Source organism: Acomys russatus, chromosome 32 (assembly GCF_903995435.1).
Source record: "Acomys russatus chromosome 32, mAcoRus1.1, whole genome shotgun sequence".
NCBI lineage: Eukaryota > Metazoa > Chordata > Mammalia > Rodentia > Muridae > Acomys > Acomys russatus.
Genome location: NC_067168.1, coordinates 25,540,012 through 25,611,251, shown reverse-complemented (window position 1 = coordinate 25,611,251; position 71,240 = coordinate 25,540,012). Strand labels below are relative to the sequence as shown.

At 44.8% G+C, this 71,240-nt stretch overlaps 3 protein-coding genes across 4 annotated transcripts; all 3 read right to left on the bottom strand.

Annotated features, from left to right (window-relative positions):
- Window positions 1-22,774: 22,774 nt before the first annotated feature.
- LOC127184416 (proline-rich protein 23A3-like) lies at window positions 22,775-23,626 on the bottom strand. Of its 2 annotated transcripts, none has more exons than XM_051140805.1 (2): window positions 23,462-23,626; window positions 22,775-23,395 (listed from the first exon to the last, which is right to left on the bottom strand). In XM_051140805.1, the coding sequence occupies exons 1-2, from the start codon at window positions 23,624-23,626 to the stop codon at window positions 22,775-22,777; spliced, it is 786 nt and encodes a 261-aa protein (XP_050996762.1). The 2 variants fall into 2 exon arrangements, with proteins under 2 accessions (XP_050996762.1, XP_050996763.1); XM_051140806.1 differs by having other exon boundaries at window positions 23,477-23,626.
- A 9,163-nt stretch (window positions 23,627-32,789) lies between these two features.
- LOC127183890 (proline-rich protein 23A3-like) lies at window positions 32,790-36,150 on the bottom strand. The gene is made up of 2 exons (XM_051139990.1): window positions 36,144-36,150; window positions 32,790-33,193 (listed from the first exon to the last, which is right to left on the bottom strand). Exons 1-2 carry the CDS (start codon window positions 36,148-36,150, stop codon window positions 32,790-32,792), a joined length of 411 nt encoding a protein of 136 aa, XP_050995947.1.
- Window positions 36,151-45,768: 9,618 nt separating this feature from the next.
- Window positions 45,769-46,581, bottom strand: LOC127183875 (proline-rich protein 23A3-like). The gene has a single exon (XM_051139976.1). The coding sequence runs from the start codon at window positions 46,579-46,581 to the stop codon at window positions 45,769-45,771; it is 813 nt and encodes a 270-aa protein (XP_050995933.1).
- Window positions 46,582-71,240: the final 24,659 nt, after the last annotated feature.

The window sequence follows — 71,240 nt, the reverse complement described above, 5'->3', positions numbered from 1 at the left end:
ACTCTCTGACTAAGATTACTTACTCTCATTCTCCCTCGGAATTAAAGGAGACAGTCTAGTAACTACACCCACAGGCAGCCAGGATGGGTAGAGGACAAAGGTGGTCAGATGTGCAGCCACACGTCTGAAATTCCAGAATTGGGGAGGACGAGGCAAGAGGACCATGCGGTTGAAACAAGCCTGAGCTACATAGTGAGACTCTGTCTTGAGAAAAAGTGACACTTGTCATCATTTTCCTTTCTTTCTTTCTTTCTTTCTTTCTTTCTTTCTTTCTGTCTTTCTTTCTTTTTTTATTTTTTTCATTTTTGGTTTTTCAAGATAGGGTTTCTCTGCGTAGCCTTGGCTGTCCTGGACTCGAGGCTGGCCTCGAACTCACAGCAATCTGCCTGCCTCTGCCTCCTGAGTGCTGGGATTAAAAGCATGCGCCACCACACCAGGCTTTTGTCATTGTTTTTCAATAGCTCAGTGCTTACAGTGTGGTAAGTTGTATTCTTTTCTCCATCTCTGTCTTCTCCTAGTCTGTCACCCTTACATGCCTGGGGGCGGCGAGCATGGCTCTCCTATATCCCTACCCTTCCTCCTCACCGCGCACTCCCCTAAACCCTTGCCGTTTACCCAGGTTCTCTTCATGGCATTGATACATCACCTATTATTTCAACCGTAAAATCAAGGAAAAGCCAGGTGGTGGTGGCACACGCCTTTAACCCCAGCACTCGGGAGGCAGAGGCAGGAGGATTGCTGTGAGTTCGAGGCCAGCCTGATCTACAAAGCGAGCCCAGGACAGTCAAGGCTACACAGAAAAACCTAGGTAACTTCCTCCCATTCACACAGCCTGGAAGGAATGGAACTGAATGTGCGAGCGGGACACAGTAGGTAGATTGTGTCTTTCTGGCACTTTCTTGACCCCAGCCAGGCTCAGACTTTGGGCCTTAGTGCACAGAACCAAGGTAACCTGCTTCTTACCTGTGTCTCCCCCTTGTCACCTTTCTCCACATGCAATTATTTATATCAAGGAAGACACTGAAGGATGTCACCATTTCTAAAGGGTCTGGAGCTGCGCCTGGCTGTCTCTGCCTTTCCCTGACTGTACTCACAGCCAGCTGAACTGTTTTACTTAACACTGCCTTCTGCCTTGGGGATCCCAGAGCCAGATGGGAATGAGTCAGCAAGGAGAGTTGCCACCCTCTCACCAGAGTTCAGTTGGTCACTATTTTCATTCTCTAGACTGTGAGCACTGGAGTGCTTACCACCTCTGCCCCGCCCCCCTGCCCCCCCCAATAGGATATTAACAGCAGCGGACATTGAGGGGCACCTACCTCAAGTGGAGAGTCGGAAAAGACAGCCAGTTCTTTCTCTGTGAGTCTCTGTCTCTGTCTCTCTCTCTGTCTCTGTCTCTCTCTCACCCCCCCTCCTCACCTTGCTGGCTTCAGACACAGTTCTCCTGCCCCAGGTTACTGTGTGCTAAGGTTACAGGCATGCTCAGCTGACTCTCCTCTTCTCTTTTATAACGAGGGTCCTTGGCTGGAAACTGCTGTGCCTATGTACTACATAGAATACAGTGAATGCCCAGAGTTGTTTAGAGTCCAGACAAGGGAAGACTGGGAGAAATAGGAGTCAAATACATTGCTGGGTGGATTGAGAAAACCAAATCCCAGTCCTGAGTCTGGAAGCTGCTTCTTCTTCTTCTTCTTCTTCTTCTTCTTCTTCTTCTTCTTCTTCTTCTTCTTCTTCTTCTTCTTCTTCTTTTTCGAAGTTTCTTAAATAGATAATGGGATCTATTTTTCCTGTTGAACTGTCGAACCATCTGACTCTCTGGGTTTTTTTTTTTTTTTTTTTTTTCTTTCCTTTCCTTTTCTTTTCTGTTCTGACCCTGTGCTTTTTTTTTTTTTTTTTTTTTTTTTCCTGCTCTGGAGGAGTTTATCAGAGACATCGGGTCCAGGAGTGTAGCAGGACTAAAGTTACTGGGACAAAGCTGTAGGCAGGTCAGTGCTCCACAGGGGAGTCCCAAGGGCCTGCAGGCAGCCACTGCCACCACGAACTTCTAAGGCCAAGAAGGGAAGCCTCGAAGCCAAACATCTCTGCACAGTCCCAGCAAATGTGTTCCTCATCAAGGCAGATACAAACAACGTTTATTAAAAAAGCCCTCTAAAGGGACATTCCAAATCACCAGCAGGCCTCCTCGAGGTGACTGTCCATTCTCTTGTGTACTCTCTCTCCAGCCACATTGGAGCTTTTCAAACACCAAGTCACCAATGTGTCCAGGAAGGAAAATAAACACGCAGCTCGGGGTGACCTGGCTCTCAGTGCGAGCATGCACTCTGTGACACTGCAGCTAGTGGGGTCGATAAGAATGACCCAGGAAAGGGGTACACACAGGGCATGGAGACCTCTTCGTCTCTGGGGTTTGAACCTCCTCTTTGTGCCCCGAGAGTGGCCCACCAGGCAGAGGAAGCCCCCCTGTGGCTGGAGAAATGGTGGCTTGCTGTAGAGGAGTGAGCTCTGAATTGGAAAGGCCGTGAGTCTTCCTGCATTCTGAGAGGAGGGGAGAGAGTTTTGCTTCCATCTAACTGGAATGTTTTTCATCTGTGAAACTTGTGCTTTTTTTCCCCCCCGGTAGATGGGCCTGAGAGTCCTCTGGCTGGACTTGGTGCTGTGATTCTTGGAGGTTGCCTCGCATGGCAAGTTTTGGTGACTTGTGTTAGCCACTTTTCTCTACTCAGGGGAGGAACGATTTCTTTTAGTTCATGGTTTCAGAGAACTTAGTCCTGGCTACATGCACTTGAGAAGGACACCAGGGCGGCAGGAGTTTCTCTCTGAGCAGAGCTCTTCACTACAGAGCCAACCTGGAAGCAAGGCAGGAAGTAGCCAGGGACTTCAAGAGCCTTCCCTCAGTGATTTGCTTTTGTCAACAGGATCCCACCTCCCAAAGTTTCCAGAACCTTCCAGAATGGTATCACCATTTGGGAACTGGGGATACTTTATATGCAGACTAAAACAGGAACCCACTGGGGATCCTAGGGATCTTTGGAGGCACAAAACAATTAGTGATTGATTCACTAATCAAGAATCTAATTTTCACATAATCTGGGTGCACAAATAGACTGGTAAGTTAACAAAGAGGAGAAAAGATTCTACCTCAAATATCTCTGGTCTCTACTGCCTCTTGTGTTATTTTTGAGCATCTTCGCTTCCCCACACTCCTTCACTTCATGAGCAGGATGGCGTAATTCCTGTCTCCTGCCTTTGCTGTGAACATCTGTACCAGGCTCTAAACTGTTAGCAAAGACTGACACGTGAGTAGCATCATTGTTACCTTTTGTTTTCCGCTAAAATATTTATTATTTTGTTTGTGTATATGTGTGAAAGTGTCTATGTCACAGCGTGTGTGTGTGTGTGTGTGTGTGTGTGTGTGTGTGTGTGTGTATAGGCCGGAGGACAATTTGAAGGAGCTGATTCTCGTTCTCCCCAGTGTGAGAACAAACACCAGGCAGCTCAGTTTGTCAGGCTTGGTGGCAAGTGCCTTTTCCTGCCGAGCCATGTTGCTGGCCCTGTTGCTGCTTTAACTGTTGAACATGCTTACCTGTTTTTTTATTCAACGTTTGGGGAGAGAAAGAGTGTCCGGGGAAGAAAGAAAACATGGAAGAAGAAAGAGGGAGCCCATAGCAGGCAAGGGGAAACCTCGACACTGGTATAAATCCAATTTGTGGCCCCAGAGAGATATGGCTGAGCAGCTAAGAGCACTTGTTGCTCTTGCAGAGGATCAGGGTTCAGTTCCCAGCACCCACACCACGGCAAACAACTGTCTGTAATTCCCTTTCCAGGTAGTCTGATGCCCTCTTCTGGCCACTGTGGGCACTGCATGCATGTGGTACACAGATATATATGCATACATCTAAAATAAAAATAAATCTTTAAAAAAAAGCACCCAACCCTCACTTGGTACAATGGTACAAGCCTGAAATGCTAACACTCAGGGAGGCAGAGGCAGGAGGATTGCTGTGAGTTCAAGGCAAGGGCCCAAGCAGCCAAGGCTACACAGAAAAAGTCTGTCTCAAAAAACAAAACAAACACAAGCCCCGTCTAGTGTAAGAATTTACTGACAGTTTCCTAGGAGCAGGTACTGTGTGTGGAGACTGAAACAAGCACCTCTATGGCAGTTCCACACTATGCATCACTGAGAAGGAACAGGATGCGCAGGGACTTTCGGTGATGCTCCAAACCTAAGGCCTGGAAAGGAGGAACTGAGACTGAGCTAGTCTGATGCCACGGCCTGGCTCCCAGCCCCTCACAGGTCTGCAGCTCTGAGGCAAGGGATGTCTTCTCCTGAGGTTTTGGAACGAGCATCTCTTTCTGGGAAGATTGTGCCCTGACTGGAGCTGCTAATGGCCATGCAGGAGAGGTCCTTCTGGACACAGGGCTGTGTCTAAACTCAGGGAAACGTGTGGCCAGTTTGAGTGACTCTAGTTCTCCTGGCTGCAAACCCACGACTGTGAGCCCTGTTGCCCAAACACATTACAGGAGAGCTTTGAGAAATCCTTAACACAGGCCACCCAGATAAATTTCATCAGTGTCTTCAGGTGAGGCCCAGGGCCTCCAGCATCTCGTTAAACCCTTTGCTTGGTCCAAAGAGCACCTAGGCTTGAGAATTCTCAGAAGTCACCAGCTGGCACTGAACGTCTGTTCCTGCTCATAGAACAGGTGAGCATGCTGTGGGTCGGAAAGTGGAGGTATATGTTGAGGCAAGGATTACACATGGGTAGGAAGGTGGTAGGAATGGAGACTCATACTGTAAAAGAAAATATGGGGCCCCCAGAGCCCAGACAGCCTCAGTGTCTGGTTCAGATACATTCAAGGCAATGGCAGAGCTGGGAACCACAGGGAGATACCAATAGTAACTCCACCACCAATAGCAGTAGTGAAACTTTCTAAGGCTCAGTTCTGTACCTGATTCTTTGCTTACTCCAGTGGTCCTCAACCTTCCCGATGCTGTGGTCCTCTAATACAGTTCCTCATGCTGCGGTGACACCAAAGCATAAAATTATCTTTACTGCTAGTTCATAACTGTAATTTTGCTACCACTATGAATCATAATATAAATATCTAATATGCAGGATACCTGATATTCAACCCCCATGAGAGGGTCATTTGACACTTCTCCAAAGGAGTCCCCATCTTTGGTAATTTATTTGTATTTCTGGTAGTTAGTTCATGCTTACATGTTGACTTACGTCTGTCACCCCATTAGTTTATGTCCTGTGTAAGGGCCGGGGCTGGCAATTTTATGTCCTCAGCATCTTACCTCACCCTCAATCGATATGTAATCCATGCCTTAATGGGTAACTTCATTTTGTACTTCTGGATGATTTGAGGGTTATGGGTATATGATAGTTTCTCCACTACAGACTGCTGCTTTTCAAGTTGAAACTGGAGGCAACACTCACATGACTGTGCGTTCCCTGTGGTCTAGGGGTGTAGGTATTTGTCTATAAGGGCTGAAGACGGGTATTTGAGGAAACCAGATGCTCTGAGATGGGACCCAGCCACACAGTAAGGCAGGCACATGTGCACACACACTTGTGTGTATCCCTGGCAAGCTCTTGTTTACTTATTTGGTAGGCATCTTTATTTGGGGAATAAGTTATAAAACTAGTTCCCGACTATTTCTGCAATAGGGGGGCTAACAAAAAGGAAGGCTAATTTGATGATGTCTGGCTTTCTGGCAAAGGAGAAATAAAGTAATGGGATTTTTATAGGATGCGCTTTGAGAGTGCTTTTCTTGGTCAGAGCAGTTGACAGGGGGAAACAGGATGGTTCCAAACCTGCCCCATATCAGCTCCTGGCAGAGATGAGAGATTGTGTTTCCTCTGGATGAGGACATTGTGGGTAGCCAGCAAGGTCAAGTCAAGGTCACACCATGCTCCTGTCATGGGACCAGCCTAGTTCCTAGCATATCCCCTCTTCCAGGGAAAAGCCATCAAAAGGAGTCACCACAGAGATTCTGGCAGAGTAGGTGAAGGGAAAGGGAAGGGCCCTTGATGCCAGGCCCTCTTTTAGAACTTTCTATCCTAAGGTGCATCTCTAAGGAAACCCCTCAGCTTCATAGTGCCAGCCAACCACTTGTCTTGCCGTTAAGTAGAAGGCAGGTTTCCGTAAGGCAGAAGCCACAGGTGGTCCACCCACCTTATGGGCCTGGCCTGCAGGAGTGCTTGGGACTTGCTTGGTGAGGGCAGAGATATGGCCAAGAAAATGTTAGGAACTGAGTCTGGGATTAGAGAAACTAGGCTTATGTCCTGGATTTGGAACAGTTTCCTTAGTAACAAGTGCCCCGTTCTCTGGCCTGTGAGGAAGGATGATAATACTGATTGTGTTAGTCTACAAGGCTTGGTGAGCTGGGTCCGATGGTTCAATACCTAGCAACAGGAGATGGACCGGAAAAGCCTGTTCATGGGATGCATGAAGTAGGGTCCATCTCCTTGGGCTCAGGGTCAGAGGAGATGCTTGGGCATGCTGGAATCCACTGGAAGTAAGTTCTTGGGCCTTTCAAATTCACTATTCATTTGGATTAAAAAAATGGAAAGTGGCGCCTATTGCCCTTCCCTGCCACCTCACGAAACAAGTTCTCGGTTTAGAAACCATGTGTTTTGCAGGTTAAATGTCACCGGGAGACGTGAACTAGAGCACAATGCCCACCCCCTAGCCAGCAGCCCCTCATTTGCATATGTGTTATAGGTGGTGGCACTTAACTTTATTTGTTGTCTTCTTTGTAGACAATTTATTTAAGCACGTATATACATATATCTATGTAACACACACATGTGTATACACACACACACACACACACACACACACACACACACACACACACACACACACTAGGGATCAAACCTAGAACTTCACACATGCTAGGTGAGCTCTCTACTACTGGCCTGCACGCCAGCTCTCTGTTTTTTTTTTTTTTTTTTTTTTTTTTTTTTTGTTGTTGTTGTTTTGTTGTTTTTTTTTTTTCCCCTCCTGAGGCAGGGAATTGTTAAATTGCTGAAGATAGCTTGGAACTCACGACCTTCCTGTCTCAGTCTTCCCACTCTCTGGAATTGCGCATACCACCATGTCTGCTTTCTTTGGGACTCTTACTCCATCAAAGAGGCATGTAACAGAGGCTTCCAATTGTTCTCGGCCATCAAAGAACAAGCAGAGCAGGAAGCCTCACTTATTCTTGGGCTAAAACTCCAACCGTCCTGTACAGATGACCCCTAATGAGGTCAATAGAGTAGAGACGGCATCCTGTTCTGAAGGGTTTACTGTGCACAGCCAGGCCGGTGCCTGGTGTGAACACGGCTAAGTAGATACAGGCCAACTGAGAAAGCACTGCCAGGCCTCAATTAAGGGAACCCAGCCCACTAGTGTTGACTCCTTAGGCTGCCATCTTGTGGCAGCTGTTCTTAGCCTGGTTCTGCCTGCCAGTCTGAATGTCTCCAAAGACGCCCTTCCTTAGTGTCTTACACAGCACGTGTTTTGACTTGCGGGGCTCTGGGTCTTAACTTACTCTGCATGAAAAGCAGAATGGGGCTCCTCAACGTAGGTCTTTCAGGTCAGTAGTAGTTGCAAGGTGACCGGGTGATATGTCTGAGGCAGTACGGTGCCGGGCACCATGTACGTATGTGGCTGAGCACCCCCCCCATATATGAGTATTTACTTCACAATAACCTACAGTGTATCATACCCTGGTCTTTACACCCCCCCCCCCACCGCTTTTAAACAGGTTTTCACTATGTAGCCCTAGCTAGCTTGGAACTGGATATGTAGACCAGGCTGGCCTTGAACTCTCAGAGATCCAATTCTTTCTGCCTCCCAAGTGCTTGGATTAAAGGTGTGTGCCACCACACCTGGCCTGTTGTCCCTCCCGCCCCCATTTATAGATGACGAAATCAAGGCAGGAAGACACTAAAGCTCAAAACCTTGAAGCCAATTTGTGGTAGAGTTGGAATTCAAAAATAAAGTCTTTAAAGTTAGGCTTTAAAGCCCGTGTTCTACCACCACCTCCTGGTCCTGTACAGCCCTGGAGGACAGGCTCCGGAGTCCCAGCCCTGGGGCCATGGCTTAGCCACACTCTGTCACTTCACCTCTCCAGCCCTGTTTCCTTCTCTGCAAAGTGGGGCTTCCTCACAGGGTAGTGGAAAGGCTCAAATGAGCATGTCCAGTCGATTTAGGACAGTGCCTGAGCCAGGCGAGGGCTCAGAAAGTAGGTCTCCCCTTTGGTTTGGAAGGGAGGAAATGGGTGGGGCCATCTTTCTGGTTTGCCTCTCTCCCTTTTAAGCCTCTTCCTCCTCCTCCTTTGAGCTCCCAGGAGTTTTTGTATTAACACTGGGAGTTCCTTGAGCCTGGTGATTGTTTAATCGGCTGGGACGCACGGAGAAGGTAGTGCCCGTTAGTGTGAAGAGTGTAGAACTGGAATTTAGGAGGCCTTGCTCCTAGTCCAGTCTCTCGCAGCCTCAGTTTCCTCATCAGTGAGACAGAAGAGCTGTCCATACCCAGGGCGAACGTGCATATGTGCTGCACATGCAGCCACTTCCTGGTTTTACATCCACCGTAGACCATGATTAATCAATTGCAGCATCTTCATCCGTGATCCTGAATGTGGCAGAGAGTCCTCCCTCACACATGGAGGCAATCACTGTCAACCGCTTAGAGTTGAAATGACAGTTAGAGCCTCTCAGATATTTCTGGAGCTATTTGCCATCTAAGGACCCTTTTAGCTCAGCCATTGTGGCGCTATTACCAGACCTGGTGGTGCTGTGAGGGTGGGGCAAGGAGCGCAGGGCTGATTCTAGGTACAGGTGTACCTGGCGGCTTTGTCACCTTGGGCAAGTGCCTTACGTTTTCTGAGTTCTGCTTTCCAATTTGTGAAGTGGTAGTTTTCTTACAAGTTCTCTTCCTTGGCATCGCTGTGAGGCTGCAATTGCGGTAGCTTTCTTGTAAGTGGGGCCTGGGTTCCCATCACAGCTACAACCCCTGCGTTTAGAACAGGGCCTGGTCCAGAGCATCACAGTAGAATGTTAAGTCTGTAGAAACAGAAGGAACTACAAACCCGTGCAGAATGTCTGGAGAACGGATACCCAGCCTTTATGGAATATAAGACTAGCGACTGCAGCCCGTTGAGCACGCACATTCCAAGGCTCCAAGAGATCATCCAGACGTCTGAGGGGAGGACTGCATATCCCATTTTTGACAGGCCGTCCTAGACTCCTGCTGTAGGCAGCCTGTTATCCACTCTGTGGGAAGCATGGGCCCAGGATTGTGTGGACATTAACACCACTGAGGAGGCCTACCTTTGTGCCAGTTGCTTCCAGGAGCTGGACCAGTTCTGAGTGCCTCTGCACCAGGGAGTGAGGCACAGGGAAAAATGGTTGAGCCTGCTTCCCACACTCAGTTTAGCAACCTGAGTCACAGGTCCCCAGAGCTGACAGATGCCCTTAGCTCTTGTGTGTGCGGGCTGTTTTGGCTGCCTACAACAAGAAAAGTAACAAGTAAACAAGTAAAAAGCAAACATAATATTGCGGGTTTTTTTCCTTCTCCTTCTCCTTCTCCTTCTCCTTCTCCTTCTCCTTCTTCTTCTCCTTCTCCTTCTCCTTCTCCTTCTCCTTCTCCTTCTCCTTCTCCTTCTCCTTCTCCTTCTTCTTCTTCTTCTTCTTCTTCTTCTTCTTCTTCTTCTCTGCATTCAATAAACTTGGAGCCCTTTGCAAAGCCCCACGTGTTAGGAACGGAAGTCTCTCAACCTTGCCCTTCAGTGTGTGATAATGCAACTTGTATGGAGGTGGCTCCCATCACAGGAACTCACATCAACTTTCTGTTTTTGGAAACAAGGCTTGTGGGGGGTAGAGGGGGGGGGTCACAGTCTGCCGTTCTCCTGGCACGGAATTCAGAACACCTTGTCAGATAATCATATGACCTCCCATCCAACCCCCCTACCCCTCTGTGAAGGCATCTTGGGTTCTTTTCTTCCATGAGTTCTTCTGTGTTCCTCCCTTGCCCCCCTCCACTCAGTCTGCTTCAGAGACTCTTCTAACTTGTGACAAGTCCACCTGCACCTAGGGCAAGCAGGGCACTGTCAAATCTGGGTTAGAGTGAGCCTACAGGACTGCTTTTGCTTGGCCTTTGGTGGATCAGAACATTTTGGAGAGTGCTCTTGTGAAGTGAAGGGTTACCTGGATGTCACACATGGAAGCGCCTCCCACACTCACTACCCAGACTCCTTTGGGGCTCCTTGATGCCCTAGACTGTGTTTCCTTTCTCACAAGTGAAACCAGATGGCTAGGGTGGGCAGCGAGGGTGCCTTGAAGGGACCCCGGGAAAGCTGAGCTCCTGATCCTACCCACTGCTCCAAACTGCTTCCCAATGGGTCCATCCATGAACAAACTCCCAAATTTCTTTTATCTCCTGGTCACCAAGAATACGATCCTTTATTTAGTCCTGGAACTCAGAAGCTAATCTTTTTATTTATTTCCACCGTAACCCCACTCCAGGCTCTGTATGGGACATTCCACTTGGGAACAAACCTCTAGGATTTCAGAAAGACCCCCAATTGGGAGAGTGTAAGGGCTTAGGAGGGAAAGTAAAACCAGGCCCGGGATGTTTTGGCTCCATGTGTGAACTGCAGGAAGAATGCAGCACATTTGGGTTCCTGGAATGGATAATGAGCCATGGGCAAGCTCCCTAATCACTTAGCCACAGATTTTTTTTTTTTTTTTTTTAAATCCCAGCTTGGCCCTAGAGCATCACTGAGAATCACTAGTGCTTGGACTGCACATTTCAGGAGCCAAATTTTAAAATCCATCTGAAAGATAGGAACAATGTGGCAGGTAGGGACCAGCCTACCCTCCCTCCCACTCTCCCTCCCACCCTCCCTCCCACTGATTCAGTCTTAGCCAGTTGACTCCAAGGGGCCCCCCCGAAAGGAACACTTGGCCTCTGGCAGGCACCCAAACGTCTTCTATCTTATCCTTCATTGATGCCTGCATTGATGACTATTTCCCAAGTGTATGTGGCAGGCCCAGGGGTGTCACTGCCTCCCCTGTGACCAGGAATTGTCCCTTCCCTCATAGGCCATGTGGAGAAATAAAGTCATTTAACTAAAAGTGTGATGGTAGGAGGTGTCTTAGTCAGTGTTCTGTTGCTGTGAAGAGACACCACAATAGCAAGTCTTATTTTTTTAAAAAAAGCATTTAATTGGGACTTTCTTACTTTCAGAGTCCTTTATTGTCATGGCAGGAAGCATGGTGACATACAGGAAGACATGGTGCTGGAGAGGTAGGTGAGAAACCTGCATCATGATCTGTGGGTGGCAGGAAGAGAGAAAGAGAGAGAGAGAGAGAGAGAGAGAGAGAGAGAGAGAGAGAGAGAGACAGACAGACAGACAGACAGAGAGACAGAGAGAGTGACACAGAGAGAGAGACAGTGAGAGACAGAGAGAGAAGAGAGAGAGACAGAGAGAGAGAGTAGAGAGAGAGAGAGAGAGGAGGGGGGAGTGAGCGAGCCACTGGGCCTGGTTTGAGCATTTGAAACCCCAAAGACCATCTTTAGTGACACACTTCCTCCAACAAGCCCACACCTCCTAAATCTCTGTCAGGTAGTACCACTCCCTAATGACCAAGCATTCAAATATATACGAGCCTATGGGGACCATTCCTAGGACTCCTGCTGGCAGTCAGAGGATGGTCAGCTGACTGTTGGAGGGTGAATGAACAAGGGGCAGAGCTGCTGAGGTACTGGGTCACCACAGGACATGCCCCCACTCCACTGTCCCTTCCAGCTTCTCCCTATCCCCTTCCAAAGCTTAGCTGTGACTTGGGTCTCAGGGGCGTGCATTCAGAATTCCACTACAGTGACTTGTCTCTGGGCCCAGCCCCTGTCATCACCTCTAGAACCAGCCAGCTGGCTAGTCTCTCTCTCCAGGTTCCTCTTTGAGGAAGAAGTTCCCCAGTCTTTCCTCCTCCATCATCGCCCTCTCCTACGTATATACAAAACTAACCCGTATCCATGTGAGGCCAGTCCTACAGGGCTTACCCAGTACCTGTGTGCATCCTTTATGGACACTCAGCTTCAGGAGTTTGTTCAGTCACTTTATCTATGGTTCCCTATCCAGGAAGAGGGTTAGCTCTGGGCACTGGGTAAGTGATAAAGGAAGGTTAAAAAGAGAGCCATGAGGGTGGGGTGGGGCCAGAGGACTCTTCCCTGAAGCAGCCACATTGGGAGAAGTGCACACCCTTCTCTGTCCATTTCTACCTTCAGCTCCCATTCACTTGCGTCTCTCTGCTCTCTCGGTGTTGTTAGGACTCAGCTTCAAAAGACAGAGGTGGGAGGGTCTTCGAGTTCTACTCTGACATTTGCCTATTTATTAGATGTGGGGGTAATAAGGTCCTGAGCGCAAGAGTCTCATCACTCAAGAAAACATAGTTGGTTTCTTCCATTGTTCAGATCTGTGTGTGAGCCTAGGGCTGACTCCTTCTCCAGAGACAAAGGCTCTCTTGTGAGTAACATTAATATCTCATCTCAGAGTGAGGGCCCTGTGTCCCTGTCTCTACCCCAGGCTACTCTGTCCCTCCAGCCTTTTCATTTAGTGAGAGAGATTTGCAAGAAGTTTCAATGTTTTTCTTCCCCACTAGCTGGGCTGTGCTAAATATGAGGACCCTCAGGAAATCTCTTCAGAAGGACCCCTCTTTGTCTGGTAGTCTACTTACAGAATACCTGAGTCAGGATGGCTTATAAACAACCTGTCCTAGAAGCTGGGGAATCTACCATCAAGACACCATAAGACTCTATATATGAAGTCGGGTGTGGTGGCTCATGCCTTTAATCCCAGCGCTTGGGAGGCAGAGGCAGGCGGATCTCTGTGAGTTCGACGCCAGCCTGGTCTACAAAGCAAGTCCAGGACAGTGAAGGCTACAGAGAGAAACCTTGTCTCGGGGGGGAAAAAAAAAGAGTCTATATATGACAAGGGCCAGTTTCCTGCTTTACATATGGTGTGTTGGTCAGGGTTCTTTATGATCTGAAAATGGCTGTCTTCCAGTGGAGGGTCTAAGAACACAACAATTGTTTAGTCTCCAAGGTTGGATGTGTCAGCTGGTCTTCTGTAGATACCAGAATCCCAAAGAAGTAGGCTCTAATGCCAGTGAGGAAATGAACCTGCCAGAAAAAGTGAGGCAAGTGGGCAAAGAGCAAGCATTTCCTTCTTTTCCAGGACAGAAGCCAGGAGGCGTGGCCCAGATTTAAGGTGAATATTCTCAATTTCAAAGGTCCAGGTACAGGGTGGATCTTCTCACTCCAAATAATTCAATTAAGAAAATCCCTCATAGGTGTACCTAGCCCCTTGGATTTTAGTTAATTCTAGATGTAGTCAAGTCGGCAATCTAGAATAGTCAGCACACACGTTATCTTCTGGAGGTAAGGCAGCCCTCTGAGTCACTAATCTCATTTGTGAAGGCTCCACTCCCATGATCTAATTATCCCAGAAGCTCCTCTCAGTGCCACAATATAAATTAACAGCTACTATAAATGTTCAGGTGATAGCAGGAAAGAGGTAAATTGTTAAGATCCATGAGACCTAGGGTACCTTAGTGTTCTCTTTCTTTCTTTCTTTTTCCTTTTCTTTTCTTTCTTCTTTCTTTTCTTTCTCTTTCTTTTCCTTTCTTCTTCTTCTTTCTTATCTTTTCCTTTCTTAAAAAAGTTATTTATTTAATGTATATGACTGCTTTATACTTGGAGGCCAGTAGAGGGCACCAAATCTCATTATAGATGGTTGTGAGCCACCACGTGGTTGCTGGGAATTGAACTGGAAGAGCAGGTGTTGCTCTTAAGCCCTGAGCCATCTCTCCAGCCCAGTGTTCTATTTCTGTGAAGACACACTGTGATCACCACAGCTCTTATAAAGGAAAGCACTCAATTGGGGCTGGCTTACAGGTTCAGGGGTTTAGTCCATCGTCTTCATGGTGGGGAGCACAGCAGCGGGCCGGCAGAAATGATTCTGAAGAAGTAGCTGAGAATTCTACATCCAGATATGAATGTGTCAGGAAAAGAGAGACACTGGGCTGAGAAGGCATTCCCAAGAACATGGCCCCCCTCTCCGAACCCCATCAATGATGGAACTCAACCTGAAAGCCTCTACCCACTCCCTCAAAGAGTTAAATAGCTTTTGTTCTCCCCAACTAAATGAACTGCTCCCCAAAGCCTGTCTTTGCAGAATTGTTAGTCATGCAGCCACCTGAGGTCTCCTCCTGCCCAGTCACTCATGCCGCCTTTCCCCGTCAGCTCACTGGTCTGGTCACCGCCATCATATCCATGAGGAAGGGGAGCAAGGTGGAAATGACAAGTGAAAGACATCAATGCCACTAATTGTGTCATTTCCACTCTGTGATCATGTTTATTTTCTCCATGGGTACCAGTAAGGTTTTCCCATCCTGTCTCAGATTAAAGGCTTTAGGAAAACAGATTTAGCTCACAGGCTTGAACCTTAATGTTTTATTTCAATAAAAACAAGAGGAATGCTACAAGGAATGAACATTTTTACACGAGTTTGGTGCACATGAGAAACATGGTGGTATTTGAAGCTAGTAGGTAAAGTTTTGTTGTGTTGTGTTGTGTTTTTTTTTGAAACAGGATTTCTCTGTGTAGCCTTGTCTGTCCTTGACTGGATTTTGTAGATCAGGCTGGCTTTGAACTCACAGGGATCCGCCTCTGTCTCCCAAGGTCCTCAAATGTTTAGGTGTTTATATTTTGAAAATAAAAATTGATATCAAATTTGCATTATATTGACGGTACATAATCGACCGGGGAAATCCCTCATTGAGAAAGTATTTGCTTATCAAGCTAGAGGCTGATGGGTTGATCACCAGAAACAAACACAGAAAGTGTTAGTGTGAGTACTTTAGGAGATCCATAGCCCTACAGGTTGTGAGTCAGTGAGAGCAAGGTGAGGAGTGTGGGCTGGAGAGATGGCTCAGCGGTTCAGAGCACTTACCACTCATCCACAGGTCCTGAGGAAGATTCCTAGCAACCACATGGTGACTCACAACCATTGTAATGCCATCTGGTGCCCACTTCTGGTGTGCATGAAAACAGTGGACTCATAGACATAAGATAAATAATTCTTAAGGAAAAAAACCCCAAACAATCCGGAGTTTAAGGGCAACCTGATAGGCGAGGAGTACTAGGCCAGTCTTGGGTTACATAGTGAATTCAAGGTTGGCTTGGACACAGGAAATGAGGTAGAAGAAAAGTAATTGATCCTCAGAGATCACCAGTGAGGGGAGGATAGATCACTTTCAAAATTAAACCCATTGTTTGTGTTGAAAATGATAACTAAGCCCAGATCTGATTAATATTTAAGTGGCATTAAAAAAAAGATTTATTTATTATGTTTACAATGTTGTGTCTACATGTACACCTGAACACCAGAAGAGGGCACCAGATCTCATTATAGATGGTTGTGAGCCACCATGTGGTTGCTGGCAATTGAACTCAGGACCTCTGGAAGAGCAGCCAGTGCTCTTAACCTCTGAGCCATCTTTCTAGCCCTTAAGTGGCATTTTTTAAAAGCACTTCATAAGTTTTGTTATGTTTATCTGTGTTTGAGACTGGAAAGCATTTTTGATATGTATGCCTCTTTCTCCCTCTCTCTGCCCTCCCTTTGTCCAGTCCCTTCTTGGAGCTTATCTTCACACATGCTAGACAAGCACTATAGCTCAGGATCACGGCCTAGCCTCCTCCTTGGCTTTGTTTGTTTGTGTATTTATTTATTCATTCATTTATTTACATTCTACTTACTACTTCCCACTCCACTCCATGGCTTCTCCTCCCTCCTCCTCCTTGGATAACCTTTTGAGTTCATTTGATGCTGCCTGTTCTAATGTAGACTGATCCCACTGGCCTGCCCTTGTGCACGTCTTGTGCAGGTAGCAAGAACTACAGTGAGTTCGTAGGTCCAGTGGCCACATTATGTGTATAAGTCAGCATTTCATAGCGTTCCTCCTGACCCTCCAGCTTTTACAGTCTTTCCACCCCATCTTCTGTGATGTTCTCTAAGGTTTTATCATGGTGTGTGTGGGGGTGGGGTGGGGAGCAGCTGATACAGACGGCCCATCAGGGCCAAACACTTATAGTCGCTTATTCTTAGCGCTTTAACAGCTGTGGTTTCTACATTAACTGCTAACCACTTCAGAAAGAGTCTTCCCTGGCCAAGGTGGATGGTAGCACTAATCTATATGTAAATATAAATATGTAGAAGGCAGTTTGGCGACATGTCCATTTACCAATACAGCAGTGTTAGCTTCTATTCTAGGACCCGTGACTTCCAAGCACTGGGTTTTCAGCAAGCTTACCTGTACTCAAAGCATGAATTCCCTCCTGTGGGACAAGCCTCAGAGCCAACACAAAATCAATTGTTTACCCCCATAACCTCTAACCACTATTGCACCAGTGGGCATATCTTGCCTGGCAGGTTAGTATTGTAGCATATAAAGTTCCCAACTGGCTAATGGCATGGATAGCTTTTATAGCTAATATTTATTTTTAAAAGAAAGGTCCAACTGTCACCTCCACCCCAAATAGGAAACACAAAACAAGTAGTAAATCGTGAAATTCTAACTAGCTGACAGCTTAATGTAGTCATTGAACTGATAATATAAGATGTGGCAGTTGAGATTTCCTTTCTGATGAGGAGATGAACATCTACTAACTGTCAAACTGAATGAGCAGCTGTGGACTTGCTTCTGCATTTCATCTGTATTTTCTTTTCGTTTTTTCCATTTATTTACTAATTTCATCTCTTTACAGTCCGATCCCAGCCCCCTCCCCTCCCCTCCCTCCTCTCCTTTTTCTCAGAGGAGGGGAGACCCTCAGGGAGTATCAACCCACCCAGGCACCTCAAGTCACAGCGGTACTAAGCGCGTCCTCTCCCACTGGGGCTGGACAAGGCTGCCCAGTTAGGGAGAAGGGATCCAGTGGCTGGCAACAGAATCAGAGATAGCCCCTGCTCCCATTGTTAGGGAACCCACATATTTACCAAGCTGCACATCTGTTACATGTATGTAGAGGGCCTAGGTCCAGTCCATGCATGTTCTTTGGTTGGTGGTTCAGTCTCTGTGAGCCCCCATGGGCCCAGCTTAGTTGGCTCTGTAGGTCTTGTGGTGTCCTTGACCCCTCTGGTTCCCTCTATCCTTCCCCCGACTCTTCCACAGAACTCCCAGAGCTTGGCCTAGTATTTAGCTATGGGTCTTTGCATCTGTTTCCATCAGCTGCTGGATGAAGCCTCCTAGAAGACCTCTATGCTAGGCTCCTGTCTGCATGCATAGCAAAGTATCATTAATAGTGACAGGTTAGCTCTCTCCCATGGGGTGGGTCTCAAATTGGGCCAGTCATTGGTTTGCCAGTCCCTCAATCTCCGCTCCATCTTTACTCCTACATTTCTTGTAGGTAAGACAATTTTGGGTCTAAGGTTTTATGGGTTGGTTGGGGTCCCCTCCCTCCACTGGAAGTCCTACCTGGTTATAGGAGGTGGCCAGCTCAGGCTTCTTAACTCCTCCTGCTAGAAGTCTTAGTTAGGGTCATCCACATAGACTCCCAGGAGCCTCCCCTGTTTCAGAGATGCCCTCCCCCCAATTTCTATTCTGTCTCTCACTCACCCCACCTGATCTCTACCCAGTTCCCCCCACCCCACCCTCTCTCCCATCCAGTTCCCTCCCTCCATCTACTTCAGATGTCTATTTTATTTCCTGCTCTAAGTGAGTTTCAGCATCTTCCCTTGGGGCCTCCTTGACTTCTTTGGGTCTGTGGATTGTGGTTATCCTGTACTTTATGGCTAATAGCCACTTAAAAGTGAGTACATGCCATGCATGGCTTTCTGGGTCTGGGCTACCTCATTCAGGATGATATTTTCTAATCACATCCATTTGCTTGAAAATTACATGATTAAAAAAAAAAATAGCTGAGTAGCATTCCATTGTGTAAATGTATCACATTTTCTTTACCCATTTTTTGGTTGAGGGACATCTAGGTTGTTTCCAGTTTCTGGCTATTACAAATAAAGCTGCTATGAACATAGTTGAGCAAGTATCCTTGTGGTATGGTGGAACATCTTTTGGGTATATGCCACTGTATAGCTGAGGTAGAGCCATTCCTAATTTTCTGAGAAACCTTCAGATTGATTTCCATAGTGGTACAAGTTTGCAATCCCGCTAGCAATGGAGGAGTGTTCCCCTTGCTCCACATCCTGATTTTTAAGTGGTACAACAAAGCAATGGTAATAAAATCCACATGATATTGGCATATTAAAAACAAACAAGTAGATGACTGGAATTGAGTTGAAGACCCAGAAATAAACCCGCATACTTACAGACACTTGCTTTTTGACAAAGAAGCCAAAACCATACAATGGAAAAAAGAAAGCATCTTCAACAAATGGTGCTGGCCTAACTGGATGTCTGCATGTAGAAGAATGCAAATAGGTCCATATCTATCACTCTGAACAACTCAAGTCCAAGTGAATCAAAGTTCTCCATATAAAGCCAGATACACAAAATCTAATAGAAGAAAAAGTGGGGAGTAGCCTTGAACTCATTGGCACAGGAGACAACTTTCTGGCCAGAACACCAACAGCTCAGGCTCTAAATTAACAATTAATAAGACCTCATGAAACTGAAAAGCTTCTGCAAGGCAAAGGACACTGTAAATAGGACAAAACAGCAGCCTACAGAATGGGAAAAAATCTTCACCAATCCTACATTTGACAGAGGGGTGGTATCCAAAATATATAAAGAACTTAAGAGACTAGACATCAAAAACCAAATAATCCAGTTTAAAAATGGGGTACAGAGCTAAACAGAGAATTCTCAACAGAACAATTTCTAATGGTCCAGAAGCACTTAAAGAAATGCTCAATGTCCTTAGTCATCAGGGAAATGCAAATCAAATGACTCTGAGGTTCCATCTTACACCCCTCAGAATGCCTAAGATTAAAAAATTCAGATGACAGCACATTCTGGCGAGGATGTGGGGATTTGTATTTTCTAGAGAGACAAGTTGGAAACCTTCCAAAGGGGAATGAGGTGTGCAAGTGGAAGTGTAAGTTGTAAAAATGTAGGATGAAAAGACAAATTCCTACTTGCATTGCACTCACCAAAGAAAACTGCTGAGCAGCGAGGCGGCCCAATATACTGAAGAATAAATACATTGCAAAAAAGTATTAAAAAAAAAAAAGTATTAAAGTAACATCCACAAAACAAGTCTAAGACTTTGAAATGAAGTTTTAAAATAAGGAAGTTAAACATCCTGGAAAATGAATGCAATCTTGAAATGAGAATTTTTCTTCCTTTCTTTTTTTTTTTTTTAACAGAAATATTATTAATAGAATTCTGGAAGGAATTAATGGATAGTAATTGTGTCCTAGCTACATCGTATAAAACTAAGATATTATGAGTATGGTGAACTTGAATGAGAAACGTCCCCTCATAGGTTCGCACACTTGGTGGCACCACGTGGGCAATTCTGGAATGTTTAGGAAGTGGAATCTTGCTGGAGGGAAGTCACTGGGTGTGGCCTTGAGGGCTTCTATAGTCTCACCCCTGTTTCTGCCCTCCCTCTGCTTCCTGTGTGTGGATGAAAATGTGACCACCCAGCTGATTGCTCCCCCCATGGCATTCCTTCCCTGTCATTATAAATTCTGTCCCTCTGGAACCTTAAGTTAAAGTAAATTCTTTCTCCCCTCTGTTGCTTTTGGTCATGGTATTTTATCACAGTAACGGAAGAGTACCCAACACACTGCAGTCATGTGTTCGATTGGCTTTTCAACATGAGGGTGACTGAGATACTCTGAGACGATCTTTTTGTTGCGGGATTTCAGGTAAGATAATTTTCAGTAACCACAGTCAATGGCATTCAGTCAAGCCAGACGAAAATAGACTCTCCTCGGAGACACATTACAACCAAACTGTGTGACAGGAAAAAGCAAACAAATATTTTAAAGTATGGTGAAGTGAAGCCAGATGTGGCAGCATGCACCTGTCACCCTGGGTCTTGGGAGTCTGAAGCAGGAGGACCAGAACTTCCGGGTCAGCCTGGGCTGCACAGAACTTGTCACAAAACAAAAACAAACCAAGAATAAACCACCCCAGGCCTTCAAGACCAAAATGTACACACCTCCCACATATAAAATAATAGTATTTTGATTGGCAGAGAACCATTTAGACAAAAAATGGCCAAACACTGGATTAGCAAATTTAAAGTAGTCAAATATCATGCTAGAATTAAGAGTAACCATGTGTAGGGCTGGGGAAGAGAGGCCAGGAGCATCCTCCACAAAGACGACTAGAAGCCTCAAGTCAGTCATGCTTGGGGATGCTAAGAGATGGACCAGGAGGAATGAAGTTCCAGGCAAAAATGAACAAAAACGGGAGAAGAAAGTGCCAGGAGATAAAGTGAAGCCTCAGGGAAGGGCCTCTGGCCACAGGTGGAATTAAGAAGGCTGATTTTTAAAAGAATGACTTTTATTTATTCATTTTTGGTCTGATATGTCAATGACCCTTTATTCCTTCTACTTTTATTTAAATTTCTGGATTCCCTGTTAGTGTTTCCCCTCCCCCCCAATATCTAGAGTACAGCATTGTTTTGGAGTCCATTGGGCATTTAAGAACAAACTTTTGTGGAAAAAAAAATCATATAGTGGCGTATAGCCTATTGATTTCCCCTTGGCTATTCCTATTTCAGGTTAAAATAAATTTTAGAACCCTGGGAGGGGGGCGTGGGAAAAGTGAGTATGTAATGAGACATTCTCCAGCATAAAATCCTAAGGATTTATCACATAGACTCAGGTTCAGACTTAGAGAGACAAGGCAGGACCGATACGGAGGAAATGACTATTAAGCATATTTCTGGCGCAGGTGCCATGGGATCACTGGGTAAAGTATTCACTATGCAAGCCTGATCTGAATCGACCCCCTGAATCCATGGTACAAAGAGGGAACTGACTCCCAGGTTGCGGTTTCCACAGGTGTGCTGTGGCACAGACGCTCGACTGGCACAGATGACCCTGAATTCACACACAAGTCACACACACTCCCCAAAATATACATCAATAATAAGTTAAATAACAAAAACAACAACAAGCTGTATGTAGGTAAGAGCTGGGCTCTTGCCTATAATCTCAGGTCCTCTGCAGAGGATTTCATTTCCGAGGTGGGTTTGGGCTACAGAATGAGTTCAAACCTCACCTGGGCAACTTAGTGAAACCCTGTCTCAATACAATAAGTAAGGAGAGAGCCAGCGATGTAACTGCGTTAGGGTGTTTGCCCTGCGCCTGTGAGACCTGGGCTAAATCTGTATCAATGCAAAGAGAAATTAAAAGCAGATAACTACTCTCTGGCAAGATAAAAATTGAGGCTAGCCAGGGATCAAAGAGGAAATTTGGTAAAGTAGGTTGGTAAATCTGACCAGCTATGATTTTATGAATGATCTTATAGACTTCATCTTTACCAGTAACATTTTATTTATTTATTTATTCATAAAACAAGACAAGCATAGTAATTGTACACAAACTTTACAAACTAGGCTTATAGGAGAAAAAAAAATCCAGTTTGGAATAAAACCAAAAAAATAATGTGGAATAATAATTATGAAAACATTTTCCATCAGTTTGCTTGTGGAATCTTGATGTGAACATGCTATAAAAAGAAATGCAAGCCAGGCATTAGGAGCCAGAGGCAGGAAGATCTCTGTGAGTTGAAGGCCAGCCTGGTTTACTACATAGGTCTAAGACATCCAGGGCCACAGAGTGAGATCCTGTTTAAAAACAAGCAAACAAAACAAAACGAAAAGAAAAAGAAAAGAAAAAAGGCTGGGCGTGGTGACACATGCCTTTAATCCCAGCACTCAGGAGGCAGAGGCTGGTGGATCGCTGTGAATTCAAAGCCAGCCTGGTCTGCAAAGTGAGTGCAGGGTAGCCAGGGCTACACAGGAAACACTGTCTCAAAAACAAAACAAAACAAAAAACCAACCCCCCCAAAAAACCAAAACCAACACAACAACAACAACAACAATAAAAAAAAAAAAAAAAAAAAAAGAAAGAAAAGAAAAGAAAGAAAAAAGAAAAAGAGCCAGGCAGTGGTGTTGCATGCCTTTAATCCCAGCAACTGGGAGGCAGAGGTAGGCAGTGAATTCAAGACCAGCCTGGTCTACAAAGCGATTCCAGGACAGCCAAGGCTACACAGAGAAACCCTGTCTCGAAAAATCAAACCCCCCCAAAACCCAAAACAACAACAAAACAACAACAAACCCACAAAAACAACAACCCCCCCAAAAAGGAAAAAATTAAAAAACAAAACAAATGCATAGTCCAGTGCATGCTGAAAACGGCCGGTAAAATTCACCATAAATCTCATTTATATGAAAAGACTGAAAAGGAAGACTATATCAATAGCTTTGGAGATTGCTGCGAACGTTGCTTAGTTTTCCAGGGCAGCCGCTGAAAGGCCAAGGAGGTAGGTAAGCCATGTCCAAATCCTCAAAAGTTCATGGGAAAACACGGAAGAACGCTGAAAGCATAAGACACCCACTAATTTCTTCGTTAGAGAAGAAACAGGGAAACAGGGAATTTACCATGAGGACGTCAAGAAATCTGTTCGGGCCCTCAGGAAGAGTCCCTCGGTCCTTTGAGTCAGCGACTAAGTGCCTAGCATCCAGAAGTAGAGAAGGCCCTGGCTTGTAGTGCATCAATAATTTTCTGCGGCGCAGTTCACTCACTGAACAGTCGCCTCCGGGCCTTGCACGGCGCCCGCGGAGAGTGTGGAGGGCGCTGCTCCTGGGGACTTGGAGGAGATGGAGGCAGAGGCTGCAGTGGTGAGCTGGGGAAGGGTCCCAGCAGGTAGCTGTCTAGGTCCCAGGCAGACCTCGGAGAAGATCCCTCTGCACCAGCGGGGGCCATTAGAGGCCATGGCTCTGCGACTGGGTCCTGAGGCCCAGGGCTGTACACAACTCTTGTGGAGAGAAGGCCAGCGGCCTGGCCAGCTGGAGGATCCATCCAGGGCTCCAGGAAGTCAGAGTCCTCACCCTCATCCCAGGAGTCCTCTTCGAAGGAGATATCTAGGATTAACTCACAGCATCCCTGCTGGAGGACGACAAGGTGGTCCTGCGGCGGCAAGTCAATAAGAATGGCTTCCTGTGGGCTGGTGGGCGAGAAGCCAGGCTGTCCACGATGGGCGGCGGTCTGGAGGCCATCCTCGGGAACTAGGATGATGGTGTGTCCATGGAGCGACACTTCCAGGACCGAGGCGGGATCCGGCTCGAGCAGCAGGTCGACGCCATCCAGGGGCAGCTGCAGGGCAGAACCAGCGGGCAGGAACACCACCGAGGTGAGCTCTTCGTCGTAGTCGTAGTCGTAGTCGTAGTCGTAGTCGTAGTCGTAGTCGTAGTCGTCGTCGGCGTCGGCGGCGGCGGCGGGCTGGCCTGGGGCTTCCAGGTCGGCCAGGGCCTCAGGGTGCGCGGGCTCCTGGAGGCGGCGGCGCTTGGCAGGGCTGGGGCCTGGTACCTGCTGTGCCCAGAAGGGCGCGGGGTCGCCGCAGGGGTTGTGGGGCGTCACCGGTAGCATCGTCGGCGCTGCGGGGGCTGGAGAGGCGCGGGGCGCAGGCTGCGGGGCGCCGGGGCGCGGACAGGTGCGATGGCGCGGACCGAGCGGCTGCCGCCTCGTGCTCTGGCACCTGTGCTCCACCTAGCGCAGAGGAATCTCGATCTTGCGCACGCAAGTCCGGATATGTAACCAGGTGCCAATCAATTTTCAAAAGATGAACCGGAACCCAAGTCCAGACGGAAAAGGTCAGTCTAGGCTGTACCTTTGGGAACTTGAGTCCCGGAGGCTCCGCCCAGGAGTGTCGAGTTGACCAATAGCCTTGGCTGTAGTTGGGAAATACTTTTTTTGGCCTATAGGAGGCAGAACAGGTTATACAGTTTGTCTCACCCGGAATAGAATTTCAAGATGGCTCAGGATTAGAACTCGTAGGGTTTCGGGGAGTCTAAAGATCACTGAAAAACTTGCCCGCGCCCGCCCCCCACCCCCGCCCAATAATCCTACTCAGTTAGATGCCACATGAAGTTGCTTTAGCTTCCGCCCCCCCCCCCGCCCCCGCCCCGTGTTTAGTGATGGGTTAGTAGGTAGCTGCCGCTGACAGGAGATGTGAAGTCTGAGATCATTCACGTCTTTGGCGAGCTCATAATCACCCCGAAAGCTGAGGTAAAGTGAATCCGTGTCTGAGGCAAAGATGAGCTGCAGAGTGATACATTGCCCCCGCCTCAAAACAACAAAACAAAACAAAACTGGTCCAGACAGGGTTCAACAGGTAAAAGACTCATCGCTTTGCCTGAAAACCCGAATTTGATCTCCGTCACACATAGTGACGCTCAGCGGCACACATCATATACAGAGTAAATTAATTAAAAAAAATAAATAAATAAATTAAAAACCCACCTTTTAATTTTGTTTTTTCTTTTTTTCTAATTTTTGTATTTTTCTTTTATTTATTTATTTATTTATTTTGGTTCATCTACACAGCTTCATACTGGCATGAGGAGATAATTCTTTGAAACATTAATTTAATAAATATTAAATAGATAAAAAAGTTTTTTTTTTCAAGGCAGGGTTTCTCTGTGTCATCTTGACTGTCCTGGTCTCATTTTGTACACCAGGCTGGCCTCTAACTCACAGAGATCACTGGTCTCTGCCTCCAGAGTGTTAGGACTAAAGGCTTGGGCCACCACCATCCGGCTTTTCGTTTGTTTGTTTGTTTGTTTGTTTTTGTCTTTTGAGACAGGGTTTCTCTGCGTAGCCTTGGGTGTCCTGGGCTTGCTTTCTAGAGCAAGCTGCCATCGAACTCACGGAAATCTACCCGCTTCTGCCTCCGGAGTGCAGGCATTAAAGGCGTGTGCCACCACGCCCGAAGAGAATGGGTCTTTTGTGTGCTTGTGCTTTCTGGACTCCTCGCGCAATGTGACTGTGAGCTTCGTCGAATCATTTGCCAAGTACTAGGATCATAGACATTCACCAGAGCGAGTGAGTTTGTGTTACGGCTGGAGTTGCACGAAGCTTTCTGCTTGCCCCGGATACTCACCCATTCTTATGCTCTTCTCCTAAACAAGGGGTTCTTAACCTGAGGGTTGTGACCCCTAGGGTTGCCGAAATGACCCTTTCCTAGGAGTTGCCTATCAGAATTTACATTATGATTCATAGCAGTAGCAAAATTACAGTTAATGCCAGAGGAACCAAGAGAATTTAATGATTGGAGTCCTCACAACATGGAGAAGTGCATTTAAAGGGTCAGAGCGTCAGAAAGGCTGAGAACCGCTGCCCGAAACTAGACGGCAAAAACCACAGACTTCTTTCTCCATCCCTAGAAAAAGAAAATTTTTTAAAGTTTTAAGTTTTTTATTCTTGGTTTTCCAAGACAGGGTTTCTCTGTGCAGCCCTGGCTGTCCAGGAATGCTAACACAGCCCTGGCTGTCCAGGAATGCTAACACTGTGGGGCAACAGGAGTGCTTTAAAAACAGTAAAGGGGCCAGCCTTGATGGCGCCCGCCGTTAATTCCAGCACTCGGGAGGCAGAGGCAGGTGGATGGTTGTGAGTTCAAGGCCAGCCTAGTCTACAAAGTGAGTCCAGGACAGCCAAGGCTAACACAGAGAAACCCTGTCTCAAAAAAATAAAACAAACCTACCAACGAAACAAAAACCCTGTAAAAGGGAACATCTGTACAGTTGCTTCCTGGATATTAAGAACTGCACTATACTTTATTTAAATTTTGTGTGTTTTGCCCGCGTGTATGAAAACCACGCACATGAACTACTCATGGAGGCCAGAAGAGGGCACTTGCCCCCCTGCAACTGGAGCTACAGATGGCTGTGAGCTGGGAGTTGTGAATCAAACCTGCGTCTTCTGGCATCACAGCAGGTACTCTTAATGGCTGAGCTTTCTCTCTAGCCCCCTTTCCTTAAAACAAAACAAAACAAACCTATTTGCTTCTATCTATTTGTCTGTCTGTCTATCTATCTATCTATCTATCTATCTATCTATCTATCTATCTATCATCTGTCTTCATATACATCAGAAGCAGACATTGTGAGCCACCATGTGGTTGCTGGGAATTGAACTCAGGTCCTCTGGAAGAACAGCCAGTACTCTTAACCACTGAGCCATTTCTCCAGCCCCCCCCCCCTTACTTTTTTTTTAACTTAAAAATTATTATTATTATTTTTTTTGGTGAATTCATACACGAGTACTGTTTTTGTATAATTTCTACCCTTCCCTCTCTCCCTCTAGCTGCTCCTGTCTCCCTCAAATTTATGCGCTCTTTCTTTAATTGTTACATATGTATCCTTATACGTGTGCATAAACGCAGCCTGCGGATTCCCTTTAGTGCTGCTTCTGTGTTTATTTTTCTAGGGCTGATCCGTTGGGTTTGGATAAACTGCCTGTGGGGCTAATCCCCGAAGAAGACTGATTCTCCCTTAGCAACCAGCTATTGCCTATAGTTCCTCATTCCTTTCCTTTCTCACCCACATTAGCATGCCCATTGGTGTTTTCACTGTGGAGGCATATGTGTGTGTGTGTGTAAATATATATGTGTGTGTATATGTTTATATATGATTACACACATATGTATATATATAATTTCATGAGTGTGGCTTTCTTGACATATATAGAAGACATCATCTCACAGCAGATGGCCTGGTTCACTAGTTCTTACATTCTTTTTTCCTTCCTTTCTTTCTTTCTTTCTTTCTTTCTTTCTTTCTTTCTTTCTTTCTTTCCTTGAGACAGTGTTTCACCACGTATCACTGGCTGGCCTGGAACTCGTTATATCGATAATGCTGGCTGGTCTCAGACTCACAGGGATTTGTCTTACCTCTGAATCCTGAGTGCTGGCATTAAAGGCGTGCACCTCCGTGCCCACCTGACTCTTAGGCTCTTTCCGCCCCTCTTCCATGTTGTTTCCTGAGTGTTTGTTGTAGGAGTTTTATGGCAGATGGATTACTGTCTGCTGCCGGGAGCTTCTTTGATAAGGAGTGAGAGCTATATTTGCCCATGGATAAGGGTAAGCATTTAGAATGCAGCCGGAAGCTACACTGTTAGAGGAAAGGGCTGTTCGTCTTGGTTGTCTTCTCAGGTCTGTGGTTAGTTGGCTGGGTTTGCAATGCTAGGCATGAATTTCCTCCTGTTTAGCAGGCTTTAAGTGCAATTACACAGTTGTTGGGTTGCTCCCAATATATAAATGTCTCTACTGTACCCTTTGGGGATCTCGGGTCGTGTTGGTCTTTGTTGTGGTTCAGAGGCTTTACAGTTGGTTAGGACCATTAGTTGGTTTTCTCCACTGGCAGCTCGCATAGCACTTTTGGATGCTACGAGAGCTAGTCCTTAAGGAGGGGACTTCCACGGTACTTGTGTCTCAATTCTTGTGGCTAATGTGTGTGGATTATTTATTTATTTATTTATTTATTTATTTTTTTATTTTTTAGCAATTGCACCTTGCCTTCAAGTTCTGGGAGGTAACCAAGGGTTGTAGCAATGACCTTTGTTATTGTGAGAGGCTCTTCCAGTCCTCTCTCCAACAACTTGAAGGGAAGTTTCCTATGCTTGGTGCTGGGCTAGTCTATGAGTGTCTGTATGTACTTTTCTAGGATAGTTCAATCAACTTTTGCTATCTAGGATTTAGGATATTCTGACCAATATGTGTATGAGACTGATCATTTGTACCCTCCCCAAATGTAAATTCTTAGCCAACTATAGTAAGTCACACCTCTAAATCTCAATACTGGGATGGACGGCCTGTGGCAAAGAATTTATTACAGAATTATTAGGCTGTCACTTTCTTTTCTCTTCTGTCTTTCTTTATTGGTTTTTTGAGACAGGGTCTCTCTGTGTAGCCTTGGCTGTCCTGGACTCGCTCTGTAGACGAGGCTGGCCTCGAACTCACAGCAATCTGCCTGCCTCTGCCTCCCAAGTGCTGGGATTAAAGGCATGCACCATCATGCCTGGCTTAGGCTGTAACTTTCAAGGCCAGTCTAAGCTAAAAAAATTTTCTTATGAATACCGATTGTCTTGTCTGTGGTTGGGGAAATTTTAGTTTTTAATTTGGCTTAGGTCAAAAATTTAAATTCTACCATTTTCTGAATATCTGGACCATATGGAGTCTAGGAGTCTTTAGAAGCAGTAGGCTTCTGGTAGAACTGTTGGGGAAAGAAGGAGGTTTGGACAAAGAGAACTGAGATGGAGTGATGAGGAGGATGAGGAGGGATGGGAGGTCATGCCTCTTAAAGGAAGACCTACTACCTCCACTTTCCAAAGGCAGCACAGTTCCTAACTGCATTCTAACTGCATGCTCACAGATAAGTGTAGTGCTCACTACTCATCAAAGAAACTTCTCTTTGCAATTGATGGAGATTGTTCCAGAAAACCAAAAACCACTCAAAAAAAAGCAGAGATCAAGTGATCATCGGGTGCCCTGCACCAACTGTTACATTACAACCCACCCAACTCCTGCACCTACTACATTTATAGTGCACACAAGTCCTACACCTACAGCTTGGGGAACATAGTGGAAGAGGAGGTGGAAAGATGGTAAGAGTCAGAGGACCAGGAAACCTGATGTGGGAATGAGTCTCCCAAACGCGACAGGGAAGCCGCAGTCATGATACCTCAACAACATGGCTGCCCAAAGGAGACCTGAAGAAGTACACTGCCAATGGGCATGATAACATGGAATGGGGGGAAATCTCATGAGGTCCCTCCCATCCAGAGTCAAAAGTTACAAGCAACTAAGGAATGCTCGGCGTGGACGAAACAGTCTTCTCCATGGATGAGCCCCCTAGCTGGTTATCCAATACCAAATGGTCATCCCTGAAGTCATACACATACAAGAAACGCTAAAAAGACTTAGCACGTTGTGTTTATAAATGTAGTCACATATATGTGGAGCTTGTGGAGGGGAAAGAATATGATCAAAATATGTTGTCTGAAAAATTTTAATAAAACAATAAATTAACATATACCTTACTTGAATAATAATTGGAACAGTAACCATAGAACCTGAGAATAATTCCCTGAAATCAGCTAAGATGATTTAGTTATTAATTCTCCCATCAGTGAAAGGGGACAGGGATATGGACATTCCACTCCAGCATTCCTGTTGTCTTAATACCTGAAACTGGACCATTTGTGATGCTTGGATATTAGATATATGGTTTCATGTTTGTTTGTTTGTTTTGTTTTGTTTTTCTTGAGTGTCAGATAGTATGCATTCCCTACAGTTTGGCTCCTACTTACTTTTGGATCTTTGGAAACCAGGAAAAGGCACATGTAAAGTTCCCGTCTGGAACAGAAGGCTAATCTCCCTTTAAGCCCAAGTTTGTTTAGAAAGAAATCAGTAGACAAGAGGAAAGCTTTGGTGACGTAAGTTCATCATTTTTCTCTCAGGTGTTGTAGAAACTGAGGAGGAGTTCAAAGGTTCAAGAGAAAAATGGCTCTTTCTTTTAAAACGATATTTTCTGTGGATTAAGCCAATCTCACACATGCTAGGAGAATATTTTTACCCCTACCGAGCTATATCACAAACCCAATGACTAAGTTTTAAAACTGAAACATCAAGAAAGAATTAATTTCCAGACTTAGGAGGTTCAGTGGAACGTAACAGATACATTTCCTAGGATTAGACATACCAGCTTGAAGGTGTAGGTCATCAAAGGCAAAAAAAAAAAAAAAAAAAAAAAAAGGTAACTCCCACCCCCTGTCAATGCAAAGAAACGACAACACAACCTGAGCGCGACTTCTCACCTGCAACAAAGGACAGTATGAAAATAATCCTGTGGATGAAGTGAGAGAAGCAGAGGTCATTTCAGAATGGTAATCCCAGCTAAAGCAGCACACAGGTGTAGATGTCATCGAGACATTTCTGAACACAGACTTAAGACGCATCACACCACGATGGCTGTGGCGGGAAAAGAATCCTTAAAAAGTGTACTGTGGGCTCCCTGTGATAATACCTGTTTGTAATAGAAATACTTGTGAAACAGGAAGATCGCAAGCTTAAAGAAAGCCTGGGATAGGGGATTCCCTGTCAAACAACAAGAAAAGAAAAGGAAAGAAAATTGTCCTGCAGCAAGAAGACACTGGAGGACAGATGAAGGGTGCAGTGCAGGAATGAAAACGAGGAACACAGCTGGCAAGGCATTTCCCAATTGAAGTAGTAAATGTTAATCTTCTACAAAAAAAGAAAGCTAGCATCTTGTATTAGCTTTAATAGTAATGATTTATTTTGTTATAGAAACATGGGCAAACCTGTCAAAAGTAGACATTTAAGCATTAGGAACGATGCACATAAAACCCAAACAGCAAACACAGGAAAAAGAACCAACCCCAAACAATACAAATTCCCACTCCACAAAAACACTGAAGGACAAAACGACCCAGCATGCAATTACAGACAATCTCCTGGAAGGGTAGGAACACAAAGAGCCTTAGGTGTTATATGGCCTGTCACTGAAAGTTGCTGCATGAGAAAGACCTCACAGGCAATGGAGAGATGGCTCAGCAGTTAAGAACACTGGCTGTTTTTCCAGAGGACCTCAGTTCAATTCCCAGCACCCACATGGCAGATCACAATCATCTGTATCTCTTGTTTCAGGAGGTCGGACACCCTCTTCTGGCCTTCACAGGTCATGTGGTGTATACACATACACTTAGGCAAACAGCCATACACATAAAATAAAGATAAAATATTTAAAAAAGACACCATAGAAAGCTATGTACATAGAAAATGTTTGTAAAATGTAACATTTAAAGCCTCAAAGTGCTTCTTCACTCATTTTCTCCTCCCACTCATCTGCTTCCAACTCTTCAAAAGACTTTGTAAAATCTGTAAAAGGCTGAAGCCCCAACCCTTCTCTCAGCTGCCCTCTGAGTTTTGTAATAACCTCAGTGGCTCAAGGCTCCACACAGCTCTTATGTGAAGACACCTAAGTAAGTTTAACATTTTAATCCATTTATTAAGCCAAACAATTTAATTAGTTTAGTGAAGTCTTTTTTTAGTTACTTAACCAAACCAACACAGAAACCTCTTTTTATGATCAGAAACATTAACAAGTAGCTTCCTAAACAGGAAAAGGACGACTGGTCAACCATGACTAAACAGCTCTCTTGACAGGGCGCCCTTTCCAAGCATGCTGTTCTACCTGGACTGACTAACACAGATCATTAAGGAAAATTAGGCTTTTCAAACTTGGCTTGTGCCAATTTTCCCACTAGAAGTACCATTGCCTTTACCCACCAGTTGCAAGAACCTAGGCATAAATTATTAAAGAAATTAATATTTTGTTGGATGTCAGATAGAACATGAACTATTTCATACATTAGCAACAATAAACAAAACAAATTCAAGATCTTGTGATTACTCCTATGCAAAAATAATCTTGTAATTACCATAGCCTGAGAAGTGTGTAATTCTTCAGAGTAGGAAAAATTAAGAATACACAAGAAGAAGGCTAGAGTGATGGCTTGGCAGTTGAGAGCACTTGCAGCTCTTCCAGAGGCCTGCTTCCCAGCAAGCCTGCGGGGTCTTACACGCAGCATGTGGACGGTGCTGCAGGGCTGGAGCGGAGCAAGATGTGGGATGCGGTGCAGACAGGTGCGATGGCTCACAAACTCTAACTCGAGCTCTATGGAATCTGATGTCCTTTGTTCCCTCTGTAGGCCAGGAAGCACAGAAGAGAGGCACATACATACATGCAGGCAAAACACACACACACACACGGAATAAAAACAAACAAATATTTAAAAATATACTAAAAGAAATACTTAAATAAAACAGATACTTGGAATACTTGGTGCTCCTGGAACACCCCTCCCCAACAAAACAAAACCAAAACAGCTAACCAACTACCATCAACACCATCGAAAACCAAAACAGAAACAAACCCCCCAAACAAAAAGTGCTGAAAATGTAAATTATATCATCACTTAACTGTTAAAAGAAAAAGACAGCACTTTATTATTAATATTTTTAAATTGTGTAGTAAATCTACGAGGGTCACCTCAAGGAAGGGAGAGCCCTGATTGGGAGAAGGCCTGTGGAAAAAGGATAGACAAAAATCAATCCCAGAAGGGGTGCGTGGTAAGGTGGAGTTTCAAGGAAACATGTTGGAGCTGAAGTCTGAGGCACCAGCTGGGGTGTACAGTTTCAGGAAAGTGACTTCTGTATAGAAAAAGGCATAAGCTATCAACTTCAGGACCAAAAGTAGGTGATGTTCAAACAGGTATGTTTTAGTGGCGATGATCTTTCTTCCGGACTTTCTAGCCAACCATCGACCCAATATTCTGCATTCTGCACACTTCAAAACTGAGAGTGCAGGTCTAATCTTGTAGGGGCTGTGCAAAGGCACACACAATGGCCGGGCAGCAAGGATTTCTGTGGTGCAGTTCATTCACAGAATAGTTGCCTCCTGGCCTTGCAAAGGGTCCTAGGAGGGCACGGAGGGCGCTGCTCTTGGGGACTAGGAGGAGGAGATGGAGGCAGAGGCTGCAGTGGTGAGCTGGGTAAAGGGTCCTTGCAGGTAGCTGTCTAAGTCCCAGGTAGACCTCGGAGAATTTGGCTCTACACTAGTGGAAGGCACCAGAAGCCATGGCTCTAGGACTTGGTCCTGAGGCCTAGGGCTGTACACTCCTGTGGAGGAGAGAAGCCCAGCAGCCTGACCAGCTGGAGGATCCAGCTAGGGATTCAGGAAGTGAGAGTCCTCATCCTAAAGAAGGATTCCTGCAGGCTGGTGGGCGAGAACCCAGGCTGTCCATGATGGGCGGCGGTCTGGAGGCCTTCGGGAGCTAGGATGATGGTGTGTCCATGGAGCGACACTTTCAGGACCGAGATGGGATCCGGCTCCAGCAGCAGGTCGATGTCATCCCGGGGAAGCTGCAGGGTAGAACCAGCGGGCAGGAACACCACCGAGGTGAGCTCTTCGTCGTCGTCGGCGTCGGCGTCGGCGGCGGGCTGGCCTGGGGCTTCCAGGTCGGCCAGGGCCTCAGGGTGCGCGGGCTCCTGGAGGCGGCGGCGCTTGGCAGGGCTGGGTCCTGGTGCCTGCGGTGCCCAGCAGGGCGCGGGGTCGTCGGCGCTGGGGATGCGAGGGTCTTACACGCAGCATGTGGACGGTGCTGCGGGGCTGGAGCGGCGCGGGATGTGGGATGCGGCGCAGACAGGTGCGATGGCGCGGACGGAGTGGCTGCAGCCTTGCTTTCCTCACACACAGCCGAATACACTCTGGACGTCAATTATCCCTCAAGGGATGCATCAGAAAGTGAAGTCGTGAAATGTCACACTAGGCTCCGCCCCTCGAGCTTCCATTCCAAAGGTTCCTCCCAGGAGTGTCGCGCAAAGCTTTCCCATAGGTCAGGTAGTACTTGCGTAATACTTCTTTGGCCTATAGGGGGCAGAGTAACCTTTACGTCTTTTATTTTTTATTTTTTGGTTGTGAAGCTGGATGATCTTTAGAATTCCTGTTTTCAGTGGCTTTAGGGATTCGAAAGCAAGAGTCTCTCTCTCTCTCTCTCTCTCTCTCTCTCTCTCTCTCTCTCTCTCTCTCTCTCTCTCTCTCCCTCCTCCCTCCCTCCCCTCCCTCCCTCCCTCCCCCCCCCCGCCTCCCTCCCTCCCTCCCTCCCCTGCCTCTCTCTTTCTCTCTCCCTCAGCAAACAAACAAAGACAGGGTTTCTCTGTGTAGCCTTGGCTGTCCTGGAACTCACTGTGTAAATTAGGCTAGCCTCCAACTCACAAAGATCTGTCTGCTTCTGCCTCCCTAAATGCTAGGATTAAAAGCGTGTACCACCACCGCCCGGCAGATTCAGTTCTCTTAACTTCAATGTTTATCAAATTATTTATTTATCTTCTTTCTTTCTTTTCTTTTCTTTTTCTTTATTTCTCTCTCTCTTTATTTATTTATTTTTTTTTGGAGAAAATGTCATTGTGTAAATATGTCCTGTGGTACAAGTGCATGATACTAGCATTATGAGAGGTAAAGGAGGTGAACCTTAAGTTTTTTTTTTTTAAGATTTTTTATTGAAAAAATTTAATATATTTTATTAATTTATTCATATTACATCTCAATGGTTATCCCATCCCTTGTATCCTCCCATTCCTCCCTCCCTTCCATTTTCCCCTTACTCCCTTCCCCTATGATTGTGACTGAGGGGGACCTCTTCCCCCTGTATATGCTCATAGGGTATCAAGTCTCCTCTTGGTAGTGAACCTCAAGTTTTAGTCCGGCTTGGGTCGCATAGTGGGACACCATTTTGAAAAACAAGCATAGGCAGAATAGATCGCTCAGTGGTTTTAAGAACACTGGCTGCTTTCCAAGTGACCTGAGTTCAATTCCCAGCACCCACTTGGCAGCTCAGAACAGTCTGAAACTGGATCTGCCACCCTCACAGACATACATGTAGGTAACCCCCACTCCCCTAAAAGCCAGGTGGTTGTGGGGGATGCCTCCAACGCTTTTAATCCCAGCACTTGAGGGGCAGAAGCGAAAGGGTTTCTGTGAGTTTGAGGTCGACCTGGCACTACATGAAGAGTTAGGAGAGTCAGGGCTACAGAGAGAAACCTGTCTCAGAAAACAAACAATACAACAACAACAATGTGGGAGGAGTAGAGTAGGGGAGGGACAGGAGAAAAGAAGAGGAGGGGAGGGGCAGGGTGGGGCGGGCTGCTGGTGAAGGCACATGCTGTTAATCCCAGCACTTGGGAAGCCAAGGCAAGAGGAGTTCTGTGAGTTTGAGGTGGGCCTGGCCTACATAGTGATTTCTAGAACTACATGGAAAGACCCTGTCTCAAAACAAAACAAAACAACAACAAAAATAAAAATAAAAAAAGGAAGAAAAAAGAAAAAAGAAGAGAGTATCATTGACAGCATTAACAAATGAAACATTATCAGTAAAATGTATATTCTATATATACGTTTAACATTTTGTTTTTATTTCTATTATTGTTGTTGTTATTTTGCTTTTGCTTTTGAAGCAGAATTTCACCATTATCACACTGAGATGTGGAGAAGCATGACCTTGAATTCTAATCCTCCTGCCCCCACCTTCACAGTGCTGTGATCCCAGGGGTGCCTCACCCCATCCAGGGTTTACTGCAGGATAAGTGCGTGTCTACAGCCAACATCCATCTCCATCCCTAACTGAAGCTTTTTAAAAACATACATACATTCCAATCCTCAAAACACCTAACACTCTGAATGGTGAAAGGAGTTCAAAGTTAAACTTTGCACTTTAGTTCCTGTGGGAATACAGTTACAGCGTGTGGCATTAATTCAACCCAAAGACACAGTATGTGTGTCTGCTAACCTGTGATGTGCTCAGCAGCATTTTGTGAGCCTTCCCAATTAACATGCATGCTGCCCCCACCTTCTCTTTCCTTCTTTCTCCTCCCTCTCTGCCTTGTGTTCACTCCTAGGAGCAAACCTAGAGCCTTTCATATTCTAGGCAACTGATTTACCACTGAACCACATCTGTAGCCCCTTTGCCCTCCTTTCAAAAATATATTTTTTTTTTTTAGTTTGAGGCCAGCCTGGTCTGCAAAGCGAGTCCAGGACAGCCAAGGCTACACAGAGAAAACTCTGTTTCGGAAAACAAAAAACAAACAAAACCAACAAAAAAATTTTCCCCCCAGGTAGCATCCTTGCCAGCTCTGCATGTTTTCATCTCACTGCTGTATCGTCAGCTTCATTTCCCCTTTTAAAAAAGCATTTTTATTTTGAGACAAGGTCCAGATAAACTATCAGGCTGACCTTGAAACTGCTCTATAGAATAGGTTGGCCTTGCATTTGTGACTCTTTGACCTCAGCCTCCCAGGTAGCCGGACTTACAGATCTCAGCCAGCAGCTTCCTTATCTCATCTCATCACAGTTCTGCTCCTTCCTACTCCACTGGCTGTTGACTGTTGTTACCCCAACTTGAAATTTTTCCTCAATTGCAGTTTCAAACATCTTATTCTCAGAGTATACACTCTAAGTTCCCAACTCAGTCTCTTACACATAAAAATGCTATCACCAGGCTCTCATGCTCTGTGAAAGGCTCACACCCCTACCTGCCATTTCTCTTCACTAAAAAGTGATGCCATCGGGTCTTCACTCCCCTTCTTACCTGGGAGTTCAAGTCCATGAGTAGTTGTTGCAACTGTGTCACAGCCACATGGCCATTTGGTTTCTTGAGGAAAGAATCTCCCAACCGAGTAAGGACTTAATTCATAAAAACACATTTTGGTCTCAGAGAAAGAAAAAGGCACTCATTGTCTGTAATACTCAGTTACTTTCAATCATCTTTGGCAAAGAGTCTAGACTATTTTTGGGTGGCCTTTACACCACAGTCCCAACATAGGCCATATGCTAAACAATAGGCTATGGTTTAAGACACCTGCACAGCCATGTTTCCTGCCAATCTACTCCTAATAATAAATAGCAAGGAAATGGAATTGACAAAATTATGGAAAACAAAAACGGAATCAACAAATTTTGGTTGTCTGTACTTTTCTGTTGCTGTGATAAAACACCCTGACAACAGCAGCCTAAGGGAGAAAGAGCTTATTTGGGCTCCCAGTTCAAGGGTACATGATGTCATGGTGGTGATGCTGAGACAGCTGGTACTGGAAGCTGCTGGTCACATCGCATCTAGTCAGAAAGAAGAGAGTCATGCACGCTAGTGCTCAGCTTACTTTCTCCTTATTATGCAGCTTCGGAATTTCTTGCCTAAGAAACAGTGCCACCTACAGTGTGCACATCTTCCCACTTCAATAAACACAATCAAGGTGGTCTCCCACAGGCATGCTCAGTGCATGCTCCCACAGTGCATTTCTCGGGCCGCTCTACATCTCCTCAAGCTGACAATTGAGACAGCCATTTCAATGTCCATCAACTGATGAACAGATAGTGAACATGTGGCTCATACATACGGCGGGGATTTGTTTCCGTCACAAAGAAAAACGAAGCTATGAAGTGTTAAGAAAATGTACAAAACTAACAAAATATGTACATTAGGTGAGCTAACCTAGGCTTATGAACAGGAAACCCATGTTCTTTCTCATATGGAGAGCTTAGCTTCTAATTTTCATATTCACATTTAATTGGAAGTAAGGTGCATGGAGGTCCCAGAGCAAGAAAGGGACTCGTGGAAGGCGAAACAAGACGCTTTAAAAGGGGTGGGAGGGTAACAGTACACATGTGATATGAAAATGGAGGGGGGAACACATTGGGAACTTAGAAGCTTTTAAGCCAAGATGAGGAGCAGAGAGGTGCGGTACGGGGAGAGGGTCAGCCACTACTAACAATGCTTGAAAACACTGCGGAGAAACGTGTTACTTTGTAAGTAATAACCACAAAAATAATCACAGAGGAACTGTGATTTGACAGAATTGTAGCACCCTTTGGAACGTTATTGTCCCTCAGTGGGGCTGGGAATAAGAAAGGAGACTGACTAGCTGCTCTACCGGCTTCTCATTCTCTGAACATAGCAGGGCATCATTTATGTTGTTCATGAGGATCCAGTCACAAGGGGAATTTTGAATCTTTTAAGCCTTGCTCAAGGAACTGGGAAAACCCGAGGGGGCACCAGTGAACTCCTTAGGGACATAACCATCGTCCCAGGTAAAGCCAATTGTGGTCTAGAAGTTCACTGAGAAAGACAATTTTGAGATAGCGTCTCCCTCTATAGCCCAGGCTGGCCTCAGATTTACAGGATTCCTTCTCCCAGCTGCCTGAGTGCTGGGATTACAAGCGTGGGCCGCTATGCCTAGCCTAATATACACTTACTCATAGAAGTCTTTATGCAAAGTGGGCTTCTCTCTTTGAAAAATCTCACAAGTGCAACACAGGACTAGAAGATTTTTTTTTTTTTTTTTTTTTGTTAAGGGACCAAGGTTTATATAGTAAAAAACTGTGACACTAGAAAAATGTGTAGATTATTTGAACTATCTCATATCTGTGCAGTCCTTTGCTTCCAGCAAAGAGGCACAACAAAGATGGCAGTGTTTAGTGTAGAATTAATAGCACATGTATTATTTTTTAGACAGGGTCTCACTATGTAGCCTGGCTGGTCTAGAACTTGCTATATTATAGACAAGATTAGCCTAGTACTCACATAAAACTGCCTGCCTTTGTCTTCCAAGTGCTGGGGTTAAAGGAATGAGTGACTATATTCAGCTCCCCTGTATCACTTTAAAATATTCATTTATTTATTTGTTTGTGTAATGTGTATGTATGCGCGCCGTGTCCTGGAACTGGACTTACAGGCAATTGTGGGTGCTGGGAACTAAACCTGCCTGTGTCCTCTGGGAGAGCAGCAAGTGCTCTTAACCGCCGAGCATCTCTCCAATGCCAATTGGAAATGTTTAATGAGCTATAGCTTTGAGGAGTCTTTGTTTGACCTTTTTTTTTTTTTTTTTTTTTTTTAATCCTTTCAGTTTTATTATGGGAAGAGGAATCTGTAAGCCTCTTTCTGGGCCTATACACCCAGTTTGTCTAGAACGTATATTCCCTGTGGTTCTGACAAACGTGTGTATGAATCAGTATAAGCCAGGCAATCCTGGCTCGCTTGTGCCCAGAAGAACGTTAAATCCTTAGTGTGATATGGTAGCACATGTTTTCAGTCTTAGCACTTAGGAGCTGGAGGCAGAAAATGTAGGCATGTCAAGTGCAAGACCATCTAGATGAAGAAAACCCTTCTAGGGATCCTGGCTGTTCTTGTTTGTGCGTAGGGAAGTTTAGTGTTCAATTTAGTTCAAGCCCAAAGAATAAACCCCACAGTTTTCTAAATATCTGGCTCATGGGGCCAGGGAGTCTTTAGAGGCAGCATGCAAGTTCAGGTCCCTGGGAGGGTTGTTGGTAAATAGTAGGTAGGAGGTCAGGACAAAGAGAAGGGAGCGCTGATGGAGGTGCTGAGGGAGAGGCTAAGAGTGTGCTGGGAGAGGGAGATCTGGATGGAGGCCAGGCAAGGATGAAAACCTTTTAGAGAATCCAGCCAAGTTTGTTATTATTTGCCTTGGCCCAGAAACTCTTTTAAGTAAGATACTTCTGATTCACAAGTTCTTGGAGACCTGTGAGCACCTGATCTAAAATGGCTGCCCTTGAGCCTGAGATGTCTCCTCCCTTCCTTTTCTAAAGCACTCCACAAAGGGCTCCAAAGTCAAGTGCTCTGCACCATAACCCCTAAGGGCCCACATTATCCTTGAGGAAAGACTTGGAAGGCTACAATGACTGCAGAGAGAATGCATACGCATACAGGAGGCAGGCAGTGTTCCCCGAAAAGAGGAGAGATTGTCAGCACCGAGTCTCCACACTAGCTGGCAATGGCGGTCAAGTGTATCAGAGCCCCAGGACAGGCAGTAGCCTCTGCTGTGATAAGTTTGCCTTTCGAATGCCAGGAGGGGCACTCAATTGGCTCAGAAGCCGAACAGCAGAAGATGGGAATGGAAACAGAAAAAGCCACCTGATTTTCCTGGTGACCTCCTTGGTGAGCCATGTGGATGGGGTACCTGTGCAAACTGCACAGTCACCAGCCCACGAGGCCAGCTCAGACAGTGGACATGCATACAGGGTCTGTGAGTTCAAGTTTGCTTTCTTTGGACACACTTTTGGACAGCAAAGTGAAGCATGAGAAGGATCAAAGGAGGAAAGAGAAGGAATCCATCAAGGATGGCAGTCAGATCAAACTGATGATAAAAACCTTGAGTAAGTACCCCCCCCCCAAATCTCGAAGTTCAGACCCCCTGCTGGTAGCCCATGCTGCGACACAAGGATGTTCAGAAAAGCCAAAGAAGAAAGTCCACACAAATGAGAAAGAGCTGAGGGTGTTCAGAGCGTTCTGCAGTGGAGGCGCTAGCCCATCACTCGTATTTGATGGTAAAGAAAATGAGAAATGTTGATAGTGAAAACAGAGAAGGCAGCAAGGATGCTGGGAAATTGGCTGTGTGGGGTCACTGGAAGTGGCTTGATTAGCAGTGGGACATCCTATGCTAACTGGTATAGTTTTACCCCTCTTAGGAATGGCCTTTTCTGCTTGGTTATACTCTGTAATTGGGAAAGAATATTAGGAAATCTGCAGCTATTGACCAAATCATGATCAATTTGGCATCCGTTATTGTGGGGCCAATGGTTCAGCTTCCAGAATTGTTGCTGGAGAGGTCGGAGGTTTGAGTTGTATTGTATGGTCATGTACGCTCTATCATTGCTTTGTTTGTAACTTCAGTCTTTCGCATCCTTTTGTCCTGTTGGGCTAACAAAAGACCTGCTTTTGTAATGCCATGTACTTTTATTACCTTGGTCTTCTTCTGAACCTTGTTTGCTTGTTTAAGACCAAATTTCTCTGTGTAGCCCTGGCTGTCCTGGAACCTGCTCTGTAGACCAGGCTGGCCTCGAACTTACAGAGGTCCGCTGGTCTCTGCCTCCTGAGTGCTGGGATTAAAGGTGTGCGCGGCCACCACCCAGATCTCTTCTGAGCTTCTTGATGAAATGAAGGCTCCTGCACACTCCTTGCTGTCCTGTTCTGTGGTCTCCATGGAGGCTCTTCTGTGTAACACAATGTCTGATGTATTACAGCCCTAGGCAGATTCTGACTATGTCCCTCAAACTTCTGAATCTCTTCTGCTCTCTGTGCATTCACAGTAGTTTTTATTTAACTGTATTTAAACAGTGTGTTGTTTTGACTGTATGCATGTCACTGTCCGCCCCCCCCCCCCATGTATTTCTGGTGCCTAAGGAGGCCAGGGGTAGGATGTCTAGGTCTCTAAGCTTCCAAGAGTGGCCATGTAAGAATGTGAGCACAGTCTCAGAGGGTCTGCGCGCGGAGTCCTTTACCATGGAAGAGTGCTTCTAAATATATAAACTCCTTTCCTCATTGTCTTCCATGACTCTGTCCTACACCTACCTCCTATTGTTTAATGTTGGGCGAATCCTAGCCCCTTAGTGCAGTTTCCCTCGGTACTTACACTCTGGTATTTCTCCGGCTGCATTACATTGGGTTTTACGTGGCTACCTGTGATGCAGAGGAGGTTGGAGTCGATCTTGATGAGGTTGTACAGTATGTATTCCCTTGGGGCCAGACTATGATTTCTGGAGATCAGCTTAAGTTAACTTAGGTGGTATGACACGAGGAGGAATCTCAATTGAGGAACGGCCTCCAACAGCTTGATCACTGGGCATATCTGTGGGGACATTTTCTTGATTAATGATTGATGAGGGGTAAGGGATAATGGATATCCTATCCCCGCATCACTGTTCTGTGAACATTGGAAATTGGACCTTTTTTTGTGTGTGTGTGTGTGGTGCCTGAAACTCCCCGCCCCCTGCCTGCCTCCTCCCTCCATCCCCTGCCCGTGTGTGTGTGTGTGTGTGTGTGTGTGTGTGTGTGTGTGTGTGTGTGTGTTGTTTTGACTGTATGCATGTCACTGCCCCCCTCCCCCCCCATTGTATTTCTGGTGCCTAAGGAGGCCAGAAGAGGGCATTGGATCTTTTGGAACTGGAGTTACAGGTAGTGAGATGCAATGTAGGTTCTGGGAATTGGACCTGGGTCCTGTGAAGGAGAAGTCAGTACTCTTAGCCTCTGAGCCATCTCTCCAGTCCCCAGAGTAAGTTGATTTTAATGAACATTTAATTAAAAGTTTTGAAATGAACAATGCGTTAGTGAAGTGGATGCTGCCTTACGAGGAAAACAAGCAGAATTTTGAAAAGGATGAAGGATGAGCTAACTGCAAAAGAGAAAAGACGTTATAATCACAGCAACAGAAATATAGACAGCAGGAGACATGGGGGTGGGGAGGGAGAGAACTTAATTAAATAGGACCACCATTTTCCTATTGAAGAGCGGTTCAGAGGTCCTAGAGTGATTTCTTCTTCTTCTTTTGCACAGAGACCTGGACATTCTATTCCTGAGTCTAGTCCCTAGCCCAAGGAGCTATTTTAGAAATTGAGACTTAAAGAAGAAATTAACCTGAAGGTGTCGTTCACAAAGTCCCAGATGACAGGTTTCTGTGACTGTGATGTGTTCTGTGAACACATCCATATGAAACTAAAGTGAGCAGATTCATTACAAAGACACGGCAGTATAAACCGAGGGACTCCTTCCTTGCATCAGTGAAGAGCAGGGAAGAATACTGCCTTAAGTAATGACAAATATAGACATGGTTTTAGAATCCTAAAGCCAGCCAAAATAGCACAAGTTTGTAGGTGTAATTGAAACATTTGCAGACATAAACTAAGACTTACCACATAGGCCATGGGAGAAAGAATTCCTAAGGCTTTTTTTGTAGGGTGGTCGGATGTGGTGGCACATGCCTGAAATCTTAGCATTTGTGACGGACGCTGAAGCAGAAGGATTGAAAATTTGAGGCAAGCCTGGCCTATACAGGGAAACTTGCAGTGGAAGTGTTTGTTATGTTATGTAAACATGTTTTTGTTTTGAACCCAAGTGTGAGATGTGAAACTGACTTGTGAGAGGGCTCCTGATCTTGATCAGCTGGAAACTGCCTCATGTGGTGGTGGTGGGGGGGGGGATGAAGTCTTTGCCAGCTGGAAAACATCCTTGTGCGGATTCTGAGAGGGTATAAAGAGGAAGGGGGGGCAGGCTTCGAGATGCTCCTAGAGAGAAATGCTCAGGAGAAGCTTCCAGAAGGCTGTTCTTCTTTGCTGTTTATCTGAACTGCTGGAATCCTGACAATGAAGAATGGAATCACCCCAGGAACTGGGTCAACAATGGCCTATGTCCCTGTTTCTACTAACCTTCTCTCCTACCTAGAATCGGTGGGCTGGAAGGGAGGTAGAGACATCCAGGAACCCCAAAGTAAGTAGTTTTTTTTTTTTTAAATAAAAAAATCAAACCCTACTGAAACCTTATCTATATAAAAACAAAAATTGTAGTACAGTAAGAAGACAAATAAGGGGCCAGTGTGATGGCTCAGAGGGTAAAGGTGCTTGTGGCTAGACCAGACAACCTGAATTCAATTCTTGGAACCCATAGGATGGAGAGAGAAAACTGACTCATGTTAACTGTTCTCTGACCTCCACATGTGTGCCAGGGCACTAGCATGTACACACAAACAAAACAAATTTATAAACATATTTTAAAAACAAATGAAAAGGAAGACATATGAAGATAACATGAATGAATAGAGAGCAAGAATGAAAAACTGAGGAAGGAAACTGGCAATGAATGCATTTAGAGAATCTAAAATATAATTATCAATATTTCTAAAAACAGTTTGATGTTGATACCTGCTTTATTGGTATCAATTTATTTTATTATAAAATATAGGTTAGTGTGGGCGATGCTTCAGTGTCTAAGAACACTGGCTGCTCTTATAGAGGACCATAGTTTTGTTTCCAACACCCAGATGGTGGCTCAAACTGTAATTCTTATTCCACAGTATCCAATGCCTTCTTCTGGCCTACACTGGAACTCAGATATTCATGTGGTGCACAAATATACACAGACAACACACACACACAGTGGGGCAAATGTGACTAGAAATGGACATTTTAACATTAGTTAGAAGTGATGTAAATTTTAAAAAACCCAAAAAACAAAAACAAAAACCCCAGCAAACACATGAATGAAAATATACAAACAAGCTAGATATGATGGCCCATTCCTTTAATCACAGCACTTGGGAGGCTATGTCCCGACAGCCAGAGCTATGTAGAAAGAATCTGTCTTAAAAAAAAAAAAAAATCAAAACTAACCCAACCAACCAACTTCTCTCTAACCTCCCAAAGCATAATTACATCTCAGAGCACAATTACAGTCTCAAGGAAATCCTGTGGAAAAGTTGAGACACCAAGAACCTTGCTTAGTTATTGTAAGTTCTGCTGCCACCAAGCCACCACATGGACTGATGAAAAAGACACCAGGGAACATGCCCAAAGCAAAAGAATTCTTAAAAAAAAAAAAAAAAGATTTATTTATTTATTATTATGTATACTATGTATACATAATATGTATACAGTGCTCTGCCTGCATGTACAGCTGCAGGCCAGAGGAGGGCATCAGGTCACATTTTAGATGGTTGTGTGACACCATGTGGTTGCTGGGCATTGAACTCAGGACTTTTGGAAGAGCAGTCACTGCTGTTAACCTCTGAGCCATCTCTCCAGCCTGCAAAAAAATTCTTAAAAATTTAACATGGATACCTTCGGGCAACTTTTCAATCATTTCTCCTTCCAGCCACCTCGTCTCAAGTCTCTAAAAAACTATCTAATTTTTTAAAAGTCCTTTAGCTCTATCCCTGGTCTCAGTTCTTCTCTTACCATGTTGCTGTGTATATGCCGACGACTCAGGGCTCAGCCTACCTCTTATATGAAGATGATCTAATATGCAAGTTTTTGAACTATAGTTTAATTCAATTATTAAATCCAACATGTTGACAAAGTTGCCGTATTTAACCAAAACCTAACAGAAATCCAACATTTTGTTTATGATAAGAAACATTTTAAATAACATCCTCATCAGGGCAGAGACTAGCAACTATTTACAGAACAGTCAATACTCCATAAAATTTAAGTAAGTGCATTCCATGTGATAGGAATATCCCTACTGGGTGCACTTCAATTGGACTTAAATATCCAATAGAAAATGTTAATTAAAAATAATATGTATTATTAGATGTCAAAGGTCCTAATTTTCTCAGTAGAGGTATTAGAAGGTGCATAAAAATTACTAAAGAAATTAATAAATTTTGTTGGATAACAAATCAACATGACTTATATCTATACACAAGTAACAATAAACAACATAAATATGGGATCCTCTAATTAACAGTATAGTATTATAATTAATTATTGTAACATTTAGAATTATTACATCCAGAATATGAGAACTATATTAAAAATACACAAAATGAAATCCAGGGACTTGGTTCTTATGGGGGGGGTGGGAAGAAAGAAAGAAAAACCAACACTTACAAAACAGAAATCAAAAGAAGCCCCCAAACAAGAAACCCCACCAACATAAACTACTCCCCCCTCCCAAGGTAGGGTCTCTCTGTGTAGCCTTGGCTGTGCTAGACTCTCTTTGTAGACCAGGCTGGCCTCGAACTCACAGCGATCCACCTGCCTCTGCCTCCCGGGCGCTGGGATTAAAGGCATGTGCCACCACCGCCCGGCTTCATAAACTACTTCATACATACGTACGTACGTACATACATACATGGGGGTGGGGGAGAAGGAGAGAGGGAGGGAGGGAGGGAGAGAGAGAGACACCATGATCATTGCTCCCTTTGCTAAGTTTGTTTTCATAAAGGACGACATTTGTGCGGTGCAACCGTTTGCTAGGTTTCTGGTGAGGACTAGCCTCGGAAAGGAAGCGGCCCTCGGCAAAAAAAAAAAAAAAAAAAAAAAAAAAAAAAAGCACAGAGTAGGAGAGGTTAATGCTAAAGCTCATTAGATAAAAGACTTCCACTACTGGTTACTAACTATTCAAGTGATTAAGTTGGGAGGAAAGGGGTGAATGGTAGTGTGGACTTTTAAGGAAAGGAGCTGGGGCAAAACCAGGATTTCAAGGATGAGATTCCCTGAGGACACAGTCAACTCGAGGACCAAAAGTAGGTGATTTTCAAACAGTACGTTTGATGATCTTTCTTCCAGACTTTCTAGCCAACCACGAACCAATATTCTGCTTTCTGCACACTCCGAATTCTTGATGCAGGCCGTGAAGGATTTCTGCGGCGCAGTTCACTCACTGAACAGTCGCCTCCGGGCCTTGCACGGCGCCCGCGGAGAGTGTGGAGGGCGCTGCTCCTGGGGACTTGGAGGAGGAGATGGAGGCAGAGGCTGCAGTGGTGAGCTGGGGAAGGGTCCCAGCAGGTAGCTGTCTAGGTCCCAGGCAGACCTCGGAGAAGATCCCTCTGCACCAGCGGGGGCCATTAGAGGCCATGGCTCTGCGACTGGGTCCTGAGGCCCAGGGCTGTACACAACTCTTGTGGAGAGAAGGCCAGCGGCCTGGCCAGCTGGAGGATCCATCCAGGGCTCCAGGAAGTCAGAGTCCTCACCCTCATCCCAGGAGTCCTCGTGGGAGGAGACATCTAGGATATACTCACAGCATCCCTGCTGGAGGACGACAAGGTGGTCCTGCGGCAAGTCAATAAGAATGGCTTCCTGTGGGCTGGTGGGCGAGAACCCAGGCTGTCCACGATGGGCGGCGGTCTGGAGGCCATCCTCGGGAACTAGGATGATGGTGTGTCCATGGAGCGACACTTCCAGGACCGAGGTGGGATCCGACTCGAGCAGCAGGTCGACACCATCCAGGGGCAGCTGCAGGGCAGAACCAGCGGGCAGGAACACCACCGAGGTGAGCTCTTCGTCGTCATCATCGGCGGCGGCGGCGGGCTGGCCTGGGGCTTCCAGGTCTGGCTGCTCCAGTGGTTCGGGGCGCGCGGGCTCCTGGAGGCGGCGGCGCTTGGCAGGGCTGGGTCCTGGTGCCTGCGGTGCCCAGCAGGGCGCGGCATCATCGTCGGTGCCTGGGCTGCGGGGTCTTACGCGCAGCATGTGGACGGTGCTGCGGAGCTGGAGCGGCGCAGACAAGTGCGATGGCGCGGACGGAGCGGCTGCAGCCTTGCGCTCTGGAGCCCTGAGATTTCCTCACGCCGCCGGATACACTCTGGACGTCAATTATATTTCAAGAGAAGCGCGGGAACCCCCGTCGAATCGGAGATGTCATGCTAGGCCCCGCCCCTTCCAGGCTCCGCCCAGGAGTGTCGTGCTCACCAATGGCCATTGCTGTAGTTTGTAGGTCGGTGTGTGGAAAATGCGTTTTGTCGCACTCTAGGAGCAGCCATTTGGATTTTAGGCCTTGGCTTCCGGTTTGGATTGCGGGCCTTGTATGCTTTCGTCAGATTATGTCAGCAGGTGATCCCTGCTCAAGTCTCGCGAGTGGAATGTTATATCAGGACACTGGGGCGTAGGCTTGTCTTTGAGCCAGCATTCGGGAGGCGGAGACAGAGGGCTCTCTGTGAGTCGGAGGCCAGCCAGGTCTACAAAGCGAGTCCAGGACAGCCAAGGCTACACAGAGAAAACTCTGTCTCGAAAAAACCAAAATCAAACCAAGCGAACCAACCAACCAACCTACCAACCAATCAAAACCAAAGAAGTACCATGTTCCAATCCTTGACCTATGGTGCCGGTTGGTTTGTGTGTACCCCTAAGCCTCTGTCCGATTTTTTAAAAACCCAATCTATCATCCTCCGGGAATGGCGAAAGAGAATGTTCGTAAAGCTGACGTGTTCCGTGGTTGTCTTTAGTTTGCGAGCCAGTCTTGTAAACGTTATACTGTCACCTGAAATACGAGCTTATTTAACCGGACCGAATTCACAACTCTGAGGTATATTGCTTATCTCTTTGTAGCCCAGTATGTGGCCGTGGAAAAGCCACGCCAAAGAGCTGCCGACTTCTCTAGCGTCTGAGGTCTAGCTGAACTAGCTCCAGCATTGCAGCCTCAGTGAAACTGGTCCTGCTCTAGTTTCGAGGCGTGTTTGGCATATTAAGGTGGCGGAATTTTTAACAGTTTAAAAGGGTCATCACTGAGTTTTAGAATAGGTAACGTGTTTAAACGCCAATTGACAATAGCAAAATGGTTCCTTTTAATGCCTGTCTTTTTTTAGCCATGCGGTTCCTCCGCCCGGAGGTAATTATTAAAACAGAATATTTTGCTCACTTAAAAGAAGATCATGCACTTATTATTTATACGCCCTTACATTTTGAAGGGCCATATATTTGAATCCTATCTATCTATCTATCTATCTATCTATCTATCTATCTATCTATATTAAGGGCGAGTCTGGCTGTACAGTCAGACCAGCGGGAACGGAAGTTCCTCCTGCTTCCGCCTCAGGGGTAGGATGATAAATTTTGTGACACCATGCTCCACATAAGTCAGGCCCTTTTAGGTGGACATTTAAGCCTGTGGCCTGCCAATGGTGACTCTTCGATATTAGTGGCTCTGAGGGAATTTAAAAGTCTGACTTGTGTGCTGAGCCATTCAGGGCATGCTGGGGCCTTCGTTTTAGATTTTGTCTTCCTGCTGCATTTCCAGCATTGGTGCCCGTGAGGTGGAAAAACTTCCCAAGGAACAGCGGCAGGCCTGGGGCAAGACAATCCAATACTGGGAGGCCACTTCAGCCTCCTGCAGGATTGCAAAAGCCCTGGTGAGAACCTGTAATTCCAGAGGCTCCTTCCCTGGGGCGAGGATGAGTGCTTCTGGAAGCTACACCCTGGCTCCCAGGTGACCGAGGCAGCCACAGAGCTCTAGGTGGAGGGTGAAGCTTGTTTCTGGGTCCTGGAGAGGTCTGTCTGTGACCCTTGACCGGTCCAAGTTTTCAAGCGGCTGATCATTCCCGAATAGGTTTGCTAATGACGAAAGAGGACGACAAGAGTCGTGGTTTAAGGCCAGATGGGTCCTCACAGAGCCCACCAGCACACAGAGTCTCAGGGCCGAGGTAGGTGACATCGACATCTGTTGATTGCTTGGCCTCAACGAGCTTATCTGGTGCGAAATCTAGAATGTGATATTTTGGCTGGGACAGGAAAGAGTTAGCAAGGATCCTGATTCTTGGTTCCACCCCCCCCCCACCCCCAACCCCTCCAGCCCCTATCAGTTTCTAATTAGGTAAACCTGGGCAAGTCATTTCACCTCCCCTAAGCCTCTGTTTCCTCACCTGTAAAGGGGAAAGGCCATCCTGCTGCCTGGGTGGTGGTTCTAGAGTAGTGGGTGCGATGTTTCTAGAACGTAGTGAATGTTTGCTATATATTGCTTTTTACTGCAAGTGTTATAACTGGGCTCTCTCACTGGCACTTGGCTTCCTTGTCAGCCTTGCTCCTTCACATCAAACAGCAAATGGTTAGAGAGCGCTGAAAAAGCCCTTGCATGCTAAAGGGATGCTCCTCCCGTCTCATCTCGGTGGCTTCTTAGCAAATCTTCCCTTATTTCTTATTTCCCTCTCACTCCATTTGAGGATTAGAACCCCAGATTCTGTCAATTTATTTGCCAATTGATCCATTTTGTGTTTTGCTTGTTTGTTTGGTCGGTCGGTTGGTTTTTGGTTTTTCGAGACAGGGTTTCTCTAAGAGCCCTGGCTGTCCTGGGACTCTCTTTGTAAACCAGGCTGGCCTCCAACTTTCAGGGATCTACCTGCCACTGTTTCTCAGTGCTGGGATTAAAGGCATGTGCCACCATGCCTGGCTTTGTTTGTTTGTTTGTTTTGTTTTGTTTTTCGGGACAAAGGTTCTCTGTGTAGCCTCGGCTGACCCAGACTCACTTTGTAGACCAGGCTGGCCTCGAACTGCCTCTGCCTCTGCCTCTCCAGTGCTGGGTGTGTGCCACCACCACCGGCTCAATTGATCATTTTATCATCACAACAAACTTAAAACGTTTCAAGATGTATTTCCATTTGTCCTGCTACCGACTGAAGGACCATAGTTAAGATGCTGTGTTCAAAATGTACCTGACTTCATACTTCTCTCTGGCAAGGTCATTTCATTGCATAGAAATATAGCTTGATTCATTCATTTATGTTGACTCAATCATTTATGTTTATAATCACTTTTATCCTTCTTTCATCTGATTCTCCTGTTCTCTCTCTCTCTCTCTCTCCTCTCTCTCTCTCTGTGAGTGTGTGTGTGTGTGTGTGTGTGTGTAAGTTCATGTTGAGCGTGAGTGGGTACGATGCCACAGAACACATGTGGCAGAAGTTGGCTGTCTCTTTTCACCTTTATATGGGTCCCATGGATGGAACTTCACCCGACAGGTTTCTTAAGCCACCAACGGAACCGTCTCTGTGGCCCTAATAGTACAGTCTTGAAGCGGATTCTGTTTGCCAGTGTATTGACAATTTAACTTCATAGCCACGTTCATCTGCAGTAATCTTTACTGTCCTTGAACTCACTGTATAGACCAGGTTGGCCTCAGACACAAGGATCCACCTGCCTCTGCCTCCCAAGTGCTGGCCACTGCGCTGGGTCTATAATATTTTTAAAAAACATTTTGAAGTTTTTGCGCTGATATTACATTCGCTGTGTAGGAATACTCTGGAAAGGTTTACATACATACACCGGCATAGTTTAAGCTGTGCTATATAACACTGTGGGGCTAGTGCTGTCAGCCTGACAGATATGCTCTTTCTTCTTTGCTAGTTGTAATATCTAGATTTTGTTTCTCTGTTTCTAGTCTTTTGGACAAATCGCATTTTTAAAGAATATAATTCTTTTTATGTAGCTTTAAAAATATTTAAATAAAAGTGTTCTTGTGGCTTTAATAATCTCTTCTGTATCCCTAATTATTAATCCTCTACCATTTCAGAATGTCAGTTATCTTCTTTTCCCATCTTTTCTTTTCTTGGTTTTTTCAAGACAGGGTTTCTCTGTGCAGCCTTGGTTGTCCTGGAACCAGCTCTGTAGACCAGGCTGGCCTTGAACTCACAGAGGTTCTCTCCAAGTTTTATTTATTCATGATTTTTCTTTTTCCTTTATTTTGTTTAAGTAATTTATTCAGATTACACCTCGATTGTTATCCCCTCACTTGTATCTTCCCATTCCCCCTCCCTCTTTCACCCTATTCCCTTCCCCTAGATCTGTGACAGAAGGGGACTCCCCCCCACCCCCCCACCCCCCGCCCATTTGATTACAGCCTATCAGGTCTCATCCTGGTACTCTGCTTATCCTTCCTCTGAGTGTCACCAGGCCTCCTCACCAAAGAGAAGTGGTCTAATAGGGGGCACTAGAGTTCATGTCAGAGTCAGTCCCCCACTCTCCACACAATGATGGAGAATGTGCTGTCCATTGGTTAGATTTGAATAAGGGTTCTAGATTTACTGCATGTATTGTCCTTGGTTGGTACAGCAGTTTGAATAGACCCCCCCCTGGGTCCAGATCTGCCAGCCTTGATGGTCTTCTTGTAGGTTTCTAGGACCCTCTGGATCCTTCTATTTCCCCATTCTACCATATCTCTCTCACCTGGAGTCCCACTAGGAAGTCCTAGCATTTATCCTAATCTCCTGTTAAGTGAAGACTTTCAGGGGACATCCCTGTTGGGCTAGTGTCCAATTATAAGTGAGTATATATACCATGTGTATCTTTCTGGGTCTGGGTTAACTCACTGAGGATGATCATTTCTAGTTTCATGCATTTGACCACAAATTTCGGGAATTCCTTGTTTTTAATAGCTGAGTAGTATTCCATAGTGTAAATGTACCACAGTTTCTTTATCCATTCTTCTACTGAGGGACACTTAGGCTGTTCATGTTCTGGCTATTATGAATAAGGCTGCTATGAACATGGTTGAGCATATGTCCTTGTTGTGTGGTGGAGCATTTTCTGGGTATATTCCATGGAGTGGAATAGCTGAGTCTTGAGGTAGCCCTATTACCAGTTTTCTGAGAAAGTGCCAGATTGATTTCCAAAGTGGTTGTACAATCAGGGACCAGACAAGGCTGCCCCATTTCTCCATATTTCTTCAATACACTTCTTAAAGTGCTAGCTAGAGAAATAAGAGAAAAAACTGAGATCAAGGGGATCCAAATGGGAAAGGAGGAAGTCAGACTATCTTTATTCACAGATGATATGATAGTATACATAAGTCACCCCCAAAATTCCACCAGAGGATGCCTACAGCTGATAAACACCTTCAGTAAAGCGGCTGGATACAAAATTAACTCAAAAAAGTCAGTAGCCCTCCTGTATACAAATGACAATCATGCTGGGAAAGAAATTATTTATAGTTTTTCAAGACAGGGTTTCTTTGTGTAATAGCCCTGGCTGTCTTGGGCTCACTTTGTAGACTAGGCTGGCCTCGAACTTATGAAGAGCTGTCTTCCTCTGCCTCCCAAGTGCAGAGATTAAAGGTGTGTGCCACCGTGCCTGGCAATTCCATGTTTTATTAATTAACCATATTAGCCTAGATTTAAACTGCTTGAGTTTAAATCTCAGCTCTGCCACTTACTGGATTTATTCCTGGTTTATGTCCATATATCTTCCCCACCCTCCCTCTCCCTCCCTCCCTTCCTCCTTCTCTTTTCCCCAATCTCCACCCTAGAAGAGGGAACAGCAGCGAGGAACTGCCTCCATCAGATTGTTCTGTGGTTATGTCTGTGGGGTATTTTCTTGATTGCTATTGTTGTGGGAGGGCCCAGCCTATTGTGGCTGCTGTTACTTCTGGGCTGTTGGTCTTGGGTTGTATAAAAACAGTAGCTAAACGAGTCATAAAAAACAAAATCAAACAAAAACAAACAAACAATAAGCCAAGTCCATAACAGAGCTCCTTCATGGCCTCTGCTTCAGTTCTTGCCTCCAGGTTCCTGCTTGAGCTCTGGCTCTGGCTTCCCATTGGATGGTCAAGTGTAAGTTGAAACAAACTGTTTCTTGTCCCAGCTTGTTTTGGTCACTGTTTTATCACAGCAACAAAGAAGGAAAACTAATACAGAAATCTGTGCCCAGTGTGAGGTGCTGCTGGGATGGGACTGATCATGTCTCTTTTGGGGAGGACTGTGGATCACTTGGAACTTTGGGCTGGAAAAGCCATTGAATGAGCTCTCATGGGTACATGGAGAATAATTCTGAGAGTTTGCATTGAAAGTGGACTGTAAAGTGTGAAGTGAAATACAACCTTTCTTCCCCAAGCTGGTTTTAGCGAGTGTTTTTTATCACAGCCACACAAAGCAAACCAGAACAGTGTGTTTAATGGCTCAGCATCTGGGCCCTGGTCTCTGTTCTGTAGATCTGCCTGTTGTTTCGCCGACACACACATCATCTCCATCAATGCAGCTGTACAATAAGGCTGAGATCCAAAGCATTAGGCCTTCAACTTTGACCTTCCTTCCTGTAGGTCTAGGTCTTCTGCCTCCCCATACGCGTCTTAAAATCTACTTGTTAAAATAAATAAATAAATAAAATAAAATCTACTTGTTAGTCTCCACACAACAACATGCTGAGACCTTCGTTTGGATTTTGTTGAATCTGTAGGCTGAAGTGGAAAGGATTCACATCTGGACGATATTGAATCTTGTCGAGAGTGAACATGAACTGTCTCTCCAGTTTTGTTTTGTTTTTAACTGCTGGGCCTGGCAGCACCTGCTGATAATCCCAGTAGCATAAACGCTGAGGGAGGAGATTGAGCATCTGAAGGGCAGCTGGGCCTGTATAGTGTTTGTACATGTTTTGACTGTTTTCTTCTTCCCTCCCTCCCTCCCTCCCTTCCTCTCTCCCTCCCTCCCTCCCTCTGTCCCTTCCTTAAGGGTATTACATTTTTAGTTTCAAATTCCAGCTGTTTCCAGAGTCAGTCCTGAAACATTATTTTATTCTTGCATATCTAAAACTACGTTGCCTTTACAGTTGACAGTAGTGTGACCTGTGAAAAGCTCGAGACTTACTCTTTGTTCTTCTGAAAGCTTTGCAGTGCTACTTGAATATATCTCATCTTTGTATGTTGTAGACAGGCCTCAGGCTGGCCTGCTTGTCTCTACCTTACACACAACTTGGTTTGTGTGCCTCATAGCGCAGAGAACTGTTGTATTTTATCTTGAAGCCCAGCTTTTTGCTAGGAAATAACCCAGTTTTGATGGTTTTGTCTCAATTTTTTCTAGGTCATAGTCAGTCTGTAAACCCAACCTTTCTTTTACATAAGGAAAGTGGTCTAAACTTGGATTTTGAAATGTAACGCAAATGTAGAAAAAGCATTTTGCAGTCATTTTTGTTCCCTCGGCGGCAAACCTTAGGCATTGTCTCTCTACTTTGTCTTCTGTCTGTGCTGTTTGTTAGGTAGACATTTTCATTTTCTTTCCTTTCCTTAAATTCCCATGTAAATCTTCTAAGCTCTTTGCCACGTTTTCAAAAACTGCCAGTTGAGCCTTTTCTCCTGTCCGGTTTTGCCATAATAAACTGTCTATGTCACGTTTTGTCTTCTGGCATCTTCTTACCGTCTTTCTTCCACGTCTTGCTTCATAGAGGTCATTGCATCATTGAGACATCAATGCTAAGTGTAAAGTCAGTTTTCATTGTTGTCTTCTATTCTCTAGTGTATTTGGATTCTGCCATGTTCTTGTCAGACTTTTTAATAGTGTGTGTGTGTGTGTGTGTGTGTGTGTGTGTGTGTGTGTGTGTTGTTTTTCGACATAGGGTATCACTGTGTAGTACTGTCTGTACTGGAACTCACTTTGTAGACCAAACTGGCCTCAGACTCACAGAGATCTGCCTGCCTCTACCTCAAGAGTGCTGGGATTAAGAGTGTGGACCACCACAGCCTGCCTGCCTGCTTTCCTTCCTCCCTTCCTTCCTTCCTTTAAAGAGTTTTTTTTACAAGCAATCCTGAGACTGAACATGTTAATATTTTGTCTGTTCAGAATCAGGGTAGAGACAGCTAGCTATCCATTTAGAAACATACAGTAATCCTTTTGGGGGAGGTGAGGGTTGGGTGTTTTGTTGTGTTTGGTTGTTTTTTTTTTGTTGTTGTTGTTGTTTTTGGGTTTTTCTTTTTCTTTTTAAAGACAGGGTTTCTCTGTGTAGCGTTGCCTGTCCTGGACTCCAGGCTGGCCTCAAGCTCACAGAAATCCTCCTGCCTCTGCCTCCCAGAGTGCTGGGATTACAGGCATGTACCATCACACCTGGCTGTAATACTCTTTTATTAGTGGAGAAGTTGACTACATTATTAGAAAGAAATAAGCAGATTTTAAGTTGGCACAGGAAAATTTTATTTTAAAAGATGACTACAGGTTACGTTGCTACTCTAAGGTCCTTTGTGTTTTAATAGAATTTTCACAAGTAATAGTGAAATTAAGTATTTAAATATTTTATTGGAGGCCAGGTGTGGTGGTGCATACCTTTAATTCCAGCATTTGAGAAGCAGAGGCAGGTGGGTTTGAGGTCAGCCTGGTTTACAGCATGAGTTCCAGGAAAGCCAGGGCTATAGTCAGTAGTCAGGGTTACTATGTATTATTATTATTATTTTTTTTTTTTGAAAAACCCTGTCTCAAAAAAACAAAACAAAACAAAAAACAAACTGAGCTGGATGTGGTGTAACACGCCTTTAATCCAGCACTTGGGAGGCAGAGACAGGCAGATCATTGTGAATTCGAGGCTGTGGTGGTCTACAAAGCAAGTCCAGGACAGCCAAGATAACACAGAGAAACCCTCTCTTGAAAAACTAAAAACAAAAACAAAAACCAGAAGACAAAGACCAGGCAAACAGGAAAGGAAGAAAAAAATGACAAGAAAAGAAAGATAAAAAGAGAACAAGAAACATACAGATACTGAGGTACACATTCATATGCATAGAAAACAAACCCATATGAACATAATAGAAAGCCATACTATATATATAAGCTATATAAAATAAAAACACAACAACAATAACAAAAGAAGCCTGAACAAAACATTGTAAGACAAAAAGAAAAAGAAAAAAACCCTCCAAAAAACTACTGCTGGGCATGGGTCTTGCTCTTATGTGTGCTTTGTATACCTAGTAAAACTCCTTTAGAAAAAACAATTTATTTTCCTTTTTGAAAGTTACCTATTGGAGACAGCTTCTAGGTTAGGGATAAGGGCTTGTGTCTACTTCTGGCCTTTGTGTGGTCTCCTTGTATATGGATGGAGTTTGCTGGTGAGCTGCAATATTATGGGCTGTAATCCTTGCTAGTCCTTTTTCAACTTTGTTGCTTCTTTCCCCTTCGACTATGGTATCTTTTGTTGTACAAAAACGGTATCACTTTCTTCAATAGAATTTTCCTGTACAAATTAAAGATAGTTATTTCCTTCTAATAGTTTAGCCAAGCTTTTCGTTAGTGAAAGTGTACTATGTGTTAGTGTTCTCTTTAGCTTTCTCTTTTTGTTTTAAGACAGGGTCTCACTCTATAGCCTTGGCTGGCCTGGAACTCGATATCTAGGCCAGGCTGGCCTGGAACTCATAGACAGCTGCTTGTCACCACCTCCCAAGTGGTGGGATTAAAGGCATGTGCCACCACACCCAACCTGGAATTGTTTTTCTTGTTGTTGCTTGTTTTTTGTTTGTTTGTTGTTGTTGTTATTGTTGTTGTTTTAGTAATTGTTCCAATTTTTTTTCATGAATGTTTCATAGGCATGCATATTGGTGTGCCATGTGCATATTTCCTCCCTCCAGGCCAGCAGGGGCACCTGATCCTCTGACGTTGGAATTGCAGATGGTCCTGAGCCACCGTGTGGTTGCTGAGAATGGAAGCCGAGTTCTCTAGAAGAGCAGCGAGTACTATTAACTACTGAGCCATCTCTCCAGGCCCAGTACTTGGTATCTTCATAATGTTGCATTTTTTTAAAAAATCCAGGAACAGCCACTTCCCTTTGGTGGGGAGGCCTGGTGGCACTCAGAGAAAGAATAACCAGGCTACCAAGATGAGACTTGATAGCCTATGACCATATAGTGGAGGAGGAGGTCCCCCTCGGTCATAGACCTAGTGGAGGGGAATAGGGTGAAAGTTGGAGAGAGGGAGGAACGGGAGGATACAAGTGATGGATAACAATTGAGTTATAATCTGAATAAATTAATTAAATTACATATATATATATATATATATATATATATATATATATATATATATATAGAACAGTGGCAAAAAAAATCCAGGAACAGTACAGTTGACTTTTTTTTTTTTGAGACAGGGCCTCTCTGTGTTAGCCTTGGCTTTCCTGGACTGGGATTAAAGGTGTGCACCACCACACCCCTCAGTTGACCTTTTCTTTTCTTTCTTTCTTTTTTAAAATGTGCAATATTAAAATTTCCTCAACATAGGTCTTGGGACATTTTTAGAGTCATCCTTGTATTTACTTTTAGCCCTTTGCTTGCTCTCCTCCTGTTCTTAATGTTCAGTCCAAGCACTTAATGTTCTTAGTGAACTCATGGCCAGTGTCCTGCTTTATTCCCTTGCCTTCATTTCCCAGGGCATCATTGTCACCTGCAAGTCAGGGTGTGCCTTGTCCGTCCAGTACAGCTGGCGCTCGCCTCCAAGGCTTGCATTGCTGGGACATCTCTAGCCGCGTGTGTTCCAGTAGTGCTAGAAAGTATGCCTGGTTGAGTTTCAACGCTGAAGCCTCTGAAGTTTCTCCCCTATTGGAGTTTTGTAGCAGGGCTTTGCTAATTATCAACTTGAAGATATTTTTCTTCAGTTGGTAGTTTTTCAAGAGATGAAAGTTAAGAGAGGATATTTAGATGGACCATATGCTTTTAGCATGTCTTTATTTAGGATTTTTATATTTGGATCATATGTGTTTGGCATCTTGTGTTTTGTTGTATGTATTCTTAGCTCTGTTACGCTTTTGTGAGGTGAGTAACGGTGATTTGATTTTCTCTTTCTCTGTGCTCCGAGACAGTTCTTTTGTTGTTGTTTTGTTTTGTTTTTTCAGGACAGGGTTTCCCAGGCTCTTCTGGACTTGATTTGTAGACCAGGCTAGTCTCAGAACTCAGAGATCTGCCTGCCTCTGCCTCCATGAGTGCCATCTGGAACACACACAGGTGTGTGCCATCTGGAACAATTCTTTTCAACCTGGTATTTATCTTTTCTTTGAATATTTGGGAAAGTTTGTAAATTAAGTTCCTTAAAAATGAAGTGTCCCTCCCCCCCCCCCCCCCCCCCCCCCCCCCCCCCCCCCCCCCCCCCCCCCCCCCCCCCCCCCCCCCCCCCCCCCCCCCCCACCCCAGCCCCGCCATATTTTTGGTGATTGTTGATTTACCAAACCATCTTACGTCCAACCCTTTCAGCACCCCCCTAACCTCCAACCCACAACCTCCAGCCCCCTCCACCCCCCACCTCCTGCCAGCAAGGCATTTAAGGGTGTAGATCATTTGAGTTCCATGATGGTTGCATCTTATGCATTTAAGGATGTAAATCTTTTGAGCTCCTGTTGGTTGCATCCTATAAACATGGAATTTTAATCTCATCTTAGTTGATAATTTCTTCTTGGATTTCTCCTTCTTATTTAAGAAATAGGTAGGAGCTAGAGTTTCCTTATATATAAATATTTATATGTGTAAACATACACACATGTACACATTTTGTTTTTAATTCTATATATTGGGTTAGTGAACATAGATGATAAGATTTTTCTGTGCAGTCTCAATAGTCAATGCTTTGTAGCATTTCATGCAATTGTGTTTTCTTGATTTTTGGATGTAATTTTCTTTGTTCTTTGGTTAGATTCAATTTATTAATAATAACATTTATATAATATCAGTAATGCCCAACATGACTTCAGATGACAGAAATGTCCTTTATCTGCCCTGTCTTATAAAGTAGTAACTGATCACATATGACTTAGTAAGCATTTAAAACTGTTGTAATTTAGGAATAAAGCTTAAATTCTACTTCATTGTAATTATTTTAGATTTAATTCTAAATAGCCACATTTTAAACAGACCATTGCATGGACTGCCACCTTTGTATGCTTGGCTATTTGTAGTCTATCTTATTACTTCTCACGTACTAAGAGACATTTTCAAGTCTCCTGCTGTAGCTTTGTTGGTTTCATTCTTGCAATGGTCATTATTGATTGCAGATTTGGTAGGATCTAGAACCATCCAGGAGACAGACCTCTGGACATTTCTGCAAGGCAGTTCCCAGGTTGGGCTTACTAAAGTGGGACTACATAGCCTAAATGTGGCAGCACAGTTACATGGGGCCTCTAGGGTCATGGACTGAAGATGAAGGAGAAAGCAGGCTGGACCCCAGCGTTCGCTGCTGTTGGGTTTTCTAACCGACTGCACTGAGACCAGCCAGCTGCCTTGTGCTGCTGCCACTAACGTCTTCGCCACCACAGTGAACTCCATCTTCAGTATGCGAGTTGAAATAACCCCTTCTGTTTTTAAGTTGCTGCACTGCTGGTTTGTTTGTTTTTGTATTATTATTATTATTATTATTATTATTATTATTATTATTATTATTATTATTATTATTATTATTATTAGCCAGCTTACCAAGTCACATGGGTGATGCCTAGCTGGCTCAGGTAGATCTCATACACGTTGTGGCTGTGAGTCGTTAAAACTGAAGGACCCTGTGCTTACGAAGCCCCTCGTTTATGATGGGCTGTGAGCCCAACTTTTATCCCAGAGAGTGATGCTGCCTTTGTTGTGCTGGGCAGCAGCTAGTTCTGCCCTTGCTTCTGCAGAGATCCTCTCTCTGTCTAATATGGCTGTTGCCTATTCAAACATTCCCCAAAGGCTGATCTCGAGGAAGCAAAAGAGAACCATGGGAAATTCTTTCCCAACACTCTCTCCTTCCTGGAGCCCACAGCCTCTGAGCTCTGAGGAACCTTGGGATCTTGACCTCCTTGTGCGGACCATATTTTTTTCCTTCAAGTTTGGTTGCAGTTTTTTCTCTTCCAAACCAAATCTCCCTTAATCTTTTGGAAATTCCTGAAATTTTCACAGTACAAAATTTTAACATAACACTTCCAGTGTTTTAAAACCGAGCAACAGTGTCAGCAAGGGCTACTGTGGGATTCCCAGAGGAAGTGACCTCACTCATTGTTCTCACTCCCCATTGGTCTGCTGGCGTGCTGACTGTAATTGGAGAGCCTCTTTTGCGTCTACCTACATCTCCCTGTGCTATTAGCTTGCTAAGACTCCTTATTTCACTAGAATGCCAGTTCTCTGACAGCGGGGCTAATGTTGGTTTTGCTGTTTCTTCCCTGCCTAGAATGGTGCTTAGACAGTATACTGAGTGAATGCCTTTTATTTATTTATTTTTGATGATAACTTCATTGAGATATACTTTATACACTATAAAGTTTACCTCTGTTTTTAGTTTTCATTTTTTGCTGTCCTAAGGCTTGAATCTAGGATCTTTAGTGTGCTAGGCAAGTGGCCTACCACTGAGCTTATCTCCAGCCCCTCTTTTCACTTCTCAGCTAGAGACCTTAGTTGCCCAGGCTTGCTTTGGCCCCTCCTCTGTAGCCCAAGCAGTCTTTTTAGCCTCCTGAGTAAATGGGATTATAGTTCCCCTCCTATCAGGCCCAATTAAGCATTTTCCTGTTAAGGAATGAAGTAGAGCATCTTTTCATATGCCTTTCATTGTTTGTATATTTTCCCCAGAAATATGTCTCTCAAGATCCGACTGCCTCTGCCTCCTGAGTACTGATTAAAGGCATGCACCACCACTGTAGGCTTTGTGCTGCCTTTCTATTATTCAGCTGAAAAACTCTTTCTTTTTTATTATTAGATATTTTTTTATTTTTTACATACACATTTATATTATTACACATATATACAATAAACTACTTACAGCAAGAAGAACCATGAAACAATCAGGAATTATATAAATGTTATATTCATAGTGTTTTGGCTACTTGTATTTGGCAGCCTTGAAAAAAATATCTTTCCTATCTTGCTGCATCTAAAATTCTGAATGTAAATCAATATCTATCATATTTCATCATTATCAACTTAAAACATCTGTCTAGACCGAAAAACATCTTAACCCCTAAACAACTAGCTTAATTGTAAAGCTAAACTATCTGGTCTTCAACCCCATCAGAGCCTGAACCACAAATGTTATTCCTAGCTTGTTTAACCATTTTCCCCAATTTTATTTGGGTTCCTACAAAGGTATCATCCCTCTCTGGCCTTGATACAAGTCTCCCAGCAAATATAGGGTTGCAAGTATTTCCTTCCAGTCTGTGGTTTGTGTTTTCACTCTTGAGGAACAAAAGATTCCAATTTTGGTGAAGGTCAAGTCACTTATTCTCTTAACACTTTTGGGTTTTTTTTGGGTATCGTGTTAAAATTGAATGAACAGGTTTTTGTTGTTTTGTTTTATGTTTTGTTTTAGCTACTTCCCTTATCTTTTTAAATGACAGTCTAAGTTAGGATGATGAAAGGGGGATTTTATTAGTCTGTTCCAATGCTCATTTCTCAGTGGCTATTTCCAGGCCTCAGCTTCAGTGACGTCGTTGACTTGGCGATGAGCTGGTACCCTGCTCCAGTCCTGGTTGGAGCGATGTCTCCTGTTCATGTTCTCTTTTCCTTCCCCTTTCTCATCAGGACTGTTGACTCTGTACATGTGAAAGAGAGTAACATTGTGGGGAGATGAAATTACATAGGATCCTGACAGGATGAAAAAAAAATCTTAAAAATGGGTTTGTGTAATCGAAATAATATTCAATCCGGGAATCCCAAGTGTGCACTAATGAGGAATGAGTTTATTTCAAAGGCTCAGGCTGCCTTAGATGGTGATCTGAACAACTTCTTATCAACTTGAATGCCTTTTCCTGTGCAGTGTGCAGTTACTCTCAGAGCGAACACTTCTGAACTCCCTGGGAGAGCTGAAGGCATCTCCTATTTCAGAGTAATTCAATTTAAGCGGTGCTGTCATAGCATCTGTAGCCTGAAGCTGTTTCCCACCCAGACATCACAGCTCAGGGTAGACATGGAGGAGGCAGGAGACAGCCATATCCCTGGCTACTCTCCTTGGGAGGTGGGAGGGATTTAAGAAGAGAATTAAGAGCATCTACTGTGTGTAGGGGGAGGTGCGTTTAATCACCATGTCATTCTATTGGGGTAGGTAGTCTTCCACCCATATTCTAGGATACTTGTGGCTACAGTACTCTGTTTTTACTAATCACCAATTTCTCCATCAGAGAAGAGGAAACTTTAGCTATTTTCCACCTTGGCTCTGAACTCCTTGGGTATAAGGTACTGTCATTAATGTTGGCTTGCAGATGGAGGCCATTTTGGAAAAGGCGTGGTCAAGAACAAGTAAGCAGAAATAGCATCATTACAGATTTAGGTAGGGGTAGGAGCAATGGGTGAGATTAGTGGGGGGCGGGCGGGGAATGTGCTTTAAGCTGAGTGATTGAAGCAGATCTCTCAACTAATATGAGGAAGGTGAATAGAATTCACCAGCTTTCCTCATGGAGGAGTGGCACACAGACCCCAGAGACAGAAGGGGGTTACTGTGTAGGGGGCACTCAGAGGTGACTTATGTAGGACATGGTATAGCAGATGTAAGATGAGCCTCTGAGGTGATGGGCAGGAGCCACATTATGCCCCAGGGCTGCTGGAACGGAGTTTGTTTTTTTTTTTTATTTTTTCAGGGTTTGGGCAAAATGATGTAAGGGTTTCAGGCAGGGGAGTGTGTGACAGAGCTGTGCTTCTTGTCTGTCACTTTATTTTGTGGGGGTATAAACTATGTAGAGACTTAACTTACTGGTACCTTCATGACGTAGTAGAATGTGAGTTTAACTACAATAAGGAATGTCACTAAAAAGTGCAGACGGTCTAGGGTCATGGATCAGTGATAAGGAGCCCCAGAATACTCCCCGCCCTCCCCCCAAAAGAAAAGAAAAAGGAAAAAAATTACATAAAAATAATTTCACTGGGGGAAGTTTCATAAAAGCCAAACTTTCCTTTTCTCACCCATAGATTTTGTTTGTTGGATTTGTAGGATACACAATGTGGCTGTCAGAGGGAAGAGCTGTTCTGAAAAGACTGGTGTGGTCCTGTCCCCAGGCAGCATGGGTAAGGGGGGTTGGGGGGGGGGAGCTTGTGGGGTTGTTCTTAGGAGGAAATACAATGGCTGGGCCTCAGTCATGAGCAGAGGTGGAGGAGACGAAAGGTGTTCAGGAGGCAGACTGTTCAGAAGGTGGCTTGGTTGGATAGATGGTGGCAAAGAGAGAAGATGAAGAGCAGACCCGTCAGGTAGGCAGAGGCGAGCCCTGGCTCTCTGGCTTCCATCACCTTCCTATGACACGGTGCAGCCTCCTAGCTGTGGGACTTCATCTCTCCTTCCAATTCTTCGTGAGCTTCAGTCTCTATGACTCCAGCCTTGAGGGTCCCAGGCTCCCCAGCCAGCACTTGGCCTGGGCAAATGTGGCAATCTCCTGTCCCATTTAGCTTGCCTGAAGTAATGTTTATGCGTTTCCCCTAAAGGCCATTTATATCACGAAACTAATAAACCATCTCATTAACATTAAAAAAGAAATTTCAAAACTTTACCACAAGAGTTTTCACAAAATGCTTTCTTTTTCCTCCCCCCCCCCCCCCGTGACCTTGAACTTCCCAGCCTCCAGAACTGCGAGCCAAGTCAATCTTTCTTGTAATCACCCAGCCTGTGGTCCTGTGTTACAGCAGCACCCGATGGGAAGATACTAGAGCTAGCTGCATCTGCAGGAAAAGAAACTTGAATCCTGTTTGCTCTGCAGCCTTCCCTAAGTCCCCTCTTCCCTTGGGCCCCAGTTTTTACTTCCAGATAATGAAGACATGGCTGTGGGAGTGATCCCTGAGTGGCATTTCCTCTTACTGAATTCACCTCAGACTCTTTCACCTCTCCCTGCCTCACCTTTTGCCTGCTTCTGTCTCTTCTGCATGCATCCTACCACCATGCCACTGCTCTTTGAAGTCCAGTTTCTTCCAGGGGCCAAGACGCAATGGAGCACTCATTTTTCTGTTGGTGACAGCTTGGTTTACAGCATTTCAGTATGAGCACACCTTCCCGCTGATATGGATCACTTCTTATTGCTTAATTGTGGTGTGAATGTGGAGAGAACATCTTTCCGGAGGCGAACAGCTAGCTCTTCCATCCTTTCATGAAGGACCAGGGGGACTCTGAGGGCTCAGCTCCCCTTTGGCTTTCTCTAGTTTCCTTTCCTTTTTGACAGTGTCTGGTGTGTTATATGGAAATGATATAACTCCAACTCTATCTCTCTTCTGGTTTTGTGGGCTTTCCAGGCATGATGTGTTGTAATGCTTTTATTTATTCATTGAGAATTTCACACACACACACACACACACACACACACACACACACACACAAATATATATATATGATGTATTTTGGTCATATCCACCAATCACTTGACCTACCAAGTTGATATCTTCTTGCCTTTTTGTTTGCTTGTTTGTTTTTTGAGACAGGGTTTCTCTGTGTGTCCTTGGCCTTCCTGGAACTTGCTCTGGTAGACCAGGTTGGCCTCGAACTCAGAGATTCACTTGCCACCGCCTCCAGAGACCTGTGATTAAGAGCATGTACCACCACTGCCCAACAAGATTTTTTTTTGTTTTTTAATTAAATATTTTCATACAATATGTTTTGGTGTTCCCCACTCTTCCAACTCCTTCCAGACACACATCCCTCTCCACCCAACTCCCAACTTCATGTCCTCTCTCTCTGAAACAAAACCAAAATTATTGAAACAAACAAAAAAAAAAGCAAGACGATATTATTGCAATTCACAAGCATGAAGCATCTTCTCTTCATTTATCTAGCCTCCCCCACGCCCCGCTCCCCCCATCTCTGTCTCTCTCATCTCCTCTAGTTCAGGCTGGCCTTGAACTTTCTATGTAGCTGCATGAGGATGACCTTGAATCCTTTTTTTTAAAAAAGATTTATTTATTTATTTATTTATTTATTTATTTATTTATTTACTATGAATACAGTGCTCTGCCTGCATGTACACCTGTAGGCCAGAAGAGGGCGACAGATCACATTATAGATGGTTGTGAGCCACCATGTGGTTGCTGGGAATTAAACTAAGGACCTTTGAAAGAGCAGTCAGTGCTCTTAACCTCTCAGCCATCTCTCCAGCCTGACCTTGAATTCTTGATCCTTCTGCCTTTACCTCCCAAGTGCTGAGATAACAGGAAAGTGCTACCATGCTTGGGATATTTAATTTTCATCTGTTTTTGTCCTAAGTGTGGGTGGACAATGAGCCCCAGGTGTTCACCTATCTCTACTTCTTAGCATGGTGGGATTGCAGACATGACCTGCCATGCCTAGGCTTTTGTTTTGTTTTGTTAATGTGGCTTCTGAGAATGGAAACATAGGTCTTTGTGTTTGTGTGACAAACATTTTACCTACAGAGTTTGCCGGTCTCCAGCCTAGTTCTACAGTGTTTGTTTGTTTGTTTGTTTGAGAGGAGGACCGTCTCTAATGATACCACAATGTCTGGACTAATTATAGTCCCACCAGCAGTACATAAGGGTCCTTGGATAGCCATTCTATCTGAAATGAGATAGAATTCCTTGGTAGTTTTGATTTGTACTTATTAGCTACTGTAATTTTTCATTGAAAAGTGTCTGGTTCACTTTTGGTAATAATCACCAGGTTTGTCAATATAAATGTTAATTGTCAGCGAGGATGGGAGGCCTTTCCATCCCCCAGAGTCTTCTCCAGGGCTTTATAATTCTCATTTTAGAGGACCCTGTCTCTTTGCATAGGTGTATGTCTAGGTACTTTGTTTATTTTTAAGACTTTGTAAATGGCATTATTATCCTGATTTTTTTTTATAGCAACTCCATCACGTAGTGACTTTTCCATCCCGATATTATAGTGAAAGTATTTATTACATATGAGTTTTCTTGTGATGTCTTTAGGATCTTCAAAGTATAGAGTCATATCATCAGCCAACAAGCATGGTTTGACTTTTCCCTTTCCTGTTAGTACCTCTTTTATTTCCTTCTCTTGTGTTGTTGCTATAGAAAAGAGTTCAAATACTATATTGAATAAGACTAACGATAGTAGACACTCTTGCCTCATTACTGATTTTAGGGGAAATATTTTTACTCTACCCCCCTACTAACTACAGTATTTGCTGTTGATCTGCTCTATGTAGTCTTTATTAAATTGAAGTATGGTCTTTTTATTCCACAATTTTCAGGGATTTTATTATGAGTGGATGTTGTTTTGTTAAAGGTCTTTTTGTACCTTTTGAGATGGTTGTGTAATTTTTGTCCTTGATTCTACTAGTGTTCTACAATTCATTTACAGCTGTGCGTATGTTGACTCAATTTTCCTTTCTGGTTAAGGTAGCTGATGTGATCATTTCCTATGATCTTTTATTGATTTAGAATTTCATACATGATGGTGTGGTTTGATCACATCCACCCCCAAATCTCACCTCCCCTATTTCCACCACCACTATCCGGTTCCAGTGTCATGTGCCATCTCTTTTTCTTAGGCCCACAGCGTCCACTCAGTGTTCCAGTGTGCACATGGGCATAGAACCAAGTAATGGAGCTTGGGTAGACTTTCAGGAGCACTTCCCCATGGAAAACTGACTCTCCTCCTCCCAGCAGCCATTGATTGCCACAAGCTCCTTGGCTAGAGGGAGATGTGAATTCCTCATCTCCATCTTGTGCTCTGGGGTTCTGTCCAGCTTGGTCTTGTGCAGGTCTGTGCATGCAGGCACAGCTGCTGCCAGTTCCTGTGTTCAACTGCCTGTTATGTATAGAAGACACCATGTCACTGTAGTCATCCACGGCCTCTGGCTCATCCACCTCTCCATCCCTCGGTCCTCAAGTGTTTTATGGAGCACTTTGCATCTATATTCTTTAAGGAAGTTGATCTGTAGTTTTCCTGTTTATATTGTGTCTTTACCTGGCTTTACTATCAGAGTTATGAATAAGTTTGGAAGTTTCCTTTCTCTTTGTATTTTATGGAATAGTTTCAGGAGCATTGGTATCGGTTCTTTAACAATCTGGTAGAATTCAGGGCAAATCTGTTCATTTCTGCTATTTGCTTGTCACTGGTTCTGTCTTATTACTCTTGGAGAACTTTTTTGCCCCCTCCCCCAGCCCACAAATTTTTATCTGACCAATTTCTATCTCTACAAAAACAAAACTGTGAAAGTGATGTAACTTTGTTTCATGACCGCCAACACCACACTAATAGCTATGTGTCTTTACTGTGACATCTTTTTGGAAGGTAGACACCCATGACAACCACGTACCACTAATACCTCATTCAAATACTATATTGTTCACGAATGGTGTGTGCCTGCTCCACCTCTTTGCATCTCAGCTTGAAGTTGACGTAGGAGTGCCAGGCCTATCCTCAGGCTGCCATTCCATCCAGCATGCAGACACCTGACAGGCACCAGCCACCTTGCCCAACGTCTCCTCCATGTGTGTGTGCTTGTGCCAGAACTGGTTGACTCGTGGCAGAGTTGTTGTGGCATGGTCCCAGATATTCTGGGCATGGCTGGCCTGGCTGTTCTTCATTTCCATGTCTGCATATTTCAGCCAGGGTGTAATATTCTGGTAGTCTACACCTAAAGCATGCTCACATGTGGATCGAGCCCTTTGAATTTCCTTTAGACACTCTTCTCATTATGCGTGTTTTATCTAGTTAGTAATCACAGTCCTATTTTTTTCTTATGTTATCTTCAAAAGCCTTCCTTTTCCATAGTTTGTAATCACTTGATTCTTTTTCATCTGTGATCTCCTGTGGAGGTGGATGTGGGACAAGCCCAAGTCTCTTTCTTTAGCTTCTCTTAAGAGCTGTTTGGCAGTTATCTGCACCGCCGCTGGTGCTTTGTTTTTCACCTCGGCCACTGTAGGAATCCACTGTTTGGAACCACAGAACATGAGTGACTTGCATCCACACCCAGACTCTAGAAATGCACTTCAAGTCCACAGAGCCAGCCCACAACAAAATAGATCCTGGAACTGCCCTTTTCTTGCTTTTAATAATGACCTTACTTGATTTTGGTAGATTTTATGCAGAAGTTTATTCCTTTCATCTAGACTTTTCCAATATATTAGAATCTTCATGCTGTGAGAATTTTGGTTTCTTAAAAAACAAAAACAAAACATAGACAAGTAATAGCTTAAAACAGAAAGGTGAAATGTAGTGAGAATGTTGATTTTCTTTAAAACCCAGTTATGTGAATATGTTTTTGTTTTAATCCCAGGTGGGGGAAATGGGACTGCTTCAGACTGTCCATAGCAGCTAATTATGATTTTTCTTGTGCTCTATGAGGAACCTGATGTTTGCCAGCTGCAGAGAACTTATGTTTAGAATTCTGGGGACTCTTGAGAAGGTATAAATATAAGAGCCCTGAGATGGCCTGTGGCAGCTGCTGCTCCCCCTGCTGCTGCTTTTGCTGGTTGCTGATTGCATGTGCTGGTTGCTGAAATTCTGTTTGCTGATTGGAGATACCCCTGATAATGAAGATTGGACCTGCCCCAAGGAATTCAGCCCCCCTAATCATCAGAAAGTCGTCTAAGGAGAGCTGTGCCCCCTTTCCCCTCTGTCATTCTTTCTCTACTACCTAGTGTTTTGGGGGTTGGGAGGGGTTAGGTAGTGTAGAGTGGTAGGTAAAAGAACCCAATAAAATAAATAAACAAAAAAATACAGTTATGTATACACTTCCATAATACTCTTCAATGATACTCTGGAGTCTGGGCACACCTATTATAATGACTCCTTGGTGGTTTCTGATTGTAATTCAGGCTTTGTTTTTCTTTTGATACATAGACTAATGTCTTTTGGTCCTGTTTATCTTTTGCAGGAACAAACAAACTCTTTGTTTCCTTGATCCTTTGTATTATTCTTTTGGTTTCTATTTTATTACTTCTGACTTGATTTTAATTTGTTTAAAATGTTTTCCTTTGTGTGTGTGTGTGTGTGTGTGTGTGTGTGTGTGTGTGTGTGTGTGTGTGTTTGTGAATACAAATGTGTACGCATGTATGTATGTAGAGGTGAGGGGCTAATGTTGGTGACTTCCTCATTTGCTCTCCATGGTATTTTTTTGGACAGGGTCTCTCCCTGAGCTAGTGGACATGTCTAGGCTGACTGGCCAATGTACTCCAGGGACGTGCTTGTTGCTGATTCCCAGTGCTCAGATTACAAATGCATACCACTGTGCTTGCTTTTGTATGAGTTCTGGGGAGTCTTCACACTCATGTGGCCAGCACTTTAGGTGGAGCCATCTTCCAAGCCACAATTTTTATTATGTATTTCTTTATAGTAATTTTGGGTTTGTTTTTCTAACATTTTGAGATGCATCATAATGTAATTTACTTGAGATCTCTCCAACTTTCTAAATTTACTACCTATAAACTTCCTTCTTAGGACTCTCGTTGCTGTATCCCAAAGATTCTGGTACGTTGTGTGCTGATTTTCATTTGTGTGTTGGGAGCAATATATTTTCTTGTGTATGGAAGTGAGGGCTTTCTCTTAGGATCTCAGTCCTTACTCCCATTCAGAGAGGAACAGGCAGACTGTAGTAGGAATACCACTGAACAGCTGAGCCCAATATTTAAGAATGGTAATAAGTATTGGGAAAAGCATCTACTCCCCACCCTTATGGGTAACCCCCGCCCAAAGGAGACTATTGAGAGGTTCTAGCATGACATTATTGGAAGGCGGTGCCTCAGAAGTAAGGGGCATGCCCTGGCAAGCTACACCTTATTCCCAGCCTCCTTTTTTTCTCTTTCTTTCTGCCTGCCATGCGGTGAGCTGCTTTAGCAATGAGCCAGCTGGCCGTGGCCTGAAACCTTTGAAAGGCAGCCAAGGCAGGTCTGGCCTTTCTGTAGCTGATGTCAAGATTCTTTTGCAGTGATGACAAGTCCAATTCTAACTCCTGCATACCTACTGTGAGCTTTCACAGCCTCTTGGGATTCTTTGTTCACAGCAGTGGAGCCTGAGCTGTAGCTAGTAGACTGGCGTTCATGTCCTTCCTGAGGATTTGAGCGCCAAATGCCCAGACCAAGCTATCTACAGTCATCCTTGCATGGAGCCTGGAGCTGGTGAAGCCTAGGGGTTGAATTACGGCCAAGCCCTATTCCTGCACCTTGAAGATTCTTTAGATTCCACTGGCCTTGCACTGGCTATGGTTTTACTGGCTAACTGGACATCCTCCTTGGTCCTCTCTGACCCCTGAACCCAGGATCGGTGTTATCTGCCCTTTGTGTCTGCACGAGTTACTTTTGTTATTGCTATGACAGACACATTACAAAAACAACTTCAGGGTGGACTCAGTTGGCTCACAGCTTCCGACCGATTCAGTTCATTGTTTCAGGGAAGGCATGGCAGAGCTCATGGGGGTGCTCATGTGTGGAGTCTGTGGCAGCAAAGGGGTCACATGGCACTGACTAGGTAGCAGAGAAAGCAGATCAGAACATGGACTGGGTATCACACCTTCAAAGTCTTTCCCCTACTAACCAGCTTCTGACAACTAGGCTCTCCTTCCTGAAGGACATGAACCATCAGCACAGCGTCACAATCTGGGGACTGAAAGCGTGAGCCTGTGGGGGCATTTCAGTTCAATCTGTAAGAGTGTCTTTAAGCGCAGGCCTTTCACAGACTCTGCTCTCTCACTTTGTTTGTTGCTGTGGGGAGCCCCAACCCCCACCCCCACCCTGGCCCCAATCCTGTCTCATGGCCCTGCCCACTGCAACTCATTTCCTTTAGGAATACTAACTATGAAAAGCCAGGTTTTTTTTTGGACATCTTAATGATCTTGCTAGCCACTCTTGAACCAGTGTCCATCCTGGTCTGGTCAGCTGGCACTGGCCTGACAGAGCCACACAGCCCATGCTATGGTCTGACTGGTAGAACTTCTCGATAGGAGGAGGGAGTAACCTGCACCTCGAGCCACAGATATGCTTTAGCACAAGGACCCAGGCTGTCCCTGACTTGCCACGATCCTTTGCTACTTGATGGAAGTAGGGCCCACATATCATTTGCATCTTATTCTTCAGTGTCTGAGAACTAGGGTGTAGATTCTTGTGGGGCAGGGGCAGGTCCTTAAATCAGCTCCTCAGTTGCCGTTTCTCTATCTGGAGGAGTCCCAGAGGTAGACTGGGAACCATCCTGTCTATTCAGGGTTTGTGGGGGGGGTCAGTAAATTAACTGAGCCCCCCCTTAGGAGAATGGGGAGTCTCCTCTCTGAGTCTCTTCAGCTACAAGATGACTTTCCTGTTTTGGATGTGTTCTGCTGTAGGGTTCCGGTTGGGAGATACAGCAGGCACAGTGGTCCAAGGGCAGATCAACGGGTGCTGAGGGGCCTGACCTCTGCTGGGTCACAGGCTCTGGGACCTTCAGATGACTCCTACAGAAAGAAAGGAGTCTTAGTAATGCTAAAGCATGTCGGCATGTCCATAGTGAGCGCTTACTGCATTGCTGGGGAGAATGGCTCCGCAGAAACAGCCAGAGCGCATGGGAAAGCTATGAGCTATGTAGACAATACAAGTGGGGTGCAGTGGTGCAGAAGGAGCCAAAGCAGGGGACAGTGCCCTGTGGGTGACCGGGGGCTGCAGCACCACGGCAACGCTTCCCTTAATTCTATAGAAGCAGAAAGCTGGGATGTGTGAGGTCAGGAGGGTGCTTGCCATGACCCAAGAACAGAGAGCAGAGGAGCAACATAGCAGCAGTGGGAAGAGAAGGTGCAAAGAAGACAAGGGGACCTGTCATGGCTAC

What these genes read in the sequence shown, in the direction of transcription:
- LOC127184416 (XM_051140805.1), bottom strand. Translation starts at nt 23,626, where the DNA reads ATGCTACCGGTGACGCCCCACAACCCCTGCGGCGACCCCGCGCCCTTC. An exon ending in AGCCCGCCGCCGCCGCCGAC is followed by an intron (nt 23,396 to 23,461) that starts GCCGACGACGAC and finishes TACGACGAAGAG; the next exon opens with CTCACCTCGGTGGTGTTCCT.
- LOC127183875 (XM_051139976.1), bottom strand. Translation starts at nt 46,581, where the DNA reads ATGCTGCGCGTAAGACCCCGCAGCCCAGGCACCGACGATGATGCCGCG.